This window comes from Triplophysa dalaica, chromosome 17, assembly GCF_015846415.1.
Source record: "Triplophysa dalaica isolate WHDGS20190420 chromosome 17, ASM1584641v1, whole genome shotgun sequence".
In the NCBI taxonomy this organism is placed as follows: Eukaryota; Metazoa; Chordata; class Actinopteri; order Cypriniformes; family Nemacheilidae; genus Triplophysa; species Triplophysa dalaica.
Window position 1 is genome coordinate 22,663,723 of NC_079558.1, and position 70,647 is coordinate 22,734,369.

The 70,647-nt window shown below is 39.6% G+C and overlaps 7 protein-coding genes across 10 annotated transcripts; 2 read left to right on the top strand and 5 right to left on the bottom strand.

Annotated features, from left to right (window-relative positions):
- Window positions 1–6,124: 6,124 nt before the first annotated feature.
- On the bottom strand, window positions 6,125–14,583 carry LOC130438699 (choline O-acetyltransferase-like). Its single transcript, XM_056770779.1, has 14 exons — window positions 14,476–14,583; window positions 10,561–10,752; window positions 10,178–10,296; window positions 10,020–10,073; window positions 9,766–9,940; window positions 9,084–9,261; window positions 8,412–8,581; window positions 8,039–8,139; window positions 7,813–7,941; window positions 7,304–7,426; window positions 7,069–7,210; window positions 6,919–6,981; window positions 6,700–6,837; window positions 6,125–6,358 (listed from the first exon to the last, which is right to left on the bottom strand). Exons 1-14 carry the CDS (start codon window positions 14,548–14,550, stop codon window positions 6,125–6,127), a joined length of 1,893 nt encoding a protein of 630 aa, XP_056626757.1. The 5' UTR covers window positions 14,551–14,583.
- A 1,292-nt stretch (window positions 14,584–15,875) lies between these two features.
- slc18a3b (solute carrier family 18 member 3b) lies at window positions 15,876–18,138 on the bottom strand. Its single transcript, XM_056771542.1, has one exon. It carries the CDS (start codon window positions 17,652–17,654, stop codon window positions 16,107–16,109), a length of 1,548 nt encoding a protein of 515 aa, XP_056627520.1. The 5' UTR covers window positions 17,655–18,138; the 3' UTR covers window positions 15,876–16,106.
- Window positions 18,139–24,813: 6,675 nt separating this feature from the next.
- Window positions 24,814–27,531, bottom strand: rgrb (retinal G protein coupled receptor b). Its single transcript, XM_056770763.1, has 7 exons — window positions 27,115–27,531; window positions 26,804–26,960; window positions 26,217–26,338; window positions 25,873–26,032; window positions 25,558–25,675; window positions 25,296–25,409; window positions 24,814–25,139 (listed from the first exon to the last, which is right to left on the bottom strand). The coding sequence occupies exons 1-7, from the start codon at window positions 27,188–27,190 to the stop codon at window positions 25,011–25,013; spliced, it is 876 nt and encodes a 291-aa protein (XP_056626741.1). The 5' UTR covers window positions 27,191–27,531; the 3' UTR covers window positions 24,814–25,010.
- lrit1b (leucine-rich repeat, immunoglobulin-like and transmembrane domains 1b) lies at window positions 26,864–31,603 on the top strand. Of its 3 annotated transcripts, none has more exons than XM_056770760.1 (4): window positions 26,864–26,974; window positions 28,898–29,358; window positions 29,456–29,761; window positions 29,987–31,603. In XM_056770760.1, exons 2-4 carry the CDS (start codon window positions 29,115–29,117, stop codon window positions 31,042–31,044), a joined length of 1,608 nt encoding a protein of 535 aa, XP_056626738.1. In that variant the 5' UTR covers window positions 26,864–26,974; window positions 28,898–29,114; the 3' UTR covers window positions 31,045–31,603. The 3 variants fall into 3 exon arrangements, with proteins under 3 accessions (XP_056626738.1, XP_056626736.1, XP_056626737.1); XM_056770758.1 differs by lacking the exon at window positions 26,864–26,974 and adding an exon at window positions 27,994–28,613; XM_056770759.1 differs by lacking the exon at window positions 26,864–26,974 and adding an exon at window positions 27,994–28,613 and having other exon boundaries at window positions 29,456–29,752.
- A 325-nt stretch (window positions 31,604–31,928) lies between these two features.
- Window positions 31,929–41,350, bottom strand: LOC130438679 (cadherin-related family member 1). The gene is made up of 19 exons (XM_056770757.1): window positions 41,262–41,350; window positions 41,068–41,159; window positions 39,157–39,285; window positions 38,738–38,833; window positions 38,290–38,435; window positions 38,082–38,132; window positions 37,626–37,715; window positions 37,454–37,540; window positions 37,075–37,191; window positions 36,618–36,761; window positions 36,405–36,483; window positions 36,210–36,310; window positions 35,918–36,121; window positions 35,569–35,721; window positions 35,322–35,486; window positions 35,181–35,248; window positions 34,133–34,361; window positions 33,734–33,988; window positions 31,929–33,423 (listed from the first exon to the last, which is right to left on the bottom strand). Exons 3-19 carry the CDS (start codon window positions 39,206–39,208, stop codon window positions 32,917–32,919), a joined length of 2,544 nt encoding a protein of 847 aa, XP_056626735.1. The 5' UTR covers window positions 39,209–39,285; window positions 41,068–41,159; window positions 41,262–41,350; the 3' UTR covers window positions 31,929–32,916.
- A 104-nt stretch (window positions 41,351–41,454) lies between these two features.
- On the bottom strand, window positions 41,455–48,698 carry ghitm (growth hormone inducible transmembrane protein). The gene is made up of 9 exons (XM_056770761.1): window positions 48,557–48,698; window positions 48,150–48,270; window positions 45,036–45,138; window positions 43,800–43,911; window positions 43,070–43,211; window positions 42,796–42,904; window positions 42,257–42,445; window positions 42,010–42,181; window positions 41,455–41,860 (listed from the first exon to the last, which is right to left on the bottom strand). The coding sequence occupies exons 2-9, from the start codon at window positions 48,249–48,251 to the stop codon at window positions 41,773–41,775; spliced, it is 1,017 nt and encodes a 338-aa protein (XP_056626739.1). The 5' UTR covers window positions 48,252–48,270; window positions 48,557–48,698; the 3' UTR covers window positions 41,455–41,772.
- Window positions 48,699–50,429: 1,731 nt separating this feature from the next.
- On the top strand, window positions 50,430–59,610 carry chst3b (carbohydrate (chondroitin 6) sulfotransferase 3b). 2 transcript variants are annotated; one of them, XM_056771737.1, is made up of 3 exons: window positions 50,430–50,694; window positions 57,575–57,727; window positions 57,880–59,610. In XM_056771737.1, exons 2-3 carry the CDS (start codon window positions 57,648–57,650, stop codon window positions 59,099–59,101), a joined length of 1,302 nt encoding a protein of 433 aa, XP_056627715.1. In that variant the 5' UTR covers window positions 50,430–50,694; window positions 57,575–57,647; the 3' UTR covers window positions 59,102–59,610. The 2 variants fall into 2 exon arrangements, with proteins under 2 accessions (XP_056627715.1, XP_056627716.1); XM_056771738.1 differs by lacking the exon at window positions 57,575–57,727.
- Window positions 59,611–70,647: the final 11,037 nt, after the last annotated feature.

The following is a 70,647-nucleotide window of genomic DNA, read 5'->3' on the forward strand; positions in this document are numbered from 1 at the left end:
CTAGAGGAGGAGCTGTCAATCTAGAACTAGTGGACCAATGGTGACGCAAAAGCCCGTACTGCAGTATTTGAAAATGCAAGCGCAGAACGTGGAAAAACAAGAGAGGGAAAAAATAACGTATGCGTAGAAAAAGTTTAAATATCAAAATAAAAACTATCAAAGAAAATATCAAAGAACACGAAAATTAGTAAAACAACCAAGGAGAACATTATTTTGGTTGCGATTTGAACAACTTTGTCTTTATAAATTATTTTTTTCCAATATAATTTAAAATATGTTTAAAGTTCTGATTCACGGTTTAATTTTTTTGATTTATGCTTATTATATTTTTAAATATGCCCGCAATACTTATGGCGGGATTCTGATCCCATACCAGCTCCCAACCCAACTTTGAGAATAGATGAACGGCGACATTTTTTTTATCGCGTGATAAGAGTCTCACGTTAACGCAGCACGTTAATGCCGTTAACGGCCCACCACTAGTATTTATACATTATCCTGATTCTTTCCAACGATGTTTGGATCCAGAGAAATGTGCCATTAAAACCAAAGTACCAGCCATCACGTCATCGGCCTTCAACAGTGTCATGTCTGTTTCCTCCTGTAGTGTGTGAACTCAGATCTGTGAGAGAGATCAGAAAACATCTCAAGTTTGTGCGCAGAGGTCGTATGCTAAGGTCTGCCTGAATTTAATCCTTGCTTAGTTGAATAGTCAGGCGGTCCATGTACAACCCCTTGTTAAACAACATGCTTGACTAATGGAGAAATACAAGTGTTCATGCAAATGTTTGGAGGATAAAGAGTTGTAAGCGTGGCTGAGGGCCGTCTCTGGGAATAACTGTGAGGTGTCTGCTCTGTGTGTCTGAAGACGATAAGCGTAGCCTCCTTTCTGAATGATGCTGGGTTAATAAGGACTAAACTAACACTGTTTAGATGTGCTGGCTTACAGTCAGTTTATAGGAAATGTGAGTTAAAGCGTCGCCAATGTTTTATTTAACAGTGAAAGCATCAGCTAACATGAACTAACATGGATGAATACTTCTACAGGATCTATGGGGCGGCAGTGTGTCTCTGTGGTCACAATCCTCAGTCTGTGAAGGTCGTCGGTTGAAGCTCTTGCTCGGGATGTGAAGTGTTTCTGTGAGGAGTTTGTGTTTTCTCTTGTGTCAGCGAAGTTCCTCCCGCAGCCCAAACACATGTAGATTCACTCCATTCATTCACTCTAACTTGACTTGAATCCCCTTGAAACAATACAGACATACATTTATCTACAGCGTTTCTTCATTTGAATTCATATTGATTGCTTTACATTAATAAGGATAAATACAGGCTGATTATATTCAATTTTATAAAAGGGTTCAGTTCTGGTTCTTGATTCTGATTGGCTGAGCGGAGTTCAAAGCCGTTATAAAATACCCAGATATATAACGGATGACTGCACCACACAGCCTAAATATAAAAATTTTATTTACTTTATCTTATGAAACCTTGCTAAGCATAATGGAGTTACTTTTTTTATAAAAGCAATAAGACGTGTGAAGCAGTGGGTTACAGTGCATCTTATTACAGCCACAGGGTTTTAAAGACTCTGCTTCACGTCTTACCACAATACTCTTAGCTGTTATCAAATGCACTATGACCCACTGCTTCGGGGGACTTACGTTTACATTTAGTCATTTAGCAGACGCCTTTATCCAAAGCGACTTACAAAGAGTTTAGGAGCAATAAGCGATAGTTCATACAGGAGCCATAATACATTAGGTGACAATACAAATTTACTGGTTTCAACAAAAGCTAGACCACTACCTGTTGAGAGAAAGGGTTAGTGTATTTGTTTTTTCATTTGTTTGTCAGGTATTCACAGAAGAGATGGGTTTTAAGTAGTTTTTTAAATGTTGTGAGAGATGTGGTTGAACGGACAGAGATGGGAAGAATGTTCCACCAGGAAGGAGTTGTGAATGAGAAAGAGCGGGAGAGCGATTTACTGTCCTTATGGGAAGGCAATACAAGCCGCCGCTGGTTTACTGAACGCAGGGATCTTGATGGGGTGTAGGAGTGCAGGAGAGTGTGGAAGTAAGCCGGTGCAGATCCAGTGATAGTCCTGTAGGCAAGGGTTAGTGACTTGAATCTGATACGGGCTGCAACCGGTAGCCAGTGAAGAGAGATGAAAAGGGGAGTCACGTGAGCCCTTTTGGGCTGTTGGAAGACGAGGCGTGCTGCTGCGTTCTGAACCAGCTGAAGTGGTTTGACTTATTGCTTTAATATTTAATATAAGTAAAAGAAATATTAAGTACTGTGGTACTGTGGATGTTTGTGTACATGACAACTAAAACACAGCAGGAAAACAATAAAAAGTATTTCTGAGGAGTGAGACGGCCTTATGGGTAATGTGCCCCTCCTGAACAAGCTGTCACTGTGTGAGAGAGAAACAAGTCAGCCGAGGGCCTCACGGTGAAGCTCCATGAGAGGACCGCTCAGATCTGTCCAGCCCATAATAGTAGGAACCTTGCCACAGGTTCAGAATGTTTTCAGGATCAGGGCCATGTTTGTGGGAATGTGATTAGATTTCCCTTCATTGTGACAGAATCTAATGCTGAATGGGTCCTCACATCTCTTGTGAAGATGTTTTCTTTTCAGGTTCACACAGTCGCCCTGAGATCTGAATCCTTCATGTCATGCTGTTCATATACAGAAGTGATGATGACGTTTGATCGTTCAGAATGTGACACGTTGTGTCTCTGCTCATTATTAGCAAACAGTCCTTTCAAGTGTCTCGACCTCTTGAGTCCAGAGCTTCTGTTTGTGCTGCTGACTGTAATAAATCACACTGAAACCGTCACTTAATCAACCTTAATTGCTTATTGATCCTAAACCCGTCAGATATTCCCCTCTTACGTCCGGTCTGCATGCGGTGTGTGTATGAATGTAAACAGTTCTCTTGATTGTGTGTGTGTTAGAATATAATGATGGTGTGTTCTCGCTCGCCCAAAGACAGGAGCAGGACGGCTGAGTGAAAACACAGAATCTGACCTTTAACTTCACTCTTGAACTGGACGGTCTAAGAGATATAATATAATACTGTCATTACTGTCTCGTGTGATCACATAGATCAGTTCATCTGAGCAAACACATGCTTTATGTCATTGTGTTTAGTTAAAGGAACACTTCACCCGAAAATGAAAATTCTGTCATCATTTACTCACCCTGAACCTGTATAAATGTCTTTGTTCAGCTAAACACAAAAGGAAGATATTTGTAAGAATGTCAGTAACCAAACATCCCCCATTGACTGACATAGTAGGGAAATAGATTGTTTGGGTACTGACAAATATCTTCTTTTGTGTTCAGCAGAACAAGGTTCCAGTTTATTGTTTAGTGTTTTGTTGGCTTTTGGGGTCACGGCGGAAGGTTTCAGGGGGGATTATTTGATCCTTAACCAAGGAAATATAGTTCATCTAAACTGAAAGTGTTGACTGTTGACATCACAGTCAAATGTAAATATGGAATATTATTTGATATGTTTATTGCGCCCCGTACAAGCAGAATGATGAAATGTGGATGTCGTTCTCTGGTGATATTGCAAAGCTGGATGTTCTCATGTTGAAATGACACTTCATGTGATGTGTATAGATGTTCTATAGTGACGTTGTGAAGTTCTTGGTCACACGTCACTTCTTTTGAGTCTTTCTTGTGTGGAGATTTTCTTAAAGGTAGGAATAAACAGTTGTGCTGGAGTCCAGACCTTCATTAGAGGAGAACCCTTCTTTGACTTGTCATGTTATCAGTATTATAAGCTGAAGCGTCTCTCTTCCTCGCCCAATTAAACTCATGTTGGAGGACGGCGGCGACCGACATCTTCCTCAGAAAATGCCAGTGTGGTCATTATGAGAAGCAGTTCATGATAAAACCTTCTCCTGCTTTTCACTTTCATTGAAAAGGCTTAACAATGAGAATTTAGAGGACAGAGAAAATTTGGTTACCTTTGCAAATGCTTTCTTCTCAAAATGTCAGAAGCTGAATATTAATAATCCATGAATAGCCTTATCTTTAAATCGGCAGAGCAGGAGCGCTTTATGTTTGCTGTTTATTTCATTGTTTAATTGGAGAAAGACTGTGAAGGTTTGTTATGTGACTCTTTACTGAGCGTCTGATGTTTATTCTGCACAAAAACTAAATCCACAGTTCCACAACCTCTGGAAACAAACTTTCTCTTCACCAGACATCCAGAGGAGATCAGACATGACACTAATTAAGAATCAATTCTTCAATGCTCTTCAATTATAATATTCATTCACGTGCCACATTAGAACGCAGGAGAAAATCTATAGATGTGATGCAATGTAAGTTGCTTTAGATAAAAGCGTCTGACAGATGAGTAAATAAGTGTTGAGACCCCTGTCATGTTTGACACAATCTCTCCTGTGACCCACCACTGTGCCATTGACATGTTGAGTGTAACATTTGGTTTTATCTGTTACATATGTATTGTTCTGTAGTGTGTGTGTGTGTGTAATGTTGCTGCTCTCAGACTTAGGAACACTTCCACTCAATATTCCATCTTTCCTAAAAACAGATCTGTATTCTTTGTTTAAATATCACTGTACAGCACTTTGGTTTCAGCTTCCATTGTTTTTAAATGTGCTTTATAAATGAATAAACTAAACTAACCCTAACCTAGCCTAACCCTGATCATAATGTTTCTCATCATGGACTAAAACACATTTAATGAGCCATTCTCATCCACATGCAAATATCTAGAAATAAACTCATAGTCGATAAATGGTTAAGTAGGAATATAGTATGATGGACAATATAAACAGTCGACAGTATTGATTATAACCATAAGCATCATAATGTGGTGATCACCAATAAAGTGAAATAGTGCCAGAGGTTAGTATCTTGGAGAACAAGATTGTATCTGTATACATGATGTCTGTTGTGTGTAAAGACTGTATGTGAACAGAACACATGGCACTGGTTTGGAGAGCATGTTTTGCTTTAAATTCAGCAGGATTAAGAGCAGATTCCCCTCTGTCCTGCTATATTCTTCTAATAACCTTAAACACTTCCACTAGGAGAGGCAATGTGACAAGTCACCAGAGAGGGGGATTGTGGGATTGATAGCAGAGCAGAACAATGACAAAGCCACACCCAACAGTATGTCACATGTCTCACAGCCACACCCCCAGCAGGTTCTTCTACCGTCAGTCACAACAGTTATGAAAACATCATCTACAGAGATGTGACAGAATCACATTTATTTTATCATTCCTACAAGTGACAGTTACAACACAGACTTTTGTTATGACAAGATATTCATTGTACCACATCAATATATCCATTTGCTTAAATACATTAAAGCAATAAACCTTGTGAAGCAGTGGGTCACAGAGCATTTTATAACACCTAGGGGCGTTGTGTGTCATTAAAATGCACTTGTAACCCGGCACTTCATGGGGATTATTGCTTTTATAAAACGGTTATTCCATATGTGTAAATGAAATGATATTTAGGCTGTAATGTGTCAGCTGTTATATATCGGGGTATTTTATAACGTCTTAGAACTCTGCTCAACCGATCAGAATCAAGCACCAGAACTGACCGTTTTATAAACACATTTTTAGCATGACAAAGTTAGTCACGATGACAATAGAGACATACAATCTACAATATTTGAATCATCCAACGAGACCACAATTAAACAGTTACAGGTTTTCACAATTTCATATTGATGATGAATTCTTGTGCAAATGTCATAATCACGCAATCTACCTCTGAGCATTTCACTTAAATACGGTAGTTTATGTGCACAAATAAATAATTGAATAAAATAGCTTGAATAAGATAGCTTTTGATTTAAGCATATTCAATAAATGTTTAAAACGCACACACACACTTGCACACACACACACACACACACACACACACACAAACACACACAAACACACACATATTCAAAATAGAGTTAACATCATTTTAACATAACATTATTTTCATTGTGTAGATATATTCAACTCCTTCAGCTCTGATTATTGTATTACACTATATAATTCAACCATGACATTCACAATCTAGATTTTCAGAGTATGTTGCATATGTTAAACAGCGTGTTTGTGTTGAGAAGTTACATGTTTCTGTGATGTTGTTGTTTTTCAGGAGGTTTAGTACACACTACATCCCTCATGTCCTGTAAGGCTTGATCCAGCGCCTTCACAAACGCACCTGAACAGGTCAATGGACTGGCTCTGAAGCTCGACACACAGAACACGATGTGATCAGACTGTGGGTTATAACACACGGCATAACCGTCAGGAATCACCGGACCGTAACAACAAAACATCTCCATTGTAGTGGGAACCTGAGGACCAAACAGCATACCAGAGATTAACTGAACACTTCACTTCATTCACTTTACTAGAAAAAACAGGAGGAACTTCTTACTTTGTGTTAATGTCAGTATTGACTAAAACATTTTTCAAACCAAAAGTTTTACCTGTTAAAATCAATGAATGCACCATGGTCTAGCGTGAATGATTGAATGGAAATAAACATGAAGAAAGATGCATAAATGCTGATACAACAACTAGAACCTTATTGTGAAGTGTTCCTCTGTTTCAGGTTTATTTATGTGACCGAAGCATCATCAGATGAACACTGTGAGATTGACATTTAGGATAATTTCTAACAGGCTGCTGTTACCTGACTGGTGGAAAGGATGAAGTTATTACTGATCCCATACGTTTCATCAGTGAAAATGTCCGGTGTCTCTATTTTCATCATCTCGGCCATTTCAAGCATTCCCAGTAAGTGATTGTCTATCCCCATTCCTGCGATGACCTGCAGAATCATGCAGAATGAAAGAAACGCTCAGTGAACAGACGAAAGCAGGATGGGGGGGACGTCTGGCCTCTGTCTCACCAGAGCTGTGATTTCTGTCTGAGCATCCACAGCAGTTTGCAGTTTCTTCATTTTCTCTGTATCCTAAATGTGAACATGATACAGTGTGGCAGTGAACTGATGCAGATGTTGAGTTCGCGCTCATCTCATGCAAGAGAAACAAGATGAAACCTGGATGGATGTTGCGTTATCCGTCATAGCCTTCACAAACTCCAGAGCCTCTGAAGTGGCCGAGCGGATATTATCCACACGACCCTCGTGGAAACGCCGCAGCGACGCGCTCTCGTAGGTGGCCACGGGCCTTCTGTAACATCTGAGGAAAAACACAAAGAATCCAGAAGATGTTGATAGTGTCCAGAGAAGAGCTGAAGCTTGCAGGAGTTCTGGTCTCTGTAAGAAACTTCACCTGTAAATGGCCAGCTGAAGAGCCACCTGTATGTAAGCATCAGGACTCATCTTCTGCTGTTTGATAAACTCCTTCCCATAAAGTTGAAATGTGAAAATGTTCATGTCTAGATTCCTCACGAGTCTGCAAAGGGATTTAAGAGAGAACAAACTCAAATGTGAATCACTTTCATCAGTTGTTTTGCCGAGCTATTATATAGTCAAAATTTCAACTTAGCCTAAACTCTAAAAGAGAAGTCTTGATGTGTTGGGAATGAAATCATCATAAAAATAAGAGAGGAAGCTGTTGTGTGCGTGTATGTGTGTGTGTATGTCTATGGAGTTCTATGGTAAACCACTACAGGGATCCCCAGTTATGTAATGTGAGAGAAGGAGGTAGAAGATGAGTAGAAGAAGATGAGAATAAAGTGTTACTCAGTTCAGGGTTAGGGGTCTGAATTACACTGTTATGCTGTAACTACAGTGTGTGTGTGTCTGTGTGTGACCTAAAGTTTAAGTGTTACGTTTCACCTCTGCAGGTGATCTGCTGCTGAATCCAACATCTTCTGAACGTCAGCTGAACATCTCCACACTAATCTACACGGACGAGGACGTTCAGAGCTTCTCAACCCTGGGCTTGCTTTACCCGAGCCGCTCCGCCTGCAGCAGAGAGAGATACTGGTCCCTTCACAAGGAATGATTAAACATATCCGTCTCAACTACTGTTATGTTGATATGTTCATCTGATTTTACACACATGTGTTTCAGGACATGTTCGGCACATTGGACGACTACGATGCCCTCAAACGGTGAATGCTCAGGAATAACCCCACAAACACCATCTGTACCTATCACAAACTGAAAAACAACATCAACAACTGATATCGTCACTTAGTTCTCAACAAGATCTTCTGAAGATCAGACAGGTGAGATGTTGACATGCCGGACCGTTGATAGCTTGACATATTTAGCAGACTTGAGCTTTACACTGTGAACGATAAGTTGTGTGTTCAGTGGGAATCAAAGACTCAACACACGTCAGGTGGAACGTTTTGAGCACGATAAAAGAAAAGAGTAATTAACACACAAACATCACCTTTAAGCTCTGATGATGTGCTGGGTTTGTTTACCTGCAGAGGTTTGTCGTACCAGCGGTTTGCCCCGTTTTTATTAGGACCAACCCCATGCAGCATCATCAAAGCTCTGTCAGTGTCGCTGGGTTGAAATCCCATGGGTTCATCCAGACAGATGATGCACGTGCAGCTCTCCATCAGCTCCAAAGACTCTCTGTTTATGGGATCTGTTAGACATGGGTGAAATCTGTTGGCTGCGTATGAACATTTCTACATAGAAAACATGATTTGCACAAAAACCTACATTGCTAACCTCCTGAACATCCATCCATCCATTTTCTACCGCTTATCCGAACTACCTCGGGTCACGGGGAGCCTGCGCCTATCTCAGGAGTCATCGGGCATCAAGGCAGGATACACCCTGGATGGAGTGCCAACCCATCGCAGGGCACACACACTCACTCATTCACTCACGCACTCACACCCTACGGACAATTTTTCCAGAGATGCCAATCAACCTACCATGCATGTCTTTGGACCAGGGGAGGAAACCGGAGTACCCGGAGGAAACCCCCGAGGCACGGGGAGAACATGCAAACTCCTCCTGAACATCACTTATTTATTTATTGTTCATAATGATATTGGAAATGTGAAAACATTTTCATTTGGTTTGACTTGCTGGTGTGTTTATATATTGATCAGATGCTCTAGTTCACTGCGTGATGTCACCTTTCCGAAGTTTCTCTCTGGCTTTGCTCCAGTCGCTGCGGCCGTCGGAGGTCAGAAGTCCCACGGCCGGCTGCTTCCGCTCAGAATTCTGTGCCTGCTCATAGATCCACAGCAGCTGTTCCTGAACATCTGTGTCATTCATCTGACTGGAACCTCCCGGCACATTCAGCACAAAGAACTGTCACGGGTGTGAAGACGGACATTTACAGAGAGACACAAGCAGAAGAATTGTGCTGTTATTAGCAATAAATGAGCCGATGTTCAGCATTTAGTGGTTGTGTTGTTTTTTACTTCACAGGATTTACTTGTTTGTGAAGTCAGAATGATCACAGCGGTATTATCAGCGAGACAAAGACAAACTGTTCTGATGTCAGTGAAACCCAGCGGCTTCTGATCTCTGATTGGGTTATTGAGTTATCAGACCGGACCTCATTACAGAAGCTTCCTCAATTATTTCCAGGTAAAAGAGGCCCAACTCCAGCCCAGCATGGGACAGAGATGGACTGCGTCTGTCAATGACCCCCAAAGGATCGGCTGTTATTTTAAGAGCCTCTCGAGACACAGTTTTCATGCTGATTGAGATGAAGGTGACCGCAGACGTTCTGATGTTTCATTTCATACTCAATATCACCACACACACCCACAAACGCACGCACACACACACACACACACACACACACACCTGATTTTTACAAGCCACAATAACATGTTGAGCATCAGATGTGCTGTTGGTTGTGATTAATGTGTCTTTGTGGAGTCCAGCGCGTCTGTATGAGGTGAAGAGTCGCTGATACTGCTTCATACACAACCGAGTGTCAGACTGACGGCCGTGAGCAACGTCCACCGGCAGATCATTTCTACACACACAAGCACACAAAGCTTATAAGGGTGTTTAACTGATGTAGGTAATCAGATGATGTAAATACAGACGTTCACCTGTCCACCATCAGCTTGTATTCAGAAACACTTAGAATGAGACGTGCTGCAAACCTGCATGAACACAACAAACACATATCTCGTTTTTCACAAAGAAACAAGTCAATGAGCATTTGCTTCTCCTGCTTTGTCTTGTGTCGACGCTCTGGTTTGCTCACATGAGAGAGTCTTTGAAGTCTCTGAAGGGTTGTTTAGGGAAAATCAGTGCAGGACTGGAGTTGACCGGCAGAGCGAGTCTGTTTCTCAGATACATGTCATCCAGCCAGTATTCATACACCTAAGACAGAGGGCGAAATAAAAACTCCTCATCTGTAATTCAACTCGCATTAGATGTGAAATTCAATTGAGAACACAAATTATTTCAAATGCAGCTGTCATGTTTAATGCACGGATGTCTCCTGCCTCAATGACTAAAAGTCAGAGATTCACATTTATTCATCAGTCTTCATCTGGTTTATTCTGAGAGTTCTGAATGTTCATGAATCAGCATTTCAACTGAGGTGGCATTGATGACGTTGTCTTAACTGGTATGTGTTTGTACCCAATTCTCTGTGGCATCTTTTCTTTCAAGCAATTGTTTTTGAAGTGTTTCCCCAAGACCTCCGGGTTTGCCGAACGTCTCCACCATGGCTTTGGTTTTACAGAACTGTGTTTTAGAAACAAGATGTTTCACAGATCTCAGGTACATGTTCAGTGTGTGCTGCAGGTCTGGAACAGGGACTTTTGGTAGCATCTAGTAAAGAGGATAAAATAGACACACAAAAGACAACATTTTACTTGACACATTCAAGAATGAATGGATTGTTTTGTCCTGACTGGATTTTCTTGCTGCTTGCCCAACACTGATTTCTTTTCTTTTCTTTTGTGCTCCGTATTCTTGGTGGTTTTGTCCGGCTCTTATCTGCCCTCAGGTGAAGCTACATTCATCCGTGAGTAACTGTAAAAAATCTCTCTGAAGTTTTGTCTTTTTCTCAGAGAACTCATAAATAATTGATATGAATAGCTTTAAGACAACTAGAGGGAAGATATCAAAACAAAATACTTTTTTCATGAACAAAATGCTAATTCTGTGTCAATATAGTTCAGTATGTCTTAAAATACTATGATTATTTTCAGAGCATACTTGACCCCATTGCTCCTTTCTGGTTTCACAACCTTGGACAAGACCTTTTCATCAGACTTACCATCTCACTCTTACATTCATCAGACTCGATATCTCACTCTTACATTCATTCATCAGACTCGACATCTCACTCTTACATTCATCAGACTCGTCATCTCACTCTTACATACCTCAGTCTCCACCTCTCACTCTTACATTCATCAGACTCGTCATCTCACTCTTACATACATCAGTCTCCACCTCTCACTCTTACATTCATCAGACTCGATATCTCACTCTTACATTCATTCATCAGACTCGACATCTCACTCTTACATTCATCAGACTCGTCATCTCACTCTTACATACCTCAGTCTCCACCTCTCACTCTTACATTCATCAGACTCGTCATCTCACTCTTACATACATCAGTCTCCACCTCTCACTCTTACATTCATCAGACTCGACATCTCACTCTTACATTCATTCATCAGACTCGATATCTCACTCTTACATTCATTCATCAGAATCGACATCTCACTCTTACATTCATCAGACTCGTCATCTCACTCTTACATACCTCAGTCTCCACCTCTCACTCTTACATTCATCAGACTCGTCATCTCACTCTTACATACATCAGTCTCCACCTCTCACTCTTACATTCATCAGACTCGATATCTCACTCTTACATTCATTCATCAGACTCGACATCTCACTCTTACATTCATCAGACTCGTCATCTCACTCTTACATACCTCAGTCTCCACCTCTCACTCTTACATTCATCAGACTCGTCATCTCACTCTTACATACATCAGTCTCCACCTCTCACTCTTACATTCATCAGACTCGACATCTCACTCTTACATACATCAGTCTCCACCTCTTACTCTTACATTCATTCATCAGAATCGACATCTCACTCTTACATTCATCAGTCTCCACCTCTCACTCTTACATTCATCAGACTCGTCATCTCACTCTTACATTCATCAGACTCGACAAACATCATCAGACTAGACATCTAACTCTTACATTCATCAGACTCGACAAACATCATCAGACTCAATATCTAACTCTTACATTCATCAGACTCAACATCGAACTCTTACATTAATCAGAGTCGACATCTCACTCTTACATTCATCAGACTCAACATCTCACTCTTACATTCATCAGACTCAACATCTCACTCTTACATTCATCAGACTCGTCATCTCACTCTTACATTCATCAGACTCGACATCTCACTCTTACATTAATCAGACTCAACATCTCACTCTTACATTCATCAGACTCGTCATCTCACTCTTACATTCATCAGACTCGACAAACATCATCAGACTAGACATCTAACTCTTACATTCATCAGACTCGACAAACATCATCAGACTCAACATCTAACTCTTACATTCATCAGACTCAACATCTAACTCTTACATTAATCAGAGTCGACATCTCACTCTTACATTCATCAGACTCGACATCTAACTCTTACATTCATCAGACTCGACAAACATCATCAGACTCAACATCTAACTCTTACATTCATCAGACTCAACATCTAACTCTTACATTAATCAGACTCGTCATCTCACACTTACATTCATCAGACTCGACATCTCACTCTTACATTAATCAGACTCGACATCTCACTCTTACATTAATCAGACTCGACATCTCACTCTTACATTAATCAGACTCGACATCTCACTCTTACATTAATCAGACTCAACATCTCACTCTTACATTCATCAGACTCGTCAACTCACTCTTACATTAATCAGACTCAACATCTCACTCTTACATTAATCAGACTTAACATCTCACTCTTACATTCATCAGACTCAACATCTCACTCTTACATTCATCAGACTCGACAAACATCATCAGACTAGACATCTAACTCTTACATTCATCAGACTCGACAAACATCATCAGACTCAACATCTAACTCTTACATTCATCAGACTCAACATCTAACTCTTACATTAATCAGAGTCGACATCTCACTCTTACATTCATCAGACTCGACATCTCAATCTTACATTCATCAGACTCAACATCTAACTCTTACATTCATTAGACTCAACATCTAACTCTTACATTCATCAGACTCAACATCTAACTCTTACATTCATCAGACTCGACATCTCACTCTAACATTCATCAGACTCTACATATCACTCTTACATTCATCAGACTCTACATCTCACTCTTACATTCATCAGACTCTACATCTAACTCTTACATTCATCAGACTCAACATCTAACTCTTACATTCATCAGACTCAACATCTAACTCTTACATTCATCAGACTCAACATCTCACTCTTACATTCATCAGACTCAACATCTCACTCTTACATTCATTAATCAGACTCAACATCTCACTCTTACATTAATCAGACTCGACATCTCACTTTTACATTCATCAGACTCGACAAAATTCATCAGACTCAACATCTCACTCTTACATTCATTAATCAGACTCAACATACATCACTCTTACATTCATCTGACTCAACATCTCACTCTTACATTCATCAGACTCAACATCTAACTCTTACATTCATCAGACTCCACATCTCAATCTTACATTCATCAGACTCAACATCTCACTCTTACATTCATCTGACTCAACATCTCACTCTTACATTCATCAGACTCAACATCTAACTCTTACATTCATCAGACTCCACATCTCAATCTTACATTCATCAGACTCAACATCTCACTCTTACATTCATCTGACTCAACATCTAACTCTTACATTCATCAGACTCTACATATCACTCTTACATTCATCAGACTCTACATCTCACTGTTAAATTCATCAGACTCTACATCTCACTCTTACATTCATCAGACTCTACATCTAACTCTTACATTCATCAGACTCTACATCTAACTCTTACATTCATCAGACTCAACATCTAACTCTTACATTCATCAGACTCAACATCTCACTCTTACATTCATCAGACTCAGCATCTAACTCTTACATTCATCAGACTCAACATCTAACTCTTACATTCATCAGACTCAACATCTAACTCTTACATTCATCAGACTCTACATCTAACTCTTACATTCATCAGACTCAACATCTAACTCTTACATTCATCAGACTCAACATCTCACTCTTACATTCATCAGACTCAGCATCTAACTCTTACATTCATCAGACTCAGCATCTAACTCTTACATTCATCAGACTCAACATCTAACTCTTACATACATCAGACTCAACATCTAACACTTAGATTTGTACAGGTTTGTCTCATTGGAATATGATGGTAACAATAACAGTAGTAATAAAAAGAACATAAAGAATGATAATGCTCTTACATCCATGTCGAGTTTCTCTTCAGACACGTTTGAGTCTTCTAGTGAAGACAGCTGAGCTGCTGTTAAACAATACATTGAAATAACACATATTGCAATATTCACAGTTAAACCTGAACACTTCATCAGAATTGGGAGTAAGAGTGAAAAATTGCAATCTTAATTCAAATGTAATCCAGTTAGATAGTTGATCACCCCGTCTGTGAAAAGCAAAGTAATTTTTTGTGATTTACATCTTTCAAAATAAAATCACCCGACATAAGATAAAACATTCTATGAAAGGAACATTGATAAATTATTGATTGATATAATATTGACCGACTAAGACCATGTTAAAGATTGAAATCATAGTGAAATTACAGTTTTTGATTCTCAAATCAGATTTTAGACTACAGACTGATTTTCACAGGCACGGTCACAATTTGTCAAACTGTACAAAGCACACAAACCTTTAATCAACATTTAAGTGAATAAAGAGCAGGAATAAGCAGAAATATATTCAGTAATTATTTTATTTGAACGGAACGTTTAAAATAAAAGCTTTGCATTTAAAGCAGTTTATTAGAAAACAGTCCAAAACCTCTGTTAATAATGTCATAGATTCTGCAATTCTAAAATAAAGCAGCAAGCGTTTTACAGGTCTAAATAACTGAAATGCAAAACAGTGACACGAATATTAACCACTGGAGCAGTTCATCCGAAACTTGAAGACTTTTCATGAGTTTAAATGTAGGAGTAGAGATAAATGTACTCACCTGTTCATCAGTGATCACTGGACAGAGAAAGACATGCTCTGTCTCTTGTGTTCAGGTCTCTCTCTCTCTCTCTCTCTCTCTCTCTCCGCGCGGCGTCCCATCCATTATGATTAACAACCCAAAGATGCTGTTGCTCTTTCTTTTATTATGATGATGTAAAGCTTTTCCTTGTTTGTGTAATTAAGTGTAATACTTCGCAAACACACTTAAATGCTGATTATGAAACATTATATTCATCATTAGATATATTTCGTAATCCTTTCGACTGTTAATGTTGAAGCTTTTGATTTATTTCAGATGTGTTATTCTCGAGATGCTTTTTAAAGAAATGTATATTCGCTAAAATGTATCCTATATTATAGTTCAGGTTCACCTCGATATATTTCGTTTAATACTGGAAACTCGTTCACTACCAAAAAAAAAGTTTTTAGACCTACAGTCGCACAAGCAGAAGTTCGGACTGTAAACTAACAAAACAAACAAACAAAAAATATGCATACATAGTTTAAATTAAAAATAAAATACAAGGCTTACAATTACATGCAATATATAATGAGGTTTAATATGACACACGTAATTTCCACATTGAATAAAAATAGTTTAGATGGAAATATGACCATGTATATTCTGGTTTTATTTTGATTTTGCGCATTTACATCACGCTATACGTTCAGTACTTTATCAATACACATTTTCTACACACTACAGGAAACACATTCGCTCAGTCAAATGTGATCTTGAATATCTACATCACAGGAGAAAAAGATCAGCAGATTAAACTTCATATGGGTGTTAATATAACGGCAGAGTCTGCGTGTTTGTCTCTGAATCTCCGATGACAAAATGAATTGTGTAATATCAGATGGTTCTCTAGTGTAGTCAAGTGTACTCGGGTCCTGACGAGACCTCCTCTGAAGAAGATTTGGAGCGCTCGAAGAATCCGTTCCCGTCCACGGGACACGCGGCTTTAATCGTCGTGCTGCACAAACCTTTGCGCTTGAGTTTGCGCTCTTCCAATTTAATGCTGTCATAAAGGCCGGTCGGTCCTTCTTCCAACAGCACGTTTCTTTCCGAGGCAGACGGTTTCACCTGACACACGTACCGGAGCAAAAGCAAAGCCGGCGCGTAAAGCACGTTGACTAAACCCATACCGAGATTTAACTGAAGAAAGCCCATGCTGTGTACGATCTTTCCTGCAATCACAGGTCCCAAAGCGTAAGCGACAGAGTATGAGATGTCTGCGATCGCATAAACGCTTCCATACACGGACACATGACGCACGTCCACCAAGAAGGCTAAAGTGGGCAGAAGCGCCGTGTCCACCAGGGCGATGCCGAAGCAGATGCCGCACAGCGGGAAGATTAACTGGACAAAGTTTTTGCAGGCCGCTACGGTGCAGGAACTCGCTCCTATGATGACCATACCGAGAGCCCCATAGAACCACTGCAAGTGCGGATACTTTGCTGCCAGACGGACAGTGAGATAAACTCCCAGCACGTGAGGGAGGAAAGCGGGCAACCAGACGAGCCCCATCTCCCACTTACTGGCGTTCATCGTGCTCTCCATCCAGTTCGAGATCGTGGGCTCGAGGAAAGCCAGAGGGATGTTACAGACGGTCAGGGCACCCGCGACCACCGCGATGTACGGGTCAATCATGAGCCGGTACATGGGCGTCCCGACCGGCATGTTTTCGCGAGTCCTGTTAGAAAAAGGTTTGATCACAGTCAAGAGCAAAATCCCGTCTGCCAAGCAAACACAGGCGAGAACTATGAACGGGACCCGTTTACCTGCGAATTCGTACAGAACACCGCCGAACGGAGGTGCAACGAGACTGCCGAACGAGATGAAGGCGAGCGCGATGCCGAGCGCGCGACTCCTCTCCGCCTCCTCGGTGTATTTGTCCGCTATCATCGCGATTCCAGCCGTGTCGGCAAACGCTGAGCCGAGACCCTGCAGACTGCGCGCGACGAACAGAGTCCAGTAGTTGTCAGCGAACGCAAAAATACACGTGGACACGAACATCACCAAGAGTCCGACCAACAGCGGTATATCGTATCCGACCCGGTCAATGAAAGTTCCAGATATGGGGTTCACCAGGAGTTGCAGGATGGCTTTGGATGCGAATAAAACTCCGATTTCCATATCTAATTTTTCCCTGTTGTTCGCCCCGTGGATTGTTGAAGAGTTGCCGTGGACTTGCACTGTTTGCTTGCTTTCTAATTCTGCGAGATAATCGGGGATAATAGGAACGATCACCATGTAAAGCATGTTATCGAGAAAAAGTGCGACGCACACAATTACCAGAATCACGCGTCTCTGCCGCTCGGGCTCGTGCATCGCGCTGCCAAGTTGTTTCGTTCTGTCGCCCATTTCAGACAACTTTAGAGCTGCTTTTCTAGCCAAGCCTGCAGACCCGTCAGGCTCCATAACGCTAAAATGTACCTGTTTACCTCAAGACAATAGTTCTGCGCTGCCGTTCATTACTTCAGGGCGCACCAATAACTTCTGTCAGATGGTTGTGGTGCCGCGCGCGCGGTCTGCGTGAAAAGTGATGTGCGCGTTTCTTTTCACCACATTCTGCATTTCCATTTACATTTGCCTTTGCGTGCTGTTGTCTGTCAGTGATGCTCTCTTACAGTGACCTTTCCAGCAGAAACAGTATGTGGCCGATCGGCCCAAACTTCGTAAGATTCTCAAAATCGTCGTTTCCCCTTTCAGCTGTGTTCCTCTGCGAGCGTCGGTTAGGCGTTCTCAGTTTGCTTTGAGCCCGAACCCTCAGTGACCAATCAGAGACGCGGAGGTATATCAGCACTATACAGATATACCGCTATGTTCACCACAAACAAAATGAATTAAGAATGATTCTTGTTGCCGTTGAATTATCATTCAAATGATTTTAGAACTTGATCAATGAGAAACGTTTAATGCTCTCTTAGTTGTACCGTAAGTCTCTTCGAACGAATGCGTTTGGCAAATTTGTAGGTGTAATTGTAAAATATAGTTGAAGTGAATCCTGTTACTGGTCTCACAGCGTCATCTGGTGGCAGTTTTTGTACAGACGCGATTTGGTTCTGACTTCCCTCCTATTCTCGAGCTGCAGATTGTGGAAAGCCATATGGGTAAAAAACGCCCAAATTTTGACCGGTCAACAACGCGTCGAGAACGTGTAGCGTGTAGAATACGTGTTGTTTACGCGTCAAATACGCGTCGATTTTTCACGCGTAAACTACACGTTCTCTATGCGCAAACAACGCGTTGTTGACGTGATAACATTTGCTCATTATTGACCCTCAAGGCTTTCCCTAGCAGATTGTGGTGAACATTTTTTCTCAACTCCCGCTGATTTTACGTTTTCTGAATTCCCTGTGTATTTACTTTTTTGTTTCTACTATTGAAGGGTGAAAACATTACAATTTCAATCACGGCTTTCAAGTTCATTCAGTTTATGTAACAGAGAGTAAGAGAGTGTTAGGACTGCTGTCATTCTGTGAACAAACAAATTCAGTGGGGATGTTATTATGAAATCATACAGACATATGATTCCAAAACGACATATGACTAGAGCCACGTTACAAAATTAAATAAAAACAAAATTATGACATTAAAGTCGCTAGCCGATATTTCAAGAATCTAGTCGTAATTTTATTAACGTATTTGGAGTGATGCAGGCCTAATGAAGATCAAATTCAATAATAACTACAAACTATAACTAGCAACATGAGCTTAAATATGAACGCAGAGTCCCAAGTTAAGGGGTTTCCCATAGAAAACGATTATGAAGAAGACGCTTTACGTGTTTTTCCAGACAGAGATTAGGCATAGTTAAATTAAGACATTTAAGTGTTTTTTACTTACAGTTTATGCCTCACGAAAACATTACCTGTGTGCTGCATTTTAAGAAGAAAGTATTCCAGTGCAAGATGTTTTCAGATTTGAAAGCGCTAACATTTATTTTAGTCTATAAACCCTGTACGGGAAGCCACCCCTATAAGACAGCGATATTTAACGACCACAGTTGGCACACAGAATTATAATAAGCATTTTCGGTAACACTTTACATTAAGGTACCCTTTATAAAGCATTTATAAATGTGTTCAATAATGATTATTAAATCATTTACAAATGCATTATGAAGCAGTTATAACTTCATGAATAAAAAGAGGGATTCTAACAAAATATCTGCCAAATAGTGAGCCATTTTTAACTCACATGCTAAAAGAGTTTAATGAATGTATTTACATGTACATTTATCAGACGCTTTCATCCAAAGCGACTAACATTGCTTTATCCTATACATTTTTCATAGGTATATGCAATCCCCTGGGATTAAACCCACAACCTTGCGTTGTTAACACAATGCTCTTACCACTGAGCTACAGGAAAGCTATTTATTTGACTCAAAAGCAGATTCATAATTATCTTGATGTTGTTTGCAATATATGATGTCAGACGGGACACTGTAGGGTGTTGTGTTGTTTTTCTTATAGCTGCTCACTATTTGGCAGATATTTAGATATTTAATCCCCTTTATATTCATGAAGTTATAACTGCTTCATCATAATGCATTTGTAAATGACTTATTCATCATAAATGAACGCAATAATAAATGGTTCCTAAAGGAGTACCTTAATGTAAAATGTTACCGCATTTTCTACTGTGCATGTAGTAAAACTGTGATTATATGGTCTCAAAAAAACTTTTTTTTTAAAGGCTCATGCTTTATTTATAATGTGCGTGTTTGTTCACACAACTCCAAGCACATTCACATCAAAATGATGACGTAATTACAACCCTAATCCTGTGATCTTTTTTCTTTTTACCTGGCCATAATTTACCAACGTTTTCCAATAGTTTATTTGCATTTCTTTTTTAAATTCATGTTTTATCATGTTATCATGTTATCATGTTTTATTGTGTAAGTTAGCTGTAGGCTATTTTTGGGCTTATCATTAAATCAAAACAACTCAACTGCAGTTTGATTTATATGAATTGAAATGCCCAATAAAAAATATGTTTATTTAATAATAATAATAATAATATGTTATTTTTTGAAAGTGAACTCTTTAAGTAGTCTTTTTTTCCCGAGAAATCTTTGTACAACGTGTGTGGTCTTATGTTTTACTACAAATACTATGATTGTCACCTGTGATTATTGTAGCAAAACATGCTTTGTTTGTGGTTACCCCTTTTCAACACTATTCATTTTTTGTTTGATTCATATCATTCATTTATAGTAAAACAATTGGTTTATTTTCGTAAGGGGCTATCTGAAGAAATATGGACCCTGGTGCGTTACTAGCATTTGTCGCTAGATGTCAGTGTCTGTCAGAAAATGATGATAGGACTGAAAAAGTCACAGCCGATCAAACCCTCAATGAATTCATGAAAATCCTAAAGATTTCTGTCAGTGTTCACTTAAGAGTCAAGCTTTTTCCATTGGTCCACAGCAGTTTATGAGATACCCTGAATATTCAGATACCTAAAGATGGGATAGTAACCATGACGACCAGACATCATGAGGTATATCACAGTAACAAATCTTTGATCTTCTGTCTCCTGTCCATTAATGTGTGTGTGTGTGTTGTGAAAGATCATTGTGTGTTTGTGTTCAACAGAGTCCAGCTCAGGTCATATGACATTATTGTTTTGACTCAGGAAAGCCAACTGTGGTTAGGAAGACGTGACGAGAGCCGTGAGGCGGGGCCGGTGGCTTGATTGATAGTTTGAATCAGCTGTGTGCACACCGGTCCTGGATATCTCACGGTGGAGATTGGGAGCATAAGAGGACGAACGACGGGACTGCTGACGAGAGTGGACCGGGTCCGAACATTTTTAAGTTTGTATGTATGTTCTTTTGGCTGGCGGTCGAACATGAGGTGGCTGCCGGCATTTTACCTTAGTGTTTTTGTTTGTTTATTTTATTAAAGCTATATTTAAATGTCTTCCGGTTCCCGCTTCCTTCCTTCCTTTTATTGAACCTCATTACACCAACATTGTTCTGTTTGATTCACACACATTCTCAAGAAAGTGGAATGAACGTAATTGGCCCTCTTTTGATTCATACAACATGTTACTGTACTTCTTCTTTTTCTTTCTGCTGCTTCCATTAGGGTCACCACAGCGGATCACCTGTCTCCATTCCAGCTTCTTCTCCATCTGCCTCTTTCAAACCGACCACCTGCATGTCTTTCACCACATTAATAAACCTACTTGGCCTTCCTCTTTTCCTCCTGCCTGGTAGCTCCATCCTCAGCATTCTTCTACTGATAAACCCATGTCCCTCCTCTGCACGTGACCAACCATCTCAATGTAGCCTTGTCTCCAAAACATGCTACATGTGCAGTCGCTCGAATAAACTCATTTCTAATACTATCTGTTCTTGTCACTCCCAATGAAAATTGCAGCACCTTCAACTCTGCCCCCTCCACCTCTGCCTCTTGTCTTTTTGTCCATGCTGTCTACCCGAACAGCATAATCTAGTCCTTAAAATGAGTGAACTGTACTCAAAACGTTTAAATGTTCATTTATCTACAGTAAAACTTTGAAATAAGAAGTCACTTTACTCAAAAAAGAGAATTATATCGTCAGAGCAACTCCCAGCATGCATTGTTTGGACTAAATAATGTAATTACATCTAAAAAAAAAGTGTTCTTTTATGTTTTTATGTCAAGATTTTAATGGGTGGAGGCTTATAAATGTTTAGGATTCTGTTGTTTAAAGAGTTTTTTTAAATTAGGGATTTTAAGAGGTCAATGTGCAGAATGCCCTCCATATCATTTGCTTAGGAGGAAAACCGACTCATTTCAAATCTCAGTTGATTGATCTGAAGTCTTTACATTGGTAAAGAACTCTCTGTAAGTGGCTTTGGATAAAAGGGTCTGCTAAATGACTAAATGTAAATGTAATGTAATGCTTAGGGAGTAAATTAAGTTATTCAAAATGGATTATTTTGAGTTTACTGTTCTTATCTGTTTGGTTTTCTTGGATGCGGTGGTTCGGTGGAGAGGAACCCAAAACTCCATTGGAGAAAAAAAAATCCTCAGAGAGAAACCAGGCCTGACCAGGGGGTTCCAGTTCCCCTCTGGCAATGCTGCAGCCTCTGCACAAACTCAACAGTGAGACACAACAAACAGTATTTCGATTTAAGATTATCATTTATAATCTAAAAGCACCTGAAATTTTGTAGTGAAGACATGTCAAGTCATACACGTCCTTATTTATCCAGCTCTTGTCAGGTCTGGGCATGAACTCCATCCATCTCGCTGCGGTGACCTCAGAACAATGAAACAAGACCGGCTGACTTTGATGCAACATGTATCAGTTGTTATTGGAAGTGTTACTGGCTCCGGTTGATATAACTAATGCTGCCTAATCCCTCACAGGATTTATATTATGGTAGTGTAGTGTGTGCAAGATTAAAAAGATGTGTCTTTAGTCTAGATTTAAACTGACAGAGTATGTGATTGATACTCCAACATAGTAGGTGGACTGAGTAATGCACCTGTATAACATTTTGATTTAAAGGACCAGTCTGTGAAATCTAGTGGCATCTAGTGCTGAGGACGCGACTTGTAATTAACGGCTCACACCCCTCCTCCCTTTCCAAGCACTACAGATGCGTACAAAACATGACCAATGGCATGTGAGGGACCTGCAATGTATGAGGATAATAGCTCATTCTAAGGTAATAAAACATAGTGCTTCATTCTGTAAGGTCTTTTCTACACATCTGAACATATAGTTATGTATATTATATTGCATTTCTCTCAATATCTATTACAAATGTCACACTGAACCTTTAAGTGCCTCAACTGTTGCAGTCGCTTCCCTTGTTCGAATGTCTCATATAGTCTCTAAATCATGTACTGCATCCTTTTTTTCTACGTTTTCGTTTTCAGTAAGTACAAGGCCTACGTTAAATAGCTTCGTCTTCGTTGAGGTATTTCTGATGCCTGTCCATCTCATTTCAAGTTGAAATTTGACATATAGGCTATTTGTCATTCTTCTATATTACATAAAATACCTTGTATTCTATATTTTCGATATGTTTACCCTTTTCTTCTATTTAAAAATATATAGAAAAATATAATCTGATTTTTATGCTACATACTTTATTTATCTTTACTAGAATTAAACAGAATACGTATATATTATTCTTATTTGTACACATTACAAATAGTGTGAGATGGTGGTCTAGTGGGTTAAACCACTGAACTGGTAAATCAAAGGTTGCTGGTTTGATCCCAGCATCCACCACCAGTGTGTCCTTGAGCAAGACACTTTACTCCATGTTGCTCCAGGGGGATTGTCCCTGTAATAAGTGCACTGTAAGTTGATTTGGATAAAAGCGTCTGCCAAATGACTAAATGTAAATGTAATAATAACTCTATTCCTTATGAATGTAGATTGTATTCTGGGATCAGGAAACAGGGGTAGAATTAACAGAATTTTATTTGCAAAAACTAAAAGCTCCTTTAGGCTATTTGTAAATCGCTCTGGATGAATGTAAATATAAGTTTTGTTCTTTACTGGAGCTGTACACATGATCATGAACAGCTAGCAGATTATATTTTATACTGGGAATGTTTTGTTAGAAACGCGTTGTTCAAGAGCATTGCAAACAAATCTAGAGCTGTAGCGTGATGTGAAGGTTTCTCTGGAGTCTTTGTGCTGCATGTTTATTTCAATTGTCGCTTCAGAGTAGAGAGTTAAGAGGGTAATCTCACTCACGAGGTCAATGACACCTTAAAAAACATAAATAGAAATCAGCTGTGACCACCAGTGATGCTCTTCTTGAGGATAGTGTTAAAACTGATTTTAAAAAGCTTGATTAAAGACTTTATTAAACGCATGTGACCCCCAAACTGAAAGAAACACCAAAGCCAGCCGTTTGGTTGTTCAGCTGGACAACAGGATGTTATGTTTAAAATTAGGAAAAGTTTCATCTGAACAAGTGAAGAAACTTCCAACAAGCACACAAAGAACAGAATTAATGCCAGAGATTAGACCTTTGGACATTTACCAGAGAGCGCAGGGTCACCGGGTCTGAGACGGGCAACTCTGATCCTATTAAACCTGAATCTGCTGATCTGAGAGCAGTTCCTGCTGCCGAGGAATTACTGAAGATTACAAACCCACACAACAACAGGGCCTTTATTAAAAGAATTAGGAGACAATAAGCATTTTTTCTCTTCGTCAAATATTTATCCATTTTTTATAGTCAAGGGTTAGAGTCTGATTGTTCTTATGAAAGAAAACGACCCTCAAGCACTGTAGAGAACAGTCACCTTCAGACCTCACGTGGACTCCAACAACTCCAATGGTTTTTCTAATTCTCATGAGCGAATAAACCCTCCAGTGAGCTCATATTGAAAACATCTTGTTGTACTTAAACAACACTGTGCTATGTCATTCTAACCCATCAGCCCCAGCGTGTATTCTGAGGATTAACAGTCAAATGGTCTTTTGTTTACCACTGCCAAGATTTGATCTCAGTAGATTAGATTCATACACAAACCCTTAAAGATGTATTAGTCAACAGATATAGGATGATAATAACATAACAGAAATAGTGAGTGAATCGGAATGTCTTGAAAGTCTTGCCTTTATTTGTACAATTTCTCTCATCGGTCACATTACCCTTCAAATGTAAACGTCACAGTCGTCAATAAAACGGGACATATGGAGTCACAAAAGGCACTGTAGTTACAGTAACAGTGTGTAAACGTTTGATCTGAATACATCATGTGGTTTAATGTGTCAAAATAAACTGCTGAAACCTTTTTATTTCTTCTTGTCTGCAGATTTCTGCCCTGTGAGAAACTGCCAAATTCCTCCTCTGTAGAACTCATTACCGTATGAGTACAGCACGGCGTGAAAGATCGGAGCCGTTTTTGCCAGGACCGGAAGCACCTAGAAAACATACAATAAGATGAGTTGACAGTTACACGACCTGCTGATGGAAAAACACGACGGAACTGAGTTCATACAGTCAGGGGACTGCAGATGGTGATGGGTTAGACAGATTCAAAGCAACAGGGTTTGATTGATGATTGGTTGCGGTCTCACCATTCTGAGCTTTGGCGAAATGAGAGTCACATTCTCAAAGCAGGCGTACATGCACATCAGGACATAAGGACCCCAGCACAACAGAAGCACCTTCAGAGGTACACCTGTATTAAACTAGAGGAAACACAACCATTCCATTAACAGTCAGGAAGACATCGACACAAGCGCACACAAAATGCTGTTGTGTCAGAATGCAGCACTGGACAACAATTTCTAACTTCTGAAACTTTGAATGCAGGAAACATATAAAGTGGGTCGGTACCTTAAAGTGATGAATCTTTTTGAAATGTGCATAGATGGCACTGTAGGAAGATTGCAGAATGAGAACAGGAAAAGCTAAATAGAGCACAGTGATGGTCAGCATGTAGGTGATGAAACTCCTGCAGATGAGGAAAGAACAAATACAACTGAGAGACATTGGTCTGGATCCCTCGACCTAAAGTCACAAGGAATGAGATGTTGGGCTATATGGTAAATGTCACATGACCAACCTTGAATTAAGTATTAGGCTGTCTATGTGACTTACCAGATACAATCATAGTACAAGATTTCAGCACTTTTACTGTGACGTGAGTACCTGTCTCCTTTAGTGTAGTCCAGTGTACAGCATGTTCTCATTGGCTCAAAGTCAAACACTCCCCAGCCAATCATAGGCAGCGGTAGAGCAGCCCAGAACACGGCCAGGATCCAGATGATGGTGCTGATGGTCACGGATGTGCTCCAGAACATCTTCTGCTCTGGAAAAACAACCCGAGTAACTCATGAAACTGAAGAGATGATCAGGTCAAATCTCTAGAAAGACGAGTTACACAACTGAATGTGACACTTGTGTAAATGGGTGTGATGTTACGAGACGTGTGTGTGTGTGCTGTGCATGGGTCATTGATGTAAGATGGATTGGATCTTAGACTGTGGACTCACTCGTACAGTACTGGTGGTATCTGTCCCAGGCAACAGCACCGAGAAAACTGATAGCAGCTAGAATTGAGATCATCCCCTGAAAGCCGTGCATCTGACATCCCTCCGATCCAAACGGCCAGTATCTTCACAAAGTTCATAGAAATTGAAAAAAGATATATTGATGTTTATAAAATATTTTTTTTTTATGGCTCGATGGGTGAAACAGAGGGTTATAAGTGATATTTCATCATCAACTTTACAGAAGAGCCAAAAATACCATAGTTAGATCTGACTTTGTGTATTGATTTCAATCGTTTATTGTAAAGAGTGTACTTTTTACATTTGTTCAGAAGAAAACATTTTTTGGTTTTGTTATAACATATTTATTTAAAAAAAATGTTTTCTTCTGAACAAATGTAAAAAGTACACTCTTACATCCATCAAGATTGAAATGATGATGTCATTTGTGTCATTTTCGCAGTAGGAAGAGCTCATCGAAGGCCTTCGTGTGATCCCCATGTCCCCCCAAATATCACTTACGCCCCTCTGATTCTCCCTCCTGGACATGATCTATAATTATAAGGTTACATGTTGAAATGATGGTTTACCTCAGATAACTGGCGTAAGCGGCCACCAGACCATTAATGTTGAGACTCATATCAGCCAAAGCCAGATTGAAGATGAAGAAGTTACTGGGTGTTCTCATCTCTCGGACCCTCAGGAACGCCACGACTGAAATCAAGTTCAAGAAGAAGCCAAGAAGACCTGAAAGAAAAACGGTAAGAATCACTTACACATACAAAACACTGTTACAAGGACCCTTAAGGCACAAGCATGCTAAAGTAACGTTATATATCTGACAAACTCTAATAAAGGAAAAGTTTCACAAAACGAAATTCATTGATAAGAGATCACTGACCTCCGACCAGCAGCGCGGAGCCGAAAGCGAACATATCAAACTCACTGAATCCCTCCGGTAACGAGTACGAAGACATTTCTAAACGATATATTTATCACTCTGTGTGCATGTGAGACTGCAGCACTGAAACTTCAACTTATATGATGATGTTGTTGAAGATTATACACCTCTGAAATCCCCGCAGGAATGTTGTAATACCATTAAGTTTCTCATTCGCATCAATAATGCGTCCAAACTGCGCAGTTTAATCCTTCACCAAATCATCTTGGAAACAAATTGAATACAGGGAGTGAAACTCAAGAGGTGACGTCACAGAGTTCAAGTTCAAAAGGTGGATAGTGTGTGTGTGTTTGTGTGTGTTTGTGTGTGTGCGAGCACGTTCGTGTTGCAAGGAAAGAAAAACATTGAGAGTATCGGCCAGCGGTCAAACGGTTTAAAGTGATATATAAACGATGGATGCTTATTTGAAAATATAAAAATACATAAAGGTTCGCGCGTTCATGTTAGAATTCATACTTGTATTCAATGTGTCTCATGTACAGCTGCTTTGTAACAATGAAAATTGTAAAAAGCGCTATATAAATAAAGTTGGGTTGAGTTGAGTTGTTACAAGGAAAGTGAGAGAGCGCGTGCGTGCATGTTGTGTGTGTGTGAGTAAGATGTTTGTAAACCTGCTGTCATTCTCGAAAGTTGCTAAATAAAAAGGTTCATTTGGAAAGTAACTCTTGGCATTGCATCCTAACGCTGTAGGGAAATAATGTATGTACATACCTCAATGATTATCTCAACAACTTCATCATACCCTTATTCTCAGAATAACTGGGAGTTAGGGAATGGCAAGTAAAGATTTGATATAAATGGGAGCAAAGCAATAAAATTCACCAGTCCATATTATATGGATTTCAATGTAATGAAATACTGAGCCTTAAGCTTACCATAACAGCATTTGTACACATTTTGTGAAAAACATTTTTTAAATGGAAAGTACAAAGCGAAGCCAAGCTAAGTCTGATTCACATTGCCTTTCGCGTGAGGTTGACCCGACACATTTGTTAAAAAGTAAATCAAACCCATTCACGTATAAGATTCTATTCATTCTAACCCTCTTGCCCAATCCCGGGTCTAAAATTAACTCTCCAATGAAGAAAGAAGAGTCTATTCTGTGTTTATACAAAAGATAAGCAGACCGCCTATGAGCGTCCAGGAAGGAATAATCGTGTAAATGAAAATACACCAAGTCCTCCCTCTAATCTGCTCCTTTAATCCTTTTTATCTGGGGATTGAGAGCAGAGGCTGACAGAGACAGTGTTTGTGAGAGATGTGCTGCAGATAACAGCATTAGTTCAGTTAGTGCAGCACACTACAGTAGAATAGAAGATGTCCACCTGTGTGTTTTTCATCTCTGGATTGCTGTTGTGTTGCCTGCCGTTGCTCTGTAGCACCTGTCCTCCTCAATGTAGCTGCTTCTACCACAAACTGAGTGACGGTTCCAAATCAAGGTAAGATTCACATCTGTTATTGTTTCACACAGACAAACGGCCGACTTTCACTTGTTTTAGTTTGTTGGATTATCTAGTGTGAGCATTTGATTCTTCCCTGATGTTTATGGGCACCGAATCAGTAATTATACAGGCAAAGAAATAAAAGGAAAGATTTTCCTAACATCATGTAATGGATATTGTGAGAAGCATAAGAATGATGGTAATTTTTGAATGTTGATTTTCCTCATACTCTTACTTGATATGTTCAAACATCAAAGTGATGTAATGATCTGTTCTTTTAGGAGCGTCCTGTGCAATGACCCAGAGCTCACTGACGTCCCCAAGAACTTTCCCTCGGACACCTCCAAACTGCGCATCGAGAAAACCGCCATCAGCCAGGTCACCGCTGACACCTTTCACTACCTCAACAGCCTGGAGTACCTCTGGATATCCTTCAACTCTCTCTCCTCCCTCAGCGAGGGGAGCTTTCATGGACTTTATGCTTTGGATGAGTTACGCATGGATGGCAATCTTCTCATTTCCTTTCCATGGGAATGTCTGATGGACACGCCCAACCTTCGGCTTCTGGATTTGCACAACAACAAGATAAACAGCATCCCAGTGGAGGCGACGTTTTACATAAAGAACTTAACGTATCTGGATCTGTCCAGCAACAATCTGGCCACCGTCCCGGCAGAAGTTCTTTCTTCGTGGTTCTCTGTAAAACCCCCTCAAGACGCAGAGAATTCCAAAATGATTTTAGGTGAGAGTTTGTTTTTACTTTTAACAAATCATAATGTAAAACGATTCAAAGAATCCCTGCTTCGACGCAGTTTCGGAATGATCTGTTCTTTGCCCAGGTCTCCATGACAACCCCTGGCGGTGTGACTGTCGTCTTTTTGATTTGGTTCAGTTCCAGAAGTCTTCGGTGGCGTTCATCGATACGCGTTTGCGCTGCGCCGAGCCAGAGGGCCTGTCTGGAGTTCTATTCTCTGACGCGGAGCTCCGCAAGTGTCAATCTCCCCGTGTCCACACGGCCGTCGCCAGGGTCCGGAGCTCTATTGGCAACAATGTCCTGTTGCGCTGTGGGACCATCGGAGTGCCCATCCCGGAGCTGTCCTGGTCCCGAGCCGACGGCAAACCCATGAATGCCAGCGGTAAGTTTGGTAAGAAATTCCTTTCAGCTCATCTCTTGCTTGCCTAGTGAGAGTCCCTGTGGCTCAGTGGTAGAGATCTGCGTAAGCACCTCAAAAGGTTGTGGGTTCAAATCCCAGGAAACACAAATGCTATAAGATGGTTAGCTTGAAAGCACCATGTAAATGTTGTCAATGTAGAGCAAACATACTGTATGTGTTTGGACAGATGTGTTACAGTGTTTGGTTGTCTTACAGTTCAACAGGAAATCTCTAAAGAGGGCATCATGTGGTCCATTCTCAGTGTTCCTGCTGTTTCATACCGAGATTCTGGAAAATATGTCTGCAAAGCAACCAACTTGGTTGGGAGCGCAGATGCCATCATCTCGCTCGTAATTTCGGACACGTGGCAGATTGATGAAGTTGCCAAGAAACCCCACAGCAAGAAGAGCAGCGGCCGTGCGGCGTATCAAGAGAAGCTCATCGCCAGATATGTGCCGCCAGCCCCGACGCCAGCGGCCGTGCCTATCATCCAACCCTTGAATGGACCGAAAGCCACAGCTGCCATCAAGATCGAGAGCTACAGCATCTCTGAAGATTCTTCAGATGCACCCCCCGCCGCCGTCCCTTTGCCCGACAACAGCTCGGCTGAGGTGGAGAAAGATGTGCTGAGCAACCTGGAAGCTAATGCGTCCTCTCTTCAGCAGGGTCCCGAGCGCAGAGTGGTCCGCTCGGTGAAAGTGATTGGCGACACGGACCACGCCGTGTCGCTGAACTGGCGAGCGCCTTCCGCCACCAACACCACATCGTTCAGCGTCCTCTATGCCGTGTTTGGCGAGCGAGACATGCGCCGTATTAATGTCGGGCCAGGAAAGAATCGCGTCACCATCCAAGGGCTGGTGCCTAAAACCAAGTACATAGCTTGTGTGTGCGTGAAAGGTCTCATTCCCAAGAAGGAGCAATGTGTGATTTTTTCCACGGATGAAGCCGCTAGTGCCAGCGGTACTCAGAAGCTCATAAATGTGGTGGTGATCACGGTGGCTTGCGTCATCGCAGTTCCCTTGACGCTCATCGTGTGCTGCGGGGCGCTGAAGAGGAGGCTACAGAAGCTGCTGGGCAGAAAGTCCAAAGACATTCAAGATTCATATGTGACGTTCGAAACTCTTTCTCCGGGCACCAAAGCTAAAGGACTGGAGGGAGAGTACCTGACCAGACTCAACCCGGACGAATCCAACCGCTTGCTGTCTGCTCGGTCCAGCGTGGATTCGGAGGCCACGGCCAGGACTGAGGGTCAACCCAACGAATACTTCTGCTGACAGCATTTTGTGTCTGTAGCGCACTCTTGGCATGGGCTAAAGGAGACTTTTAGTTTGCGTTTGGATACATAAATACATATCGCCTTCCTTTCTCTGCTCTGACAGGGTACAAACCGTTTGAGTTCAAGCTCAAGGACAAAATGTCTTTCCGTCCTCATTCATTAATACTTTGACAATATTTTATATTTTGGGGCATCTGTCTACTCTATGTGAAACCCATCTCTCTCTAAAGGCCCAACGGAAGCGGTGTCAACACCAGGAGAATATGGACTTCTAGATCGTCTGCATTACTAGACAGATTTGTGATGTTTGTGGTTTTTAATTCTTCCTTTCATTTGATGTATAGAGGTTTCCCCACATTAACACTGAAACAGTATTTATAATCTATCATCTTATTGAGTACAGTAAAGGCGTGTGTAATATATTGCTGTTATGGCCAGTAAAATGGTGTTTTTTTCATATGGTCTTTTGTTCCTGAACGCTTCATCTGCCTTTGTTGAGTTATGGATATGGAAATGCACTTTGATTCCAGTCCTAGTTTTTCTGAAAAACAAAGTGTTTGGGTTTCTACCACTCTCTCATCTGGTGATGTTAACAAACATTTTGTTTCGATGTTGATGATGGCTGTTTTGTCTCTTATACTGTACAAGTAAAGCAATGGTATTTTGTGTTTCATATGAACACAATTTATTGCATTGCATTCTATGAACCAAGCGCTATATTATTTTTGTAACAGTTTGTTGTAAATGTTTTTTAAATGACCGTTATATATATTTCATAATTTCCAAAGGTGAATATGGCATTTATTATTAGACTATGTTTGTCTTGTTTGTGTATTAAGAAGCAACTGAAAGACTAAAGTCCGGTCTGGAACAGCAGTTAATTCCACTGCTGTTTTTTTATTTCACACCAACTGGTTGCAGGTGAGAGACACTTCTACTAAACATGGTAAAGTCATGCTTTACTACCACATTACTGCTAATATCATCATCCATCTTGTCAAATATGTTTCATTTGTTTTTGTCTCGCTCTTTTGAATACAAGCATCTAAAAGATAAAAATGTGTGTGTAAAAAACACTATTAAAATGTTTTCTTAAATTTCATTTAGTGCATACACTTGACATTACATGACAAAAACTGGTCAAAACAATTGAGCAGGTGGATGATCATGAATTGCTCTTCATGAATAATGGACACACAAATGAAATTGAAACAGTGAAAAATAACCTTTACATAATCAAAGGTCGACAGTAATAACTCCAAACATCAGGCTAAAGGCATACAGTCAGCAAATACACTTATCAAAAGCAAGATCGTTCATTAAAGAAATAGAAATATTAATATAAGCAAACAGTAACATGATGCATTTTGCCGTCAGATACCAAAAAACAAATGTTTGTTATTTATTGTTCCAGAACCTTCATGTCTCTTTAGACGGTCATTTTTTTATTTGATGTTTTAAGACAACAAGTACAAGTTTAATGAATATTAAGAGTTTAGATCGATGAGACTGAATGGAAATAAATGCCATTTTCTTTTGTCGGTTACACCTAAAGATGGCATTACGCTGCTAAAAATAAGACAAAGACTAAGCAGCTTTAACTTTAACATGTGAATCGATGTAAGAGGAGATTTACAAGTGTCAATAACAATAAATAACAAACATTATTTAATCAAACATTTTCTTACTTTTATAAGCTGACAATCTGCTAGTTACTTCTTCACAGGACTTAATTCCAGTTTTTAAGATACAAGACAGAGATCTTAAATGACTTGACAACATGTTTCAAATCAGCTGAAGCCTGAAACACAACTGTTTATGACATTAAAAGTTCAATCCATCTGCACACACAGGTCTTGTGAGATGTTTCTCAGCAGTAATAACTTTGATTGGCCTCGATGATTTTCTGCTCAATTTTCTTCTTGAGCTCAGACACCAGAGACGAGCTCACATCTTCTGAAACGTGGTCTGTGAGTTTATCCGTGCTAAGTCTACAGCTGCGACTGGACTTCCCGGATGACACGACACCAGACACCGTTGGCAAGGTCCACTGCCGCTCGCTGGGGTCTGAGGGCGGTGGAGGTAAGACCGGAGCTCTGGGGGTGGGGGGCTGGGGTCTGTTGTTGTTCCCTTTGCTCTCTGTGAGTCCAAGCAGTGGTTTGAAGGTCCACTGATGATGTTCTCTGGCTCTTCTACGTATGATGCGACGTGCTGGCGTGATCCTGTTAGACTTTGTGTTGCGTAAATACATAACAGTAGAGATGATAATCGTCACCAATACCATAATGCTAATGGCAGCAGCGGCTACACCAACAACTTTCATCGGATTGTCTCGACTCTGCATTAAAAAGGCAGCCACGGGTCCCTTGAGCCCATTCTAAAACACACACACACACACACACACACACACACACACACACACACACACACACACACAGTTAGTTATGTATAAACAATGAATAACCATTCAATATACTTTATGTCATAAGTGCTGGTAGTTCTGTAAAACATTTACATTAATGAAATGGTTATGGATAAAAATCGTATCTTTTATATTCATGTACACTATGGGCAATACAGGGTGCTGAAAGAATTCATCCGTGTGTAATACGAGGGTATTTCATGAGTTTTAACATAAATGTGTAGAGCTTGATTTATCATGCAATGTACGATGAGATTTGTCTTACCGATTCTGTGATGCCAATGTTCACTACAGCAGTGGTACTGAAGGATGGGGAGCCTTGATCTCGTGCCTGGACCACCACAGACCACCTGCAGTCTTTCTGCTTTGTGATGTTCTGCACAATCTCAATAGATTTGATGAATTGCTTTAGCTTGATCTCGCCGGTGGATGTGTTGATGTCGAAGATGTTGTCTGGATCGCCTTTCAAAATGGAGTATTCAATGAGATTATTGGGTTCCTCTGCGTCCTCATCTATGGCCTAAACATAAACCAAATATTTTCCTTCATTCATGAGTTTCAGGACACTGAATGCAGAGTAGACTGATACACGTCCATGGAATACCAGTACAGTTGAATGCACATAAACAGAGTAAATAGGGTATATGTAACTGTGGTCTAGTACCTCTATTTTCACTGGTTCTCCAATAGTCATGGTCTTCTCCAGAAAGTTGTCATTGAACTCTGGGGGATGGTCATTTAAGTCCAGCACGGTCACAAACACCTCAGCAAGGCTGTACTTGCCCTCAATATCTTCCGCTTTTATGTAGAAATTATATTTTGACTTGACTTCAGCATCTAAACATGCCCAGGGCTGCGTGTAAATAACACCAGAGGTGTGATCAATGAGAAACCTGTAACACATAATCAGACTTTCATTGAGAACGCATGTAGAATCAGGATTATTCCATCATTTATTGCATTTGAAATAAATAGAATATGGTGTCTATGTCAATATCAGCCCATAATGGCAATAAACAAGATCATCTTTCCCTGATCATTGTTACTGTACATTTAGCAACATCCCAGACGATCGGCTGATATTGTAGTAACCCTGTTTTATTATCATTTTAACCACAACATCATCAAAATAAATAAAACTGTGTGTTTAAAGCATTTGTAATAACTTGTAACCCAGTCTGGATTTTATTGGGTTGCTTTATTCTTGTCAATGTGACTCTCTGTAGGTGAAAATTAACAGTCAGTTAAAAGCTGCGATCTTTCACAAGATTATAATTTGCCTCCTGCACTGGGGAAGAATCACGGCATAAATTTACAGGTTTTGCATTGACGGTATGTTTCCTACCTCCAGCTGTCAGATGAGGGGATAATTGGGCTCTGACTCACTGACGGGGTGTGGACGAGCTATTTTTACCTCTCCAATCCAATTAGAAGATTAGCTAGCATCGTTACTGGAGTTTGTCTGCTAGTAGTGCTCACAGTTGTCTGCTAGTAGTGCTCACAGTCCTCTTCATCTTCTCCATGCCATGTCAGTCAGATACCATCCAATTATACTTGGATAATACATCTGTTTGAGTTAAACCTGTTCCTCTTCTTTTCATTGGCTTTGTCATTTATGATTTACTTAGAGAGAATATGTTGGCACTTTATTATTGCATAAGGGCCAAATGAATGTACCCAAAATCATAATCATCAATATTGGCTTTACTCACAGATCAGCACCAGAACCATAGATGGAATATTTCACTTTCCCCCAAAGCCCAGAGTCGGGGTCGATGGCCTGAAAGAGATCACACATTACTGTGAGCTGCTGTGAGACACAAGCACAATCATTCGTCTGTGTTTCTTCTTACGGTCACTGCGACAACAAGGGAACCTCCGTGAGAATTTTCAGGGATTCTGGCGATGTAAAATTCAGAAGAAAACTTTGGAACATTGTCGTTTGTGTCCATAAGGTTGATGACAATATCTGCTGTCGCACTGAATCTCTCTGGAGTGTCGATCTCAACAGCCAACAGCTGAGAAATATAAGATGATATAAAAGACACATCTGGGAATGAAATGTTCAGCTTTGACACAAAGCATCTTTATATGAGTTACCTTGAATGTGAGCAGGTGATATTTCTCATAGTCGATGGCTGTGGAATTTTCCACTATGATGGTGACTTGAGCTTCATTTAGAACCGTCTGAGGAACCACACGGAAAACCCGTGCAGGTCCCACCAGCAGCAGTCGGAATTTAGCGTTCGCTCCCTGACGACCATAAACAAAGATTGGTTTATTAAAACAACCTATCATTAACCTCAAGTATTAGTCAAAAGCTCCATTTCTGATTGTGAGATTTCTTTGACGCTGAAGTCTAGGGATCGTCTTCTGTCTGCTCATGTGGAGCACAGTATAAGTGTCCTGCTATGATGAAACTTCCATGACCTTACATCCATTCACTGACCTGATCCGAGTCGTTCACTGTGATCTTCAGACCTCGCAGGATTTCTCCTTCAGGTGGATGCTCATTCATGGTCAAGTCAAACGTGCTCTGCGGACCGGACTCGCCGTAGAAGGTCGGTGGGTGGTTGTTGAGGTCCATCACACGAACAGTGACCGTGGTAACAGTGTAGTCCAGTGTCTGGTTGTCAGGACCGACTTCGGAAGCCTTCACAAGTAACAAAACGTTTATTATGCAGGTGTGGCGTGACTTCCACATTTATAACTCTTTACTGTTGAGAGATAAATCTCCCAACCTTGACATTTATTTCATAAAGCTCATTCCTCAGCTGTCCAGGTACTGAGGTCAAGCTAATGCAGCCGCTGGTGCTATTGATACTGAAGAGTCCATCGCCGCCTGACGCAGACAGAAAGACCCAGACATCAGTTATGTATTCAACTCAATTTAACCAGATAACATGAATCAGGAGTCTGGCTGTCAAAGCTGCTACCGTTGAGGATTGTATACTGAATGGGATTGATGTTGTTCTGATCGCCGTCTTTCGCAAATACAGTGAATATTTCTGATCCCTGTCGAGAAACAGACAAAACAACAGCATGCTCATAAAGTGCACATTTATAGCTATTATTTTGATAATATTTGTTGCAATATCCAATTCTCTTTTTTTTTAAGAATTCAAACATGACAACATCCTGGAACTTACTGGAACAGAGACTTCATAGACAAATCCAAAATATGGTGTACCAACAAATACTGGAGGAGAATCTTGAGCATCAAGAACATTGATGGTTATAATCGCTGATGAGGTCATAACGAGGTATTTCCCAAGATAATTACCACCACCATCCTGGAAAACAATGTACAGCTTCTATGTGCTAAAAATCATGGAACTTTTGAAGTGAGATATCAGCGTTTGTGTCTGGAAAATTATCAGCCAACAACATGACGTCTGTAACTGAAACTATTGTAATGGTGATTTAATATGTCCTAATATACAGCCATTATATTGAATCCACACAAGAGAATTTCTCAAATGAGCTGCTTTTGTGTTTCACTGAAGAGACAGAGTTCAGTGCTTAGTCATTTAGTCTATTGATACACACTTCATAAACTATCACAGAAAAAAGAGAGGTTTGTATTCCGTCGAATCGGGTTCTCACCTTTGCAAGCACAGTAACAAAATGAATTTTGGAGAGCTCATAGTCCAACGATTCACCGGCTTTAATGCGTAGAACTCCACTGTGAGCATCTATGGTGAATTTAGTGTTAAGTGCAGACTGCAGAGAAACCACAAAACAAGACTCATTACAATACAAACAAAAAACTACAAACTCATCTGTATTATAAACCCTATAAACTGCAGTGAATCACAATGTTTAAGACTCTTTCTTGACACTCATAACCATCCTCAGCTTATGAAGAATGGTATTTTGAGAAAAGGGTCAATACATCTGCAATCAAAATATTTAATTCATTTTCAAATATTATAAGTCAATGAACTGCATGATGGGAAGCAGGAGGGACATTGTTTTATTTGACCTGTAAGTAGAAGGTGACACTTCCTCCGGACCCCCGGTCTCTGTCCACCGCTTGAACTCTGTAGATGCTTCTGCCCGCCTCTGTGTCCTTTAACACAAACACACAGGGTGTCAAAACATTCATCATCAGAGCTCCAGATCCTGCTCAAGATGACTCAGGGAATCATGCTTACCTCAGAGACGTCAACTATAAACGGTAGATCTAAAAACTCTGGCTTTTCATCATTAGCATCTGTGACAAACACACTAACTCTTTCCACAACCTGGAGAAATCAGACATACAGCATATTTGACCAAACAAATTACAGATACATGTGTTAAGATCGATACATAGTATATTAAAGAATAAACACAGCAAAATCACAAACACCTTCAAATATACAACAGAAACAAATAATAACGCTTCTGTCCTCCCTGTGACACTAGCCCTGTGTCCTGCCCCAAACTCTCACTGTTGGTCAGAAGTCGGATGAATGTTTTGGATGTTATAGTCCACAGGAAGTATTTCCACATTAAAAAAGACCAAAACATTTTTGTTCTGTCATGAAATTCTGTAAGTAGGGATTTTGTGCTCCTACAGAAGGGTGGAAATAAATTGAAGTCTTGTTGAGTTGTGTGAAGTTTGTCACCTTGTTTCTGCCATCTGTGATGCTCACAAATATCACAATCTCATCTTGATCCTAAACGATCCAAAAAATATGAATTATTGACACAGATGAGCAGGAATCTTTCCTGACATGAGATGTTAAGCTGAAATCCATTACTATTTAACAGAGATGTTGATAGATGGAAAAGTTACAAAGTACTTTATTTCAAAATAAGAAAATAAACACAAACCTCTCTGTCAAGACTTTCAACGAGAGTCACACGACCTAATTTGGGCTCAACACTGAAATACTCTCTGTAGCCCTTATCAAAGGTCATGCCATAGGTCACAGGTTCCCCTTCTGGATCAGAGCCATTAAGTGTGTACAGATAAGTTCCTGTGGAAGAAACAGAACGACATCAACTGATCTTGTGTGTGTGGACAGTCGTCTCATTCCTTAAACATAGCACAAGTGTGATCACAATGAACCCCACTTGTCATTCACTTGATCCCCTAATCCAAAAGCACGATTAACACAAAACTGCTTTTCAAATATAGTCACCACAACATTACAATAATATCTATCAGAAGCCATATGTGATCTGTGAAAATGTTGAAACGATACATGTGCTTTTAAAAACACTATTACATGCTTCAGGAAGACTTTAATTCATGAGTGAAGAGTATTTTAATACTAACCAACAGATGTGTCTTCTGCGACGCTGAATAACGCCATATTTCCACTGAAGCTGTTAGCACCGTTATCATAAAAATATGGTGCAAAATCAGATTTCCCTGAAATGCAGAAATCTTAAGCTCATCTTCAAACAACATCAGCAATTTTCCAGTTCATTGGGATTTTTGTGGTTCATTATTACAGTTTAAAATGGTATTCAATAACATGGAACAGTTTGGATGAATGCAATAAATATTCAGTACATTTAGAAAGTGTCAGAAAGGACATGGTAATGGTTTGATATGATAGCTCAAATAGAATGTGTGAAATGACAAAGAGCTGAATTACACACAGAACACACTTTACCGAGGATTACTGAGACAACGACAGATCTGATTAAACAAAAGACTAACTCTAACCAGTTAAAAACTCAGTAACTCACCCATAGAAATAAAGAGAGAGAATAGAGAAAGTAAAATCCGCTCTTTCCCCATCCTGAAGCAAAATAAGCGTCAGACTGGACGAGCATGCAGCTGCTCTTCTTCTCAAGACGTCTTTGAACGAGTCTAAGCTGAAGACAGAAGCAGCGTCAATAATCCTGTGACTCAACCCACTGCGGCTGAGAAACAACAGCTGAACCTCTGACCCACAAACACACAATCACCAACAGTTATACGTGCATTCAATGACCCCAGGCAGATTTTTTAATACACAAACAACTAACATCCAAGACCAGAAGAATATAACTGAGGGTTGTGTTGTCATTTCAAAGATGTGTGGAATCTCTATTATTCCCACAATTGAACTCAAACTTCTATATCTGCTTCAGCGTCTGTCATTTGTCTATTTTAAGGGGTGAATATGACGTGCATTGGGTGTCTGGGTTTGGGACGCCTCATGTTTTCTTTACATGCAGAGGAGTCACGAGAATCATATACTGTACATGACATGACATCACCATCTATCCTGTAAAAAAGCTACAGAAATTTAGTTGAATGATGAATGACTATATGAGGCTGGATCTGCTCATCATCATCATCTGTGTAAGGGTACAAATGTCTGGGTTTCATCATTGATAAAACATTATGTTTTGGTTCACATATTAAGTATCTGAGTAAAACATGAAAAGAGAAGTAAGGGATTTATTTCATAAATAAGTCATGTTTTCCGTTTAAGGTGAGAAAAAAACTAGTGTCTGCTACATTTCTAATGATTCTTGACTATGGGGATGTGGTTTATCAGCATGCCTCCTCTATATCTTCTTTCTTCTCTGGATGATTTGTATCACTGTGCTCTGAGATTTATAACTGATTGTACATTTTTAACTCATCATTGTGAACAGTTTGAATGAGTTTCATGGCCTTCCCTGAGAATTCGGAGAAAAATGAATTGGCACTTATTGATATATGAGGTAGTTGAGGGTCGTTTGACAAATGACCCTTATTGTTTCGTGCAGAGAACTTTGCCTTGAAATCATTTGTTACGTTCTTAATTGCATTATAATCTCTGTGTGCTCTTTGTCAGAACTGAGCTCTTTTAAATATGCTGCCGCCTCAGAATGGAATCTTCTTCAAAAGGAGATGACAGTACAAAACTTGGTCTCTTATAATCATTTCAAGTCTATATTATGGCGTGTAATTGTTCTTAATGGGTTATATGTTGGTCCTGTAATGTAATGTATGTCATAACTATGTTGTTTATTTGCATATGCAAACTCGGCAAACTATCCTGGCCAGGACACTCCTGGTAAGGGTATTCCTGGTTAAATAAAGGTATTATTATTATTATATATATCTTTTAAATGTGGTCTAATCCGGTCCTGGTGGTCTGGTGTCTCACATAGTTTTGTTCCAACCCTACTCCCACACACCTCTCTAAATTATCCTGAACACTTTGATCAGGCTCTGCAGTGGTTCTCAAACTGGCGGCAGTAGCCCCCTGTGGGGCCCCGAGATGTATCCAGGAGGACAACAGCTTTTGTTGACTTTTATGAAATATATAGAAATCTATCATAAAATGTGTTGAGGTAAACATTTGATGAAGAAGACCACAAACCCAAATAATTAATATTTGAGCATTGGGTAATTTTGCATGGTTTTGGTTTTATTACAATTCTATTTAAGAAAAAGTATTTATTGTATTGTGGGGGGGCTGGTCTAAAAAATATGTTGTAAAAGGTGAAAATCATTTGACATTCCTCTTCTGATTCATCACCAGTTATTCAAGGGCTATTCCTTCATGACTTCTGTGAAAATCACAAGAGGGCTCAAGTGTTCTCACACAGTGTGTTTTCGGGGGTCTTTATGGTGGCAGATGATTACTATATTAAATTGTGTTTTGAAGTAAAACTTACCTGAGGCGGTGCAGATGTGTTTTCAGGATTAATCACAGATGGAGGACACGAGGATTATTCGCTAATCTCACTGTCATCTGCTGCTGGTGAGGCTACAAAATACAGCAGAAAACATCTATAACAGCACCAACACAACATCGTTACAGAAGCCTATATGGTCTTCAAACTTTCATGACTCATAAAACACTTATTACTGAGGAGTCTACAGCAGTGTCTTTCAATCCACATTTATCATACACATCTGTTGTAGATCAGCAGTTCATTAGATGAGTGCTCTATGAAATTGACGGAGTCAGACGGCAAGAGAAACACACAACATGCAGAGAGTCCTCATGTCTGACTGAAAACCACTGTTGATGCATTTTAACTATATGAATACAAGGAAAATTTTAATTAGATGGGTAAAAGTTTATTGAAGCTTTAAACAGAAAAATTACACGCATATAACACACAGATCCTCTAGACAGATTTAAGTGGCTCCACGCTTATGAAACTGTGGAATAAATAAATAACAACTATACTTTAGAAAATATAATTAGGATGATCTGCATTTGCTCTGGATACATGTCACAAATGAACTCATTGTCCTTAAACTTTGACTGTCTGATGTGCTTCAGATGCATTTTAGCTAAAGGGATTAATCAGACGTTTCTTCTGTGTTTAAATAAAATCAACTGATTCACTCGGCCTCTCGTCTCATGATGGCTACTTTCTCCTGTTTCCTCCACCATTGGCAAGAATCATCACCAGCCGCATGAAGATATTGAGTGTGTCCATGTAAATGCCCATACACCTGTAAGATCAAAGGCAAAGCAAAACGACACATCACAGTCAGAAATATATTTATTTTATAGAAGACAGAATTTACATTTAAAATCTCGGCAACAGCACAAGTTACAAAATTTCAACATTTTCCTGTGCGTGCCCACTCAAGTCACTTACGCGTTGATAGGGTCATACTTCTGAACACCATAAAGGGGGTGCGTCTCTGCTCGCTTAATAACCTTCTGCGTGTCATACAGCAGGAACATGCTGAAGAGCACCAGACCTCCATAAACAGCCACAGAGTACAGACCGGCCCCGAACGCTGAAGTGGGCGGCAGAAACATGGAACCTTTGGAGAAAAAGCGTGGTTGATCACATGAAATTCACCAAACATTCTCTGTGCTGAACTGTAAATTCATTTTACCCAGAGAAGAGGCAAAGACCACTCCAAATCCCACAGCGAGCGGGCCGCCCATGCTTAGAAATTTGTCACTGGGCGCACACATGGCCACAGTCGACAAACCACCCACGATGCCTGCCGTGTACCAGGCAGCTCGAATCATCAGCGGGCCGCCCAACAGAGTTAACGGAGCAATTACGGCTCCCATCACACCTAGACACAGAAGTTAACACACACATACTGTATGAGTGTGAGCACATGTCTGGAAACACATGGCAAGACAATCGGGCCTAATTCACCCTCATGACAATCCTAGGTAACCTTCCGATTGATGGTACAGATAATCCTTCAGATGATTTTTAGAGTTAAGAGATCTGCTCAGAAGCACAATGGGGGAAAACGCAGAGGACAAACCGTCAAACATATTGGCCCCTAGGAACCAAATTGACCATGTCTGCTTTAGAACAAAAATTCTCAAAAAAGGAGCACGCTGCCCTCCAGTGGAGGCTTAAAGTACAACATCGTTTCTGACCATCAGCTTCAGGACTGTGAAAGCACTTTACCTGCATGCAGGGCCCAGGCAAGGTGCTTAGGTACCATACTGTGCTCATATGAGATCGACCTCACCAACATTCCTGCACCAATCATGGCTGCAAATGTTGCACCGATAGCCTGCAGACAATTATGAAGTCATATTTAAAAAAAAAAGATCATATTTGGTAATGTCGTACTTGTAAAACCCTACAAAATATACATTTTAATATCAAAATATCAACAGTTTAGATTAAACTGTCTTTTAAATAAATAAATGAAAATGTAGTGTAAAGAGTGATGTACCAGCCAGGAGCCTCTCATCATGAGCCCCATGAGAGCTGGTGATCTGCTGACGGCTACAGCAGAGAGACCGGTCAGACCCACACTGCCCGCAAAGTACATGTATGTGGAGTGAATCCTGTCCTTCACGTATTGTGGCCAGATCCTGCGGTTAAAAACATTTTTAAAAGTTTTTCACACAATACAGTCATATAGTCACGTTTCATGGTTTTGAAAATCAAAGAGAAATGAGCTACTGCAACATTAAACATGCATTTACTTTAGAGATATAGTGAGATTTTAAAACTACAAGCTATAAATAAGGTCATAATGTAATGCATCTAAATGATAGGGTTAGGACTAAAAACAACAAAAGTTTGTTCCAAAATCAATCTTATAAAAAATTCTAACCTATTGTACATCTTTGTGCTTTACTTGCAGACATTATTATAGGGTTTGGTTTTGGATTGAAGTGAGTGAATTAAACGCAGCCCTAAGCCTGGACTGGGCTTATATCGAGGGGCACCTGTCAACACCTCAACCAAAAACATAAACAGTGAAAGACTGGAGGGTCATAAAAAGAGTAGAGAAACAAAACTGTACTCTACACAAAGGTTTACTCATGAGACGCAAGACATCGTTTTCCATGATTTCACACCCTAATGTTAAAAGAATGTTAAAAGAGGTTTGATCTATACACACTTCTGGCAAGCTGAGCATTTAGACATGTATGATGATCGAGGGCAAAGCTTACACTGCTTTCTCTATTGCTCCCATCTCATTGGACATCCCAAGGCCGTAATAACACAAAGCTCCCAATCCGACTGCGGCGCCTCCTGCCAGGATGATTCTGCCCATATTGTCAACTTCAAATGAGGGTTAGACACTTTAGATAGAAACTATGTCATCTCTCAAAAACATGTTCTTATTTTACATCCATAACACATTTTATTTCTAAATTATAATCATCTTTTTTATTTGTATAAACACAAAACATGTTTTTATAGACTGATCATTTGCTCATTTCTGGACTCATGAATGGAATATGAAAATAAAGACAAATTGCTCAATACAGATTCGTTGAAAAACAGAGTCATGACACTCGCATAGACGTCCATTGGAAGAATGGAATGTGGGAGTAAATGGTGTCATGGAGTGAGGAGCCCATTCATTTCAGTGTCTCCCAAACACATTTGCTGTACAGTTGGGGAAATAACAACATGTTTATACACAACGAGTTGGTGGACATATCGTATAATCATAGATCTAATATTCATATTACTCCCCAGACAAAATGCCCCAGACAAACCCTAATATTCGGAGCAGTTTGGGACCTGGTTAGGACACAGGCTAGTATCCAAAGCTTTTTTCTTACGGTGACAGCTGAAGCTGAATGAGGAATTTAAACAGACTTAAGCCCACCATGCGTTTAAAAACACGTCTCTGGCACTGTTGGCCATTAAACTGTGCTAGCACCTGAACCACATACAAAAAATACTCCAAACACTTTCGACACTGCACTGCTTTGGGTCCACAGCAACACATCCGCCATGCGTGAAGTCGAATGGATGAACGGTTCTCCACATAATAAAAATGCAAACAGACAGACAGACACAGAGAATGCTGGCATTATTAGAGAGAAGAATGTGTTCAGCCCCCTTCCTCCTAAGTTTGGAATATTTGGTGTTGATTACTACCTAAGCTGTAAAGTGGTGTTCCTGACAGTCCTACAAATAAGTTGACACCACGGATTTGTTTGGAACTATTGAGCTCTCCATGAACCACATGGCGGCGATATCGAGTGTCATAACTGTTTTTCAACATCTCTTGCTCAATATATTGGTAATAAGTTTTATAGGATTTATGTTTATGTTTATGAATGTTGGAATTGGCAGTAAACATTTCTGTGCAGAACCAGTTTAGAACAGAAATACAGAAGACTGGTAAATTAGGCTCAATGTGTATAGAAGAAAAAGTTGACAGAACGCACTTTTAATGGCAGTGTGTGTCGCAGGTTCAAACGCTGCATCCTGAATCTGTTCTTTGGAGGTCTTGCTGCGGCGGAAGCCCAGTCGAGCTTTTGTGGAATAACTCTGATCACAAACATCACAAAATACAGTAAGTCATTGTGACATTCAATGGCAGCTCTTATTTAAAGGTCTCAAGCAGGTCTTTATTATGGTTGGGAATCAAAATTCGATTCCAATTCTGGAATCTGATCCATAAGAAAGGAATCAGATCTTTCAAAAAAAAAAACATTTCGATTCCACTTTACAATTCCGGACCGCATGGTCACATGATTTTCACATCATCTGTCAAGACCTGAGTCACCTAACCTGATAGCTATCTGTGAGGACCTGCCGCTCCTGTGTGGCTGCATTTTTCGAAATCCAAAAAAGACAAAGCTAAGTGTGAATATTGTGTCAAACTATTATGTTGCAAGACGGTTGTCACCAGCAATATATCGGAGGTTGGTTCATCGTATCGAATTACAAGAATGCACCGTGTTTGATGCGATGCGCATCCCGAGTGCCCACACTGCCGACTCAAAGTGCTCTTCATTAGCCGCCGATGACACTAGTGCCTGGACAACGACACAGCCATGCGCATATCAATGTATCGTCTTTTTTGGCGCAATAAAATAATCGTACCTGTTTGTTTTATACTGCTACGGGGTCTGATAGTGTATTTCCCTTGTTAAATCATTCTACATATTTATTTAATGCTTGTAGGGAAATCTGACAGAGTATTTACGCTGTACACTTAGGGGTGGGCGATCTATAAAAAAAAATTAAAGATAGATCACGATTTTATCCCGATTCTTCTTCAAGGTGGTTTTAGGACTATTTTGCAAATTAAAGGGGCTACAATACAGCCAAACTATATCCCCATATAAAAATATACTCTTTACCATTTATATTTTGAAGAATATTTTAATCAAGTTATTATTTAATGCAAGTGCAAGACCATAAATCAGCTGTTAGAAAAATACATTTTTAATTTTGTTTTGCATCTTGTTGCGGCACTCGGAGTAAAGCTGTGGAATGGCCGTGGAGAAAAATATTTGTGGCTGGGTTTTTCATAACGTGGATCTACGACTTTGAGCAGTTTTTTAAAGCCCTCATTTTCCACAGTCTTTATGGGAATCATGTCTTAGGCCAGGTAAAATGTGACCGCGTCAGTTACATCTTTCCAGCGCTTGCTTGTTCTGTCATACGGAGTTCCTTTCTCAATCCTTCTTTCATTAAAGTCGTTTGTTTAAGCCTTGTAGTTTCCGGATGATTGGTCGTACCTGATTTACTCGCGTGGGGTCCCTTTATAATTTGACTGTCGGCATACTCTTTCGGGTGCTTTCTTTTGAGGTGGTTAAAAAGGTTAGTTGTGTTGCCATCCGACGTTAGAATCTTATCATTGCCACATTTACAAATAACTGTTGTGTGGGCCATGTCAGTTGGGGAAAATCCAAACCATTTCAATATTACTGATGTAGAATTGTTTTTAGGGACCAACTTCCTCCATCGTCACTGACCGCATCACTTAAAGGACAACTTTATTCGATTTTTATGAAAACGCATCCCAGAGAACGATATACTCGGTAATGATGTATTAATTACCCCTATGTTTTCCATTAATCTTACTGAGTTCACAAGCAACTTATACGAGCTTGTTAACATGGCGCAATCTATCGCAAGGATGTTGACGTATTCAATAGATTAGCAACGGATATAACATGTCTTGTACTATATACAGGGTCGGCGCCAGGACATACAGAACGAGGGGGCCTCGTTGTGTCACTGGGGGGGGCATACCTCCACAATACACCCACTTTGAATTGAAACAACAACAACCATCAAGTTTTCATTTAGGCTACCAGACGCAACTATACAGAGCACGAACGCTGCCTACAGCATTCTCATAAATAATAAACGGCCAGCACTGGCTATAATCAATATCAGACAAAAACGCAAAAAACACATCTAACCTTTAGAAAAGCTGCAGTCAACGAGTGGAGGAGTTAAACTTTCTCAGAACGAGGTCTTTCCATTCGTTGCACATTTTGTTTGTAAGGTCCCACTCAAACGCAAGTTTCACGAGTTTGCATTTTTAAAATGGCAAATGCCATAACGGGCCCACGACTAACCTGAATTAGAAATGACTCCGATTACATCTTAAACATTTATTTGCAGTAACATTTACACTTTCAATACTGATTCAACAAAGTACCAATCACTTACATGTTGGATGCTAGACAGAGTGAAAATAAGGACATAACTAGATTTCTGTTTCTACCACGGTACAAACATAAGCTTCATCAGCTAACAAATTTCATCGTCTGAACAGTAAAGCAAAAACTCTGAACCTCTTAACACTTGTAGGCTGCATATTAAAGTATGCAAAAAAGTGAATTTAGTGTTAAGACACCAGAGCACCTCTGCCTGCAGCGTCGCATTCGAACCAAATGCTGCGGATAGGTCGTTTGATTTTCCTTCGGAAAAGGCATCAGCATTTGTAGTGGTGGTGGCAGTACTAGTAGCAGCTGAGGGTACTATGTCAGTCGCATTAAAGTAACTAGACAAAGTAAGTTGCTGCGACTGTGTGACCTTAATAGCTGATTTGTGGCCATCAGACTGCATATGTGATTTAAGGGCGTTTACACCCATCGTAGCTAGCTTAAATTTATTTTTGCAAACACTGCAAAATCCTTCACCTGGTTGACCACGAACGGCTGCGACCATGACTTAAAATCATCGTATTCTAGCAACTTGTCCTGAGATTTGCACATCCCCATGGTGTATCTTCTTTGCTAGGTCTCTTCCTACCAATATCCAAACATCCGGCATTACCGGCAAATCCGCACCGGCCTGAAGCAGTATTAAACTGGTTCCGTGTTTTTGGCACATAATTGTACAATTTTGCGACAGCAAATCACTTGTAAAGTTGATTCAAAATAAAATGTGAATATTATTTTTTCTTTAAAACTTCCTTAAATGTAATGCTTTTTAACTAGGCCTAACCGCAGTCTTAATGTAGTTGTTTCATCATAATCATCATCATCAGCAGCAGAAGAATCTCTGTCAGTACATGTAAGATGAAGCTCTCGTACCTGTTGCTGAGGTTTCATCAGACCGCCAGGACCCTGACGGAGGACAGACCTCAATCCCACCAGAGGAACTGACCTCAGACATGTCAGACGTGACACCAGCATCACGGTCACTTACTGCTTCCTACCAGAGAGTTTTAGTCAAACACACAAACCCCTTTACATGTTATCAATCATCGGCAAACGAGACACTACACGTGAGATTGTCTTAATCTTCAAAAGCAAAATCAAACATCCGAGATAAACGAATACACAGAAAAATAAACCTGAGGCCAGTGACGAGCTCGTGCTTTCATATCACGTTAGGCCTTGTAAAGAAGAGACACCGAAGACAATGTCGTAATAGTTTTACATTCATGACCAGTTTAATCGTATTGCTAAACAATAAATTAAAATCAAGTCAAACTCACCAGTCGGTTTGTTACTCAATTTCACCTCAGAGTTGCGCGTCCACTAGTGACGCAACACAAAACGCTTTCCGGAAAGTTCTCGTGTGTCGCTGTAATAGCGTCAGCCAACGCAATGCACTGTGGGGCATGATGTTTACTGCCACAACACGTCAAAGATTATACATGTGTCATGGCGAACCCTTATTTGGTTTAGAGAAGACAATATGATCGCTGTCACGTGTAGCGTGTGTAAGCTATTCAATGTAATGACCCATTTTATACTAACCCGGTTAGGCTAGCCTTTAACGTTAGACCTTTTAGACAAGATTTAACAGAATAAGAACAAATGGGTCACTTATATATCCAACAGCAAACCCTCCCTAACTCGTTAAAAACAGCATCATCCATACAATATTTATCTAAATATAATCAATCCCTTGATCAATGATATAACATGATGTTGTAGTCTATTTTCTTTTAAGAAACTGTATTTATTCCTTGACGATTTTCCCTCTTTTACAATATTTTGCCAAGTTTTATTTGTTAAATGTTTGTGTGCAGATTTGTAATTTTCTGTCTTTGTAAACGGATGTTGTTAAACTCTTTTGCTCAGGGTTTTTAAGAACAAATGAAGAACCTGTTTGTTTCAGATATGGGGTCAGTTGTGGTTTAGTGGTTAGAGAGTTCGACTCGTACCCAGAAGGTCGCTGGTTCAATTCTCAGTGGCACCAGGAAATGACTGACGTGCTCAAGTAAAGGGCTGGTTATACTCGACGCATTCGCTAGTTCGCCTGCGTGCGCGCGCCAAATGACGTCTTCGCGAAGTTCGCTTTGGTTGAGCGCGAGCTCATTTCGCGGCGGCGTGCACAACATTTCGCGCGGCGCCGCAGTCAACATGCACCGCTTTGAAAAGATTTTGTCTGAACAGGCCGCCTGTACAGACATCTTTTATGATCAATGTGTCGATTTATATTGTATTCAGAATAAATCAATATTTACAACAGTGCTCTTTTGAACTGTGCTTATATCTTCTCATTTTATATAACAAAGACATCCAATGGGTTAATCTATGGCAATGTACATTTAGCAGTCCCTAACCAACAATATGTAGAAATGTGTCTGCATTACGCACAGAAATGAAAGAGTGAACAAAAAGTTTGATGTAAACATTTATTAAGTCAACAAACAATAGTTCGAAATGCATTTCCCCGTCCATCACACTAATCTGCTTCACAAGAGCGATGTTTTCTACATCTCCACGTTTTGTGGCATGCAGTGGGCGAACATTCCATCTTTCTTTTCGCCCTTTTTTTGGATAGTAGCAACAACACAAAAACTCCTACGTTTCCTTGTCGAGCAGCTGCTCGCAAGACGCCATTCTGAATGATCTGACGTAATTCCGGTAAAATCCCTACTTCTCTTCTACTTCCTGCGGATTGAGGACGATTTGGCTTGTGCGCCCCCTGTCGTTTCAAAGAATATCTCAACGCCGAACGCGTCAAGTATAAACGTCTCGTCCGTTTGGGGAGTTCCGGGCGCGGTCAGCGGAGGCTCGTGTATAAACAGCCCTTTATCCTGTTTGCTCTGCAGTGATAGCTGCCCACTGCACCCTACTTGTAAGTCGCTTTGGATAAAAGCGTCTGCCGAATGAATAAATGTAAATGTAAATCTATAAATATACGCCAAGACCTCCAAAAACTCAAACCTTCTTTTTAAAGAGCGACTGGCATCCACATGAACCCACATGTGCTGTTTGTTTGTTGTTTACCACAGTCGCAGAGAGAACACGTCATCACGTTTTTCTGTATCTAAGGGGAGGGGAATTGGTGGGGATCACGTGACGCGTTTTCTGTTACCTCTCGCTGGAAACAGATGCGCTCGCGCTGGATGTGAATCACATCTCATCTCTAAACGCGTTTTCTATTTTTCACTTTTCCGTGCAAATGCATTTTGTTCCATTTTGTTTCAGTGAACTTTCGATACATTTTGTGCTTTTGTATAGATTTTTTTATGTGATTTTAGCTTTTGTGATGTTTTAATGTACAATGCCGGTTCCGCTTTGAATGGACGCGATGACCATAATGATAAAAATGAATATTTAATTTTATTCAATGTTTTTGGAATTTCCCTGTGATGCTGCGACCGGACGAGCAAACACGGTACAGTATCACATGACGTTTATTATATTATCAGCGTGATATTAAAAACCACGAATGACATTCTAGAGGTTTATGTTCAATGTTGTCTCAAACTGATGTGCATTAGGGTTATGCACAGGCAGTTGTTAGAGAATGACAATACATAATATTATTTCATTTATTATTGGAACATGGAACTATCAATGATTAAAGACGGAACGAAAGTGAATGGGGCAAAGAGATAATATTTTATAAAATGATTAATCAATAATATTTCATTCTTATTTTGTGTTCTTGTGCAGTGTGAATGTCTTGCGAGTGTGTGTGGAATGTAACACACGTGTGTCACCAGAGAGTTTTACACTCACATGATATTCATCAATGATCATTTACATTCACACATTTCACTAAGACATCTGGTTCTCTTAAACAGAGCCATTCAAATTCATTGTTACTAGTTAGTCAACAAAGGTCTACTTATTCAACAAAGGTCTACTTATTTCATATAATATTTCATGTTTTCATACGAAATCGTTATAATAAGTGTAATTTATAGTATTGATATCTGTGTTGATCAAGCCATTGGTTATGACCTTATTAATAAATTAAAACATAGCAAAAATCCCAGACCCTGGGCAACAAACTTATAAATTCGATTTAGAAAGAAAAGGGTTTCATTGTTTTTGTATTTATTGTGCAGATTATCATTTATTCAACTGACATGCACAAAATGGTGAATTTTGATAGTTATAGAGCTGTTAAGAAAAGGAAAACACTGATGTTACACTGAGTCTAATTTACAGCTCTCCCATAATAAAAAACAAGACCAGACCTGCCTTCTAAGCACCATATGCTGGACTTTACTGTATAATTATCTCTAACAAGAGTCCCAAATATCTGTGGTTTTGACAGCAGATCTGGCTGTCTGGTTTAGCTTCTGGATATTTTGAAAACAGTTTCTCATTTTAAGAGTGCATATCTGCATAACAGTGATATCTAAGACCTTTTCTTTCCTTATTGTATTTTTCATAAAAAAAAAATCACGTTTGCTTTCCGATCCACATTGATGAAAACCAGATGAATGTTAACAGTCTGGTCATCAGGGGCCATATTACAGAAACTTCCTATCTTAAGTCCCAAGTTATGATCTGACATGTTAAATGTTCTAAATGGGTTTCAAATTCAAAGCATCATGGGAACTAACACATAGCGTGAAGATGCCGTGAAGACACGTGCCCTAATATACTGCAATGTAATGTCATGTGCAGTTTTTTGAAAACAGTCTTGAAAATAGAGTTGATCACACTGAAAGATATCTCCGTGCGGTGTTTTTAGGTGGCTAAATACCGCAATTTGTTATTTGAATTGCCTTCCTTTATTTAGTGCCAAATAGGCCTCAATAACATCTCTTTTTTTGGTTATTATTCTGTAGCATATATTGTTGCCTTTCGCAAATTACAAAGATTTCAATTTCAAAACAAACATTTTTATTTAGATTATACATTTGTAAATGCAGAAAAACAAAGAGGCAGAAGAATGCAATGTAGGCTATAGCCCAACGAGATGAAGCTAAATACAAACTAAATATTAAATGTCATATATTAAACAATCAGCTTCGTCTTCATCAACCACCCCCCCCACCCGCGTCATCTACACGATTCATCCGCTCCCAATCACCAGACTTTTAACTCCTGGACTACATATCCCATCATGCACTACACACCTCTGCCATCATTGATTTCCCCACACCTGACTTTCATTTCACTCCACCTGAACCTCATCCCATGGACTCTATTTATACTCACCCTTTTGTCTTGATGTAGTTTATTTTGCTCAGCATATACCTTATCTTGGACTCCCTTTGTAAATGTGATCCGTAATCTTTCTCTGTGGGTGTTATTCTGTTTTACCCGTTTAACCCTGTGTATTATTATTTGTGTATTTTACTCTATTCCCTTGTATGTTTGAATGGATTCATTAAATCATCATCATTGACATTCTAGTGTACTTATCGCATCTTTATTCTTCTGGTGAACTGTTACAACATAAAAACAAATAAAAGCCAATTGTTCAGGCTTGTTCAGTGCAAATGAACACAGCCTTGAAAAAATTATAACCAAATGCTGCGAAGTTAAAATTAGCCAGTATTTTTGCAACATAGCCTAATGCAATACAAAAGGCACGGTATAATAATTTTTCAGTAATATGATGTACAAAAATTTTAGTTTAAATATAACTTTATCTTTTTAAAACAAATCTTTGAAAGTTTTTTTAGCATTTATATTTTGTAAGCAGTTTGCCATAAGATCACACACATCGAATGAAAAAGCTGTTACAAGGCTCTAAAGCATATTGTACATAATGCTCTAAAAACCAAAAATAAACATCTAGATCGGTCCTGGGTGTGGGTATGTTTTGAGTCATCACCCAGTGTTTTTCACATTGGTGCACATTTTTTTTTTGGGGGGGGGGGTGTTTTTGCCTTTATTTAACAGACAGTGATTTTGGAGAGGACAGGAAGCGAAGTGGATGAGAGAGAGAAAGAGAGGGGGGTCAGGGAAAGGACCACGAGCCGGGATTCGAACTCGGGTCGCCCGGGACGCACCGGCGCCATATCTAGGAGCACAAACCACTAGAACATCGGTTCCGACCTTTTTCTTTATTCTATGTCTGGGGTCAACTTCTGACATTCTTGTGGTTATTGCATAAAAAAAAACATAAAATGTAAATGTAATAGGCAATTTTCTACCCTGGTTTTGAGGCCAGCTCAAGAAACGCTCTGTTTTTCTCTGTGGGCCGCATTGAAGACTTGGAAGTAAACGCCCAATGCTATGATTGGATAACAGTTCCTAAAGACAGCAGTGTGTCCTGTGATGAACGTTTCTGTGTGTCTGTTTGACAAGCCATGTGCTGACTTGGATCTTTCTGTAAACTTGGGTAGACACGTAGGCTACACATAATCAGGACATATATAGCCATCCTTAACAAAGCAATTGTGACGCATCGTACATATATTTATACTCACATAAAATTCCAGTCCAATTCAATATTGACAGCGCAGCGTTGCTTTTCAATCTCAGTCTCGCTACAAATCCAGCATCGACATGTGCCATGTTTACAAAGGAATCCGCAGTGAGCTGGAACGTCTTTAAAAATAAATTTTAACCATGGATTACGAATATCAGAATCCGAAGGAAGCGAATGTGTTTGTTGCTTGGTCGCTCTTAATAAAAATAACAGTGAAAGAAGTCCTTACCCCTTGCACATATGACACGTGGCCAGCCGCTCTCGAGAGCCATTCGCTAAAGTTACTATGGCAAGCTGTTTTGACATAAAATACCCCTTGGAGTACTAGTCATAATTTAGTTTTGACTAGTCAGAATTCCACTTCCAGATATCTCTTCTGTAATTTTGACTCGTCATAATTGGAATTAGTATATCTACAACGTGATAATGACTAGACATATCAGGCAATGAAGATATCTACAAAGTTATTTCGTCTTGCCATAATACACATTCAAGATACTGTAGCTACAATGCTGTTTTGACTAGTCATATTCTTCAATTGAATTCCATTGGAAAATATTTTCAGATATCTACAAATGAGTTTTGACTAGTAGAAACAGCAATTAATGATATCTAAAATAGATTTTGTACTAGCCCTAACTAATTCCAATTAGAGATATCTCTAACCGAATTATCACGAGGATAATTAATAATTTGAGATATTTGAGATTAGTCATATTCACATTTAAGATATCTTTAATGAATCATTTTTAAAGATATCCAAAATACAGTTACATATCTGAAAGTAATTTATTACAAGTAAAATCACAATTGAAGATATCTTGAATCCTATTTTTGACTAGGCAAAACTTAATAAGAGATATCTTGAATTGGAATTCTTCCTAGTGAAATCTCCTTTAAAGATATCTGCAATTTAATTTTGAATTTGTCAATCTGATTTTTGACTAGGGGGGTCTTCATTTGGAGACATCTTCATTTTGCTTGGCGACTAGGAAGAATTTCAATATAGATATCTGGAATTAACATTCTTACTAGTCAAAATTACTTTATAGATATGCATGCAAATACACTTTTTCTAAGCCCCACCTTAAGCGTTTATAACCAATCCTTCCTTGGAAACTGTTGTCATCTTCCAATTTGTCAAATAATTGTATAATAAAGGTCCTACATTTTGTGTCATTCAAACTGCTTTATACAGAAGTCATTTAAAAGAATGAAAATAAAAACATTAAAAAAGTAGCATAAGGTATGAAGAGGGTTTTGTTAAATTAAATATTGTAAAGCTGGAGATGTGTGCTGTGAATTAAATTGTGTTTGCCTTTATTCTAAATGAACACATTAAAGATAAACATCTGTATAGGCATCATGTCTGGTGCAACATTTTGATTCATTTTTCAATCTTTTTAATGCACTGGCGCTCATCAATTAACACAGCAGAACATCACCATCATTGATCTATTACTATAATATAATACAATATACAATACTCCCACCTTGTGTGTAATTACCTAAAGACACGACTAAACCTGCATCAACAAAGAACAAAAAAAAACACACTATGCATAACAAAACACACTAATAAATGCCATCAATGCCAGTTAAACTTTTATTTAGTTGTAATCTTCTTTAAAGAAGTCTTCACTTGTTTACCTGTTCTGCCATAAAAGCATTATTCTTGTCAATCACGTGTTTATTTGTACTTCTTGGTATATAATTCAAATGTTTTTCACTCATGTCTCTTTAATATGTATATACATATCTCTGGCATAGATAAGTTACCCTTATTTTAGTGAGATGGAAGGGGACGTAGTACTTCCAACTGGGGAAAGTGTAACAGCTAACAAAACCCATTGGCATCCATTTAAAAAACTAGCCTGTGTTCTCCTTTGCTGTGTAACGATGAAGCCAAGTTGATAACATTAGCCGTTGCGCTTTTTTGGCTAAGTTTGCACCGGCTTTCCTTCTAGTGGCTTTGGCTCTGATGTGGGGGAGGAGCTGAGTAAATTAAGTCTCGCGTCACACAACAGCAAATCGACTAGGAGCAGGCACAATTCAGATATCTTAAACTATAATTGCGACTATTCGAAACTGAATTAGAGATATCTTTAAATAGGTTTGCGTATGTGTGATGCGTTGATTTTAGATATCTATGATTTCATTGCAGATATCTCAAATAGAGTTTTGACTAGTCAAACATATTTACAGATATCTCGATTCAGATTTCTTACTAGCGCAATTATAATTGCAGATATCTCTAATTATCAATTTGACTAGTCAAATCTTAATTATGACTCGTCAAAATACAATTAAAGCTATCTAATACATATTTTATGGATAGTCAAACCAAAGTTTTTATGTCAAAACGGCTAGCCATAAAGTTACAGTGTTGCCAGATCTTCACAGAAAATAAACATTTACATTTACATTTAGTCATTTCGCAGACGCTTTTATCCAAAGGGAGTTAAAAGATGGGTAAACATTTGAAGCAATTGGGTCAACATTAGGAAAACAAAAGGCATAAGTGCAATAAAAACTTGTCTCACAAAGTTAAGTTTAATATATAAACAGTATATATATATTTTTAGATAAGATATAGAAATCAGAAATGATCCGTCAGGTGCTGACGGAAGAGATGAGTTTTCAGCTAATTCTTAAAGATGGCCTCAGAATCTGCTGATCTTGTAGCAGCAGGGAGATCATTAGTCTGTATTAGTGAATAAAGATAAGGGGGTGCCAAACCAGTGGTGGTCTTGTAGGCCAGGAGCAGATTCGTGAATTTCATGCAAGAGACTATAGGGAGCCAATGTAACTTGATGAAGAGATTAGTGAGGTGTGCTCTCTTCGGTTCATTGAAGACCACTCTTACCGCTGCATTCTGGATCATCTGTAGAGGTTTGGTCATGCAAGCAGGAAGTCCAGCTAGTAGCGCATTGCAATAGTCAAGTCTGGACAGAACAAGAGCCTGGACCAGGACCTGCATAGCATGCTCGGATAAGAAAGGTCTTATTTTCCTTATATTGTAGAGGATAAATCCAAAGGACTGAGTGGTGCTGGCAACCAGATCTGTGAAGTTTAGCTGATCAGTGGGGATGGGAACTAGCGGGCAGGTAGTTGGGTGGTTAGAAGACATGACCTTGGAAACATCATCTTCAGATAGGAGAGAAAAAGAGGGGAGCGAGCATGTGTCGGGGGTTTGGGTGTGATCAAGAGTTGGCCGTGCCTTGATATAAATCTTAAAATGCAAATTGTTTATATATTTTATTAGACCAAAAAATCCTAAAATCTGCAACTGACCATTTATTAAGACCTAAGTGCAGAGGCTTTTTGATCTAAGACCAAACAACAAGCATAAGTGTGCTTATTAATAACGAACATGGCAACACTGCAAAAGAGCGCTGTGTGATGCAGCCTTCCGAGTATAAACACAACACAGTACGTATCAGCGGTACTTTAGTTTAAACCTACGGACCAAAATGAATCTTTAGCCAAAAAACATGTCGCTATGGTTACCAGTTTGTCAATCATCACAAATGCGGGAGTGTGTACATGGCTTAAGTCATTGGCGATATTCGTTGATATTCTTCCGTTGAGGCGGTGTTCAACCTATCAATGACGATAGGTGCATTCCAGGACCTGGCGCTCGCTGGGCCTGGTGTCAATAACAGATGTAATCTCAGTAACAAGGACATCTTCAGTTCTGACACATACTTACTTTATATAACGAAAGCTCGGGTCAAAATTGATTACTTAATTCATGACACCTTTAATGACATTTCACTATAATGTATTGTTTCTAATAAACAACTCAATAGAATAATTTGAGCACAATTTTGCAATTACATGAGTCATGTGTGACGTGTTTGTGTCATTTCAGAGTCTGAGCAGAGAACAAAGATGAAGGAACTGATTTGGACAAGCGACTAAGAGAGAGACTGTCACACACAAGAATGCGCATTAAATACGCCGTCTCTGTCATCTTTATTGTGGCTCTGGTCATTATAGAAAAGGAAAACAACATAATTTCCAAGTAGGCACCATTCATCATCGAAGAGAAATGTCACTTATAGATAAAAGTTTCAAAAACAATTTGAGTTATTCGCAAGTGTGCAAGTTAGGACTTTATTTTAGCCCCACAAATGTAACCGTGTGTTTTTTTCACTGTGCTCTGTTTTCTTTCAGGGTGTCTGATAAGCTGAGCCCAAAGCTGACCCCTTTGACGCCACTCCTGCGGCCCACTGCGTCTGTCTCGTCCACTCAGGGACACAATAGATCTGTTTTATCTAACATCAGCCAGACTGAAATCTCGCCCTATCGGGTGAACAACTCCATCCAGGAGAGTCCGTCGCCTGCGTCTGATGCAGGAGGAAGGAAACACATTCTTCTGTTGGCGACGACTCGTACGGGCTCCTCGTTCGTGGGTGAATTCTTTAACCAGCAGGGGTCAAATATGTTTTACCTGTTTGAGCCGCTGTGGCACGTGGAGCGCATGTTAACGGTGGAGAGCGGAGGGACGAATGCCACGGTGGCAGGCCCGGCGTATCGTGATGTTCTGCGCAAGCTGTTCCTGTGTGACTTCTCTCTGCTGGAGAGCTTCATCGAGCCCCAGCCACACGAGCACGTCACCTCATTCCTCTTCCGTCGTGAATCCAGCCAATCGCTGTGCGAAGATCCCATCTGCACACCCTTCGTCAAAAAAGAATTTGAGCGCTACCACTGTCGCCTGCGCCGCTGCGGGCCGCTCAACCTGACCCTCGCTTCTCACTCCTGCAAGCAGAAGAAGCATCTTGCCATTAAATCCGTCCGCGTGCGTCAGTTAGAAACTCTGAGGCCGTTGGCCGAGGACCCCCGACTAGACATGAAATTCATCCAGCTGGTCCGAGACCCTCGCGCCGTGCTCGCCTCACGAATGGTTGCCTTTTCTAATAAGTACAAAAACTGGAAGAAGTGGGCCATGGAAAGAGACGTTCCAGTAGACGACGAAGTGAGAAAGCTGAAAGGAAATTGCGATAACATTCGCATGTCTGCTGAGATTGGACTGAAACAGCCAGCGTGGCTTCGTGGCCGCTACATGCTGGTGCGCTACGAGGACATAGCTCGGTTCCCCATGAGCAAAGCAGCAGACATGTACAATTTCACGAGCCTTCCCTTCAGCTCAAAGCTAGAAGAGTGGATCTTAAAAAGTACTCAAGCGTCTAAGGAGGTGACCGGATTGTATTCCACTCAGAAAAACTCATCTGAACAGGTGGAGAAATGGAGGTTTAGCATCCCCTTCAAACTGGTCCAGTTAGTGGAAAAAGTGTGCGGCCCCGCCATGACTCTATTTGGCTACAGGTTTGCAGAGAACAAAGAGATGTTGACTGATAAATCAGTGAGCTTGATTGAAGAAAAAAACTTCTTATGATTGTAAACGGACTTCACTTGACTAACGGTGAGATTTATGAAGAAGTATCTGACATACTGTAAACGGTCATGACAGAGCTTTTGAAGAAGTCAAATATTTACTTTTGTAATAAATGACCAGTATGTCTAAGGTAACGGAGTTGTTAGATGTGGGTGGTGCATGTGTTTATTGTAGGTGGAGGGGGGTGGTTCTCTAAAGATTCTTTCCACAGCTGGATTGCAGAAATACAACATATGTTCTCAGAAACTCTCACATTAGTAAGGAGCAGCGTGTTTGAGATTTTGGACATTTTTCAGATATCATTTATTAACTCTACAGGCTCTATATAGGAGTGAACTGGAAATGCCACATTCATGCAGTTTGTTGAGAAGAGACTGTTATATTTTTTGATGCAGATGTCAAATCCTCCATGTGTTTTCTCTGTGGTTTTGGCCAAGCAAAGAATAAACACTGAGCTTTTCCGTACCGAGGCCATCACAGCACAACAAGTTAGAAAACCAAAACTTATGTATGACAACAAGGAGATCCAGTTTATTTGTTCCTCTTCAAAATCTTTCTACACATCATAAAATATCCGATTTTTTACTTTGTCAACTGAATCTGAATGTGCCTTGTCTGTAATGATTTTGCAGAACGAAATGTTTTAAAAAGTTAAGGGGTACTCTTTGGTAACGGCAAGTATCATTACATTCAATTTGATTGAACTATTTAATGAAATATTGCATGGCGGTTCTGCCACAGACTTGGTGCAGAATGTGAAGATCTTTTTCTGCAGTTGAGGATTCATGAATGTGTTTACTGCACACGGATCTAAATTTAAACAAAGATCTGTAAGCACTAATTAGGGTGGAGTCCAAGAATCCTCGTAAACCACCACGACGGCTAAAAAATAGTAGCAATATGGCATTTCTTTGAGCAAATCCAAACTCTGAAATCTTGGGTTAGGGTTAGGGTTAGGGTCACATCCATGCCCATCCATGCCCACACTTCTAGAAATATTTTATCTTCAAGTAGGCTATGAAGCCTTCGTGTTCACAACACTATCTGCTATTTAAATCACCAAAGAGAACCTAACATGATGATTTACTCAGAACTCCTCCTGTGTGTGGTATAGAGCAGTTTACTCAACCTAACCTCAACCTCCGTCCCCCCCACACACACTTATTACAAAAAAGAATCAAGGGATTTTTCAAAAAGACATGTTAGGCTTCATTTTAAAGGCGAAGAATCAGTGTGGTTAATATGAACTGTGTGTAAAGGGTGGAGCACGGGTGTACGGTCAAAGCAAATATAGAATTAACCAACCACTTTCCACATTCTCAGACGCTGCTCTTTTCCTTACAAGTGAAATAGAGCTATAACGCCCCACCCTGCATTTAGACCATCCACCACATCAGATAAGGAGAAGCATAATATGAATCCTTTAGAGAAAACAGTATTGCGTTGTTGATTCAAAGTACTCATCACTTACTGGTCTCATCCAGTTCATTTGCTGAGATTAGAAATTCAGAAAAAGATCCAGAATTCATGCAGGCCATAAAAACTCTTCTTACACACTCTAAACATTCATACACCACTGTCACTTTAAAGTAAGTGAACCAGCTACATGATGTTTTAAGAAGAAGAATCACGTTTGTTGTCAGCTGTAAGATAGTAAAAAGCTCAAGAATGGTCTGTCTGAATATTAAATGAGCAGAGAAAACAATTTGATGGACATCATCACTGATTTGCCTCTTTATTTAAGCATCTAAACAAGCGAAATGCAATGACAGATCTAAGATTGTCAATAATTGCAGCTGTGTTGTCATCCTCAACGACAGTTCAGAGTGTTTTAATACCAGCTACTTAGTGGCTTTACTCTTTTTTCTTTTCCCAAAAGAAAACACTGTGGCTCTCTGTCCAGGTGCTCAAAATAGATTTCAGGCTGAGCGCTTACATTCCTCCCCGTGTGTGTGTCAAACATTCTGCCACCGGCTGGTGTGCGATCGACCAATTCAGCCTTGAATTTAGCAAACAAAGTTAAACAAATGCTTACCTTCCACTGTTAGTAACAGAAAAACATACAAATATCTAAACCCAATAACTGTGACACATTTAATTTATTCCACTTAATTTGTTTCACATTTAATAATTATATTGGTACACTTCTGCAACATAAAACCTCAAAACAAAATATAAAACTTTACAAAAAGTTGAATTTGGTTATATTAGTTCATTGATTTTTGCAATGCTACTACAACATTGAACATTGTTTTATAATGTTAACAGATAAATAAATACAGATGTTCATGGTCTGTCCAAGTAACTCAAGTAATTACAACAAAGCCAACAACAATAATATAACAGTTTAAAGACAATATTGATTTCTAGTTTATAGCTTCTTTATAATTATATAGTTCTTCTGTAACAAGCTTTCCTGTAGCTCAGCGGTAAGAGCATTGCGTTAAGAATGCAAGGTTGTGGGTTAGGTCCCAGAGATTGCAAACACCCATGTAAAAATGTATAGGATAATCCAATGTAAGTCGCTTTGGATAAAAGTGTCTGCCAAATGCATAAAAATGTAAAAAAAACTTTTTAATCACAAAGCCAAATATTTCACTTTAATGACAGTGATTCTCAAGATACTGTATTACTAAACCAAAAACAATCACATTTAACCAAATGTGTGTCAGCGTCAAAGTATCTTGTGTCTTACATCCACTTGTTTTACTGTGTCTGCCGTCGCATCATCCAGGTGAATGCTGCACACTGGTGTTGGTCTGTAAAGCGCTTTGGGTGTACAGCAATAAACAATAAGAGGCTTTGTCCACCGAGGCGTTTAAGCCTGTGGCCAGCGTGTTTTTTTAATTGCTTGACATTAAATGTACATTTTGTTTAATATTTTATAAATAATAATAATAAAGTGTGTGTCGTTAAATAGCCATTTTTAAATACAGTATTAATTATGGGAGTTAATTAGAAGACAACTCATTCTAGAATAAAAGCATTTGATATGCAGATATTTTAGTAGTGTAGGCATAGTATATTATTGTAAATGAAAATGTAAACGTGATATTATTTTAAGAATTTTATTTTAGTAAAAATATACTGCATGAAATTCTGTTTTTTGTGTTTACATACGCCATCAGAAGAAGAAGACAAAATGCGAACAAGGTGGAAACATTCTCTTCGAGGCGTGCTCTACCGTTGTGTACTGACACGCCCCATAGCGAACGCGTTTCAGCGCTCCGCTGTGGGGGAAATGAATCGTTAATGCGCCTCTGTGGACACAGCCCTTAAAGTACTATATAAACACCTCATTCATTCATACTGTCAACATCCAGCAGGACACAATGAAAATACTGTTCCTATAAATTTTACTGAAGTAGTACCAGCATATTACATATACAGATGCCTTACAGCTGATGGATCAGATGGCTTAACATATCATATAAAGGTTTTTATCTCTGTTTTAAACATTTCTGGGTTTTTTCACTTGACTTACTGCCATACGGAATTTAATTCATCTACGTGCACCTCCGGCACATAGGACTGGTGAAGAACCGCCGCACAGCTTCTCTCTCATCGGTTTATTTTTATTGAGCTTTACCAAACAAGTAAAAAAGACATATTCGCATACAAAGTATAAATTACGAAAAGCAGTTACATATGCAAAGTATACAGTGCATATCGGATGTGAAAAGTATGTTTCATATCATCACCATTGAATTCTCTATCGCTGGTCTCTGTACACGTGTGTAGTAGGGTGACGTATAGCCCTGGTTGCTGCTCATTGGCGTCATGTAAATCCGCCTACCAATCAGAGAACATTTCAGAGCGTTTAAGAACTCTAGTGGTGTAGCGCCTGGGATGCGTCATTAATGGTAACGCCCTCGTCGTGTGCGCGCTTCTAATGAATGAGCTGCAGGTGTTTTGCTGCAGGGTTTAAATCATTTGAGATTCATGTGGCCCATTCCGTTATATCTGTAGCTTCCAGGAGAGTTTTCTGTCTGCTGGTTTCCGAATGTTGTGCAGTCGCAATTTTAGCTATCGATATAGACAGAGACCGACGTTTTTGTGTACTCATAATATGTGGTGTATGCAGGTGACATCTCCCTGACGAGTGATCGTGTGATATGACTCCGTGAATCTCTCCTGGTAAGTTTTATCGTTTCATTCATTGGATCAGTTATTTGTTCATCGCACTTCACTGACAATTTCATGTTCGGCCGGTAGCCGATAGGGTTTCTGTAATTCACCTTTATTGGGTGGGTCGTAAATCCTTTAATATGACTGCACTGCTTTGCCTCGGTCTCATTTTCATTGACCTTAGTTCTATTTAGTTGAACAGACTCTTGTGCTTACTTAATTTATCGGTTGAAATGTGTATTCGAATGCATTAATTATTTTCTCTTGGCTGTTTCGAAAAAGTGTAACCTGCATTTATCCTTTTTTATTTGTCTGTTATATCTTTATTTATTTTACTGTTTGCTTGTACATATTTGGTTTTGTTTATATTTGCCAAATTATATGTGTGGTAGATGTTGGCTTTGTTTCACGAATGTGGTTGAGGTGGATTGAGTGGGGGGTGTCAGGTTTACCTTTTTTTGTGTCCTTGTAGTTTGTACTTTGCGTTTTTGTTAACGAGACCTTTGTTAACGAGACTCTTTTAAAAATTAATGAGTAATCGTGTTAAGAAAACGATCTCAATATTGGCCAAAATAATCTGGATTATGTTTCTTGTCATAATCGAGCAGCCCTACGGTTTATGCAACGTCATCTGTTAATTAGCTTTTTAAACCTTTATAGAAGCGATTTGTTACATTTGGGATTTATAACAAAATATTTGTGATAATGGCCAGCAATGAAGATAAACTAAATTTACTTATTAAATGGTTGTTACAATTTGTAAATGATTGTCTTTGAATTATCTCCTCCTGATGAAGCGCTAGCATGCTACTGAAAGCTAATTGGCTGAAAGGTGGCCTCTGATCATTTGGTTTTTCTAATAATTGGGTTTTAGACTGCTTTTAAAGCCATGGCATCATTTGTTTGATCATTTGTTTGATCATTTGCTTGATCATTTGCTTGTTTGATTTGTTACTGTAGGTTGGTCTGTGTTTGTTGCTTTGTTTGACTTGTAAAGGTGCAATGGTTTAGCAAAGTTTTACTTGCATGTGTGTTCACTTGTTAGATTTCACGCGCATCTGTTTTATACACCGTAGTCCATAAATTGTTACGTTTTTGCATTAGATGTGTTTGTTTGCACTTTCTAAGGCTGCTCTGTGGCCATCTCCTCAACTGACTAGCAGACTTCAATCAACATTTTTATTCATGTCTGTAATTTGCTTTCAACCTTCTCTCCTGAATGTAAGGTTTGGTGAATCGGTTAAGTTTTAAAGCTTCTACAGGTCGGGTCAGTTTTACAGGTTGGTTAAGAGATCTCTAGGCCTGTAAGATGGATATTTCTACAAAGTGGGAAAGTATGATGTTTTCACACACCTGATAAGGTCTTGAGTAGACCACTCTACACAGGTCTGGTGGGCCAGTGGGTTGATTCCTCAGGTCTGCGAAGTATGTTTGTTGTTTCTACAGGTCTGATGGGCTGTTTCTAAAGTTTTTCTGTTTTATCCTAACATAGAGGAGGACTGAAGTAACCTTTGTTTCATCAGGTTACATTGTACATTTCTGTGGCAGTTTTCTTTTGTGCTTTATCACTCCTGTAGATTCCTCATTAGTTTAGTTATTTCTCCATGTGTAAGTATTCCACTAAATTGCATCCTGAAGAGCTCCGTTATCAGCCATGCAGTGAAAAATACATACTGTTAATGTTGTTAATAGCCATGGTTTTCTTGTGCTATATTCTGACCTTGTCATTTTGTCATGGATTTGTTCCCCACCAAGATCATTGAATATCCTGAGGAATTATGTTTTTTAAGTTGTGTTGTTAACTGTCTTTTTATTGCTGTATCAAATATGCAGATTTTTGGATTTGGTTAACGCCGGGTGTTGAGTTGGATTTCTGCTCTGCAGGAATGTAACTCTTTAGGAAAATGTTATTGACAATGTATTTATGTGTATTTGATGCTTGTTATATTGAAAGTATTTAATGTATTTACTCTGCACTTTCCAAACTCATTTTGGTATGTTGTTCTCTGGTAACAACCCCTCTTAACTAATTTCATGGGCTCCTCAAAAAAAATTCACCGATCAGGCATAACATTATGACCTCCTTTCTTTATTGTGAGAAGCAGTTTGTTGCAAGTGGAAGGCGTGTCCAACGCCAGCTAAAGTATTTAAACCGTTGTTTAAGCCCAGTTCGTGGGAGAAGCAGTTTGTTGCAGTTTGAGAATCATCTGAAAGTCGTAAGTGTAATTGATTAATAGTATGTGTCACACTATGCTTCTGACTTCCACACCCCCACCGCCTCGTTCGACCTCACGCGCCTCGTCACAGCCAGTACTCACAGATCTGGAAACCAGCTGGATCTCATCTACATCCGTAACTGCACCACAGATAACATTCAAGTCACATCTCGGACCACTTCTTCATCACTTTTAACATGCTCCTTCATACATGCACTACACCAACACCACCACCTGTTCACTTTAGACGGAACCTTCGCTCTCTCTCCCCTAGCACACTCTCGCTAGAGTGACATCCTCTCTTTCCTCCAACTTTGCTTCTCTAGATGCTGACACTGCCACCGACACCTTATGCTCAACACTTACATCCCGTCTAGATAACCTTTGTCTTCTGTCCTCCAGACCGGCTCGTGCCGCTGCCCCTGGCTGTCTGACATCATCCGTGAACAACGTAGTACACTCAGGGCTGCTGAAAGGAAATGGCGCAAGACCAAGAACCCTGCTGACCTAGGGGACTACCAATCACTACTCAACTCTTTCTCTGCTAGTGTTACCACAGCAAAAATCTTTTTCTATAACACCAAGGTAAGCAATGCATCTAATGCTCGACAGCTTTTCAAGACATTTAACTCTCTTCTTCGCCCCAATCCTCCCTCGCTGTCCACTGCTCACCACATGATCACTGGGGTCCCTCAGGGGTCGGTGCTTGGACCGCTGCTTTTTTCCCCATCTACACAACATCAATGTTTCCAGCGTTCGGGCGGTCGAGCGAGGACGTTTCCACAGGTCGAGCGAGGACGTTTCCACAGGTCGAGCGAGGACGTTTCCACAGGTCGAGCGAGGACGTTTCCACAGGTCGAGCGAGGACGTTTCCACAGGTCGAGCGAGGACGTTTCCACAGGTCGAGCGAGGACGTTTCCACAGGTCGAGCGAGGACGTTTCCACAGGTCGAGCGAGGACGTTTCCACAGGTCGAGCGAGGACGTTTCCACAGGTCGAGCGAGGACGTTTCCACAGGTCGAGCGAGGACGTTTCCACAGGTCGAGCGAGGACGTTTCCACAGGTCTGCTTTTAATTCTGTTTGTTTTCAGCCTCCTGTTATGAGGACTCCAGAGCCAATCGGATCAACTTTTCCCCAGTTTAATATTCTGCTCCACTGCTGTGTTAAAGCGCTGAATATCTCCTACTGTTTGTGTCAGCTAGACATCATGAAGTTCTTTATCACAGACTGCAAGTCTTCCTACTACAGTGGAACTCACAGTTGGTAAGGTTGTTAGGATTGTTTCTTTGCATGCATAAATCTGGACATGTCATTTTCGTGTGGATCTTCACCACTGAGTTAGCATGCAGTTCTTTTAGATGGAAATGAACACATTGTTTAAAAAAATGGTACTTTGAAAACTTGTTCAATCTCATCTCTTTATCGGACTTTAAAATCAATTATTTTATGCACCTATGTTCTGCTGACATTTATCTTCCATTTCTGTGCTCTTAGAGTCTTGGGTTGTTTGCTTTGGTTCAGTATTCAGTGATCACTGTCTGTCACGTCTGCTACATTGAAACTTTGCAGTATGTGAGTTTCTCTACATTGTTTCTCATTACTTGCAGCACTTCATAATCTTTCAAGTTGAAGCCACTCGCATGTGTTCTCTTCATTAATGTGCAGCTCCATCAGGTCTCTTCATCTCACATATCTTTTTGAACTGGAAATGCCATTTTATCTTCATTGTGAAGTCATTAATGACCATACCATTTTTTTGTCGCGTTTAGTTAACTAGTTGTCTTTATTGAGCAGCTGTATCAAATCATTTTTCTGTAACATGTTGGGGTGATGATTTCGGATTATCTACATTCCTGAAGAGTTTTGCTTCTGACACCTTTTATTAGGGTTGAGGCAAAACTCTTCAGGAGTCTCAGTTTACTTGAGTTACAGACAGATCAGTTCGATTGTTGGTTGATTTGAAATTCGTCACGACTGTAGAGATCTTATTGTCGGTGGTCTTTCTGCAGTTTATAAGAATATTCACATTTAGTATTCAAACAATTGTTGTGAACAACCTTGTTGTGTGGCAGTACAAAGTAGCCTGTGTTGAATTGAACTGAACTGTCAAGCTTATTTTGCAGAGGGTTAAATCTGGAGGATACATTGAGAACCAAAGGACTGAAATCCCCACAAGGGGCATTACTAAAAATCTTGAAATGCTTTGCCTTTCCACTGGATTGAGCTGTTCTAAGAACATTCTGGGACTGGTACAATAAGTTTGTATCTATTCTGATTTGGCATGGCACAATTACAAACTGATTTCTTGGCATGATTGTGCAATGAAGCATTGAGTGGGTTTGCATTCTGAAGAGCGTAGTTTTCAGTCATGATGTCAAAATATCCACATCACTGATTGAAACAGTTACCAATGACAATGCTTTGACCCAGTGGAAAAGTGCTCTGAAAGTTTTTGCTCCAAAGATGATGTTTCAGAAAGACATTTTGCATCTGCATTTTTGTTTAATGGCGCTACATTAACCTCGTGAAAATGATGCTAATGGCCATGGTTTTCTTGTGGTATATTCTACCCAGATAGTTTTTGCATTGTTTTGTCCTGCACCAAGAGCATTAAATATCCTGAGGGATGTTGTTTTAAATTTTTTTGTTTTAGCTTTTTTCTAGCGCTCTGTCAATCTCAGATGTTTAGAATTACAGTTATTCAGTGGAAAGTATAAAAATCTAAAAGCAGAGTAATTTTTAGAACAGTTGACAAACCTAAAGATCTGGTGTACAAAAGATTATTTCAGGTATGTTCAGTTCAGCGGGGATATGTTCCAGAAGAGTTTAACTCAAACTACATTAAAACACCTGTAACAAGCGAACTGTTAAGCTGTGATTGCTTTCTGTGTTTTATAGGTTGGATTTATGCTTTGTAGGGATGTAACTTTTTAGAATGAAACTGAGCATTTGTGGTCATTGTAGAAGACAATGTATTTGTGTAATCTATATCAGTTTCAAACCATCCAGTGTTATAGCCACAGTTTATATGACATTTATCACCCACATGCAGTCAAACACAAACTTTGCGAATATATGCGCCCCTTCTTATGCACACATGTGAAAGTGACATCTGCGCACGCTTCACCTGATCTCCATGCTGCCACGTGGGTGTGCTGCGCCTTGTACTTTTCCGTGAGAATTGTCCAATAAGGGACTCAATTTTTTTCAAAAGTTCAATATGTTCAAAAAACTTTTCCGAAGCTGGGGGAGGGTATCTTGTGGGGTGGGTTTTTAACCCTGACTGTCGGACACTGTCATAAGTGTCTCTTTTTTATCATTCATGTTCATGGTGTAGTGTACAAGGTGTTTCTGAGCTGTCTTGTGTGTAAGGATTTTTTTTCATTGCTTTGTCACTTTTAATACTGTTTGTATTCTTCTCGAACAAATCCTTAAGATGTTTGTGAATTGAGTTGCAGCAATTAATTCACAAATAATCCATTTGAACAAAAACACCTTCTTTAATTTTCGAACCGCCCATGACCAAGTAGGAACGTAAACCCCGTTGGCTTTAAAAAAATAAATTGTGAACAACGATGAAGCCGAATAAAAATCCACATTAGGTTGACTGTGTTGTAATTGACAAATCCCTCAATATGAAAACAGTTTTTGAGGTTTTGGAGAAAGTTTGCAGACCACCTCCCAGTAGCCACAGTGTACGGAATGGAACTCTAGAGTGCAACACCTTACAACAGACACTGAGCATAACTTAAAATCATTTGTATTTCTTTGAACCCCGGACTTTTTTCCATGCAAAAAGCTTGAGCAAAGCCTCAAGATTGGAAAGGATTTTCCAACATTGTCAAGTTATTGTTTACATTTATTGCCCCTGGTTGTGAGAACCCCTGATTTGTACCCCAAACAAACCCTCAACACTACGCCTCCCTTTCCCCACCTCAAACTTTTTTGTTGATTTTCTACTAACCTGCTTATTTCATTATCTTGCCGATAATAATTTCTTGAACAGTTTACAGCGGTTTGATCCGAATTGGTTTCGGACCCAAATGCATAATTAAACATGTTTCCACACTGTAATGTATAATTGAAATGCTCTCTTCTAACTACGTGTAAAATGTAGTTTCTGGACATTTATATTAGTTTTGAAGAGTGGCGCAAATCTTTTGCATGTTGTATTATTTTCTTTACATTTTTCTTCTGGCTCCTAGGGGGAAACTGATGGTCGAAGTTTTATGCATCTGCCAGTGATGTCTTTTGACCCAAATGGCCTGAAACCTAGCGGTGTTAATGAAAGGCTGTTTGCAATTATAGAAGATTCACTTTGTCTAATGATGTTTTTACATATGCATGTCGTTTTATACTTCAAGAAATATTGTTACTTGTTCTGTACCTCATTTTATACCATGTTCTCATTTACATGCTTCAATTGTGGTCTTTGATATTTTGTTTCTTATCCTTTGTCAAAACAGGCTTAGCTGGTTTACATGTTTCTGCTGTTTATTTTTAAAGGTTTCACTTTTTTTGGGGGTTATGTGGTTTATTTTGATTTGCTCTGGACTTATCTGTAACACTAGATTGCTCCGTGATGAAGCTTGGTATGTGGTGTCATACAGTGTGATTAAGATATTTTGTTTGTAAAATAACTGATTACAAGTGCTACACCAATGATTTCATTTACTTTTTGTGTGGGAAGTCAGCAATTTAACCAGCCCATTTTCCAAAATGCACTTTCAGACATTTGTTTTTTCCCCCCCTTGAGTTGAACCAAAGGAAGAACGAGTTGGTTACTTCAATGCAGCTTACCATCCTACTTGAATGCAATTGGTTTTAAATTTGAATGTTACACCAACCTCAAAACAGTCGGTTTAAAACACAATTGTAATTCTGTTGACAATACTTTTTTTTGCATTTTTATCTTTATTCAGGTTATATTCTTTTTTTACTCCCTATGTGGTTTGCAATTTTACATTCCTTTCATTCATTTTTACACAATGTAGATTACATTTTTTTAGGGATTATTTTCAACGGGTGTATGTTATCACTAAATAACATGTAAGTGTTCTACATTTACTTGATTTGTAAATATTTTGTCTTAACTAACCTTTTTTGGTGTGCAGAATATTTATGTGGGAAGTGTGTGGGCCATTGTAAGTTTTAATAAAATTGTGTGTGGTTCCTAATGTTAAATTGCCTTGAGATTGTATG

Bases quoted from the DNA above. Each gene is read 5' to 3' on its own strand.
- slc18a3b (XM_056771542.1), bottom strand. From the start codon at position 17,654: ATGGAGCCTGACGGGTCTGCAGGCTTGGCTAGAAAAGCAGCTCTAAAG.
- lrit1b (XM_056770758.1), top strand. From the start codon at position 28,492: ATGTCCACCTGTGTGTTTTTCATCTCTGGATTGCTGTTGTGTTGCCTG. The intron at 29,359-29,455 runs GTGAGAGTTTGT...TTCTTTGCCCAG, and splicing joins GAATTCCAAAATGATTTTAG to GTCTCCATGACAACCCCTGG. The intron at 29,762-29,986 runs GTAAGAAATTCC...GTTGTCTTACAG, and splicing joins GAATGCCAGCGGTAAGTTTG to TTCAACAGGAAATCTCTAAA.
- rgrb (XM_056770763.1), bottom strand. From the start codon at position 27,190: ATGTCTTCGTACTCGTTACCGGAGGGATTCAGTGAGTTTGATATGTTC. The intron at 26,961-27,114 runs GTCAGTGATCTC...TTTTTCTTTCAG, and splicing joins CTCCGCGCTGCTGGTCGGAG to GTCTTCTTGGCTTCTTCTTG. The intron at 26,339-26,803 runs GTAAACCATCAT...AACTTTGTGAAG, and splicing joins GCTTACGCCAGTTATCTGAG to ATACTGGCCGTTTGGATCGG.
- LOC130438699 (XM_056770779.1), bottom strand. From the start codon at position 14,550: ATGTATTGTTTAACAGCAGCTCAGCTGTCTTCACTAGAAGACTCAAAC. The intron at 10,753-14,475 runs GTAAGAGCATTA...CCTCTTTACTAG, and splicing joins AAGAGAAACTCGACATGGAT to ATGCTACCAAAAGTCCCTGT. The intron at 7,211-7,303 runs GTGAAGTTTCTT...GTTTTTCCTCAG, and splicing joins CTTCAGCTGGCCATTTACAG to ATGTTACAGAAGGCCCGTGG.
- ghitm (XM_056770761.1), bottom strand. From the start codon at position 48,251: ATGCTGGTGTCACGTCTGACATGTCTGAGGTCAGTTCCTCTGGTGGGA. The intron at 45,139-48,149 runs GTACGAGAGCTT...GTTTGTGATCAG, and splicing joins TGATGAAACCTCAGCAACAG to AGTTATTCCACAAAAGCTCG. The intron at 42,905-43,069 runs GTACATCACTCT...AATTGTCTGCAG, and splicing joins TGATGAGAGGCTCCTGGCTG to GCTATCGGTGCAACATTTGC.
- chst3b (XM_056771737.1), top strand. From the start codon at position 57,648: ATGCGCATTAAATACGCCGTCTCTGTCATCTTTATTGTGGCTCTGGTC. The intron at 57,728-57,879 runs GTAGGCACCATT...GTTTTCTTTCAG, and splicing joins GAAAACAACATAATTTCCAA to GGTGTCTGATAAGCTGAGCC.
- LOC130438679 (XM_056770757.1), bottom strand. From the start codon at position 39,208: ATGGGGAAAGAGCGGATTTTACTTTCTCTATTCTCTCTCTTTATTTCT. The intron at 37,541-37,625 runs GTAAGCATGATT...TTTGTGTTAAAG, and splicing joins TTATAGTTGACGTCTCTGAG to GACACAGAGGCGGGCAGAAG. The intron at 33,989-34,132 runs GTACTAGACCAC...GTTTATGTTTAG, and splicing joins GAGAACCAGTGAAAATAGAG to GCCATAGATGAGGACGCAGA.